The following is a 72,089-nucleotide window of genomic DNA, read 5'->3' on the forward strand; positions in this document are numbered from 1 at the left end:
TGGCGTTATCACAGGGAGCGGAAGTACAGAGCGTTCTCTTCGTACAGAAGAATATGCGGCGACTCTAGTAGCCGAAGCACGAAGCGGCCCTTTTAAGCCGAACAACTCATCGGTCCTCAGGATTGTGGACACAGCCAAATGCGTTTAGTGCACACCTACGTGTAAAAGCTCAGATAAACCTGCTCTTGTTTAGCAGCCTTGCCCCCATAGATCGCCCCATAAGAAGACTGTACATGTTTTCACGTATACATAAATATACACTCACAATTCCTTGGGTAGCACTGGGGGCACCTTGCACGTACGAATTTTATAGTTCGGCTAGACCCTATTATGATTCAAGAAGCTACAGTTCACGGCTCATCAAAACCAACAAACTATACCCATGGCCGTACCAGATTCTTTCACCTGGTTCTTTCTTTTTTACAGATAGGCCATCATGATATACCCTTCAAGGACACTGCACAATGGAGACAAAGGCGCAGACATGCAGCAGGGCCCCGTATCAAGGTTTCTGTTTAGATTAAGACCCTGTGTAAACCTTTTTATTATTACTATCTCTTGTTGTTTCACACCCTCCTAGCATATAAAGCGCCCAGGAAAGATATCGGCAGTACTTGCGAACTTACAATTCACCATACTAAATGGATGTTATAAAAGAAGCCAGCAGTGTGCTTTGAGAACTATACTCTCACCACAGGCGCTCTCTCCTCACGCCGGGTCGTAGCACGTGCCTTGAATTCAAGGTTCATTATCGGGGGCTGTACCAAGCCCGGTATATATTGCAAAGCCCGAATACCTTCGGGAGTGTTCGGCGTCGCGAGTTTTGGCCTTATATGCATCAACTCCGAATCATGTCTTGGGTCAATAGTTGGGTTTGCCCAGCTCCTGTGCTTGCTACCTTACGTTCCGTTCTATCAGCTAAGGCGGCCAAGGGAGAACTACTGCGATTGTGCCCTGGTTCACCTCAGTATAGAAAGCCGAAAACTGACTGTCATGTTAAGGCGAGAGTTGGTCAACCACTCGATGACTCAGTGGAATCTTAGCGATTCCTCCGCATTAAAGAAGGACCGGGTTCCTGGTCATGTATGTAAACACACCATATTCGGATAAACACGGACATACCAGGGGCTATATAGTAGCCCCACCGTCAAACTCCTATGGCTAAGTGAAAGTGTTAAAGCTCTATAGTCCGATTGCCAAGTTCGCAGCACTAACACCTCCTTAAAGGACCAAGACATTGGGTCAAGTGTGATCAAGTGCTTTTCCGAACACCCTCGCATTTTACGCGAGGGGGCTGAAGCCGACGACTGCAAACTTTCAGGTTGTATACACATATACATAAACGGTCGCACAGGAGGCACTAAAATACTTTACGACCAAAAGTATAAACACATCCTTCATTATCATAATCATTGTTTTTACAATTCGGATACATGTTACTCGAACATAATATTCTTCGAGCACTGACCCTCTATCAAGCGGGCACCCTCTAATACTTCTTCAAAAAAATTGATCTGGTGTGTCCTGACCCCCGGGCGGACCCCTCTTGCAATATCGGTGGCCTTCATCTTCACCCAATACGTCTTCACATGGGAAAGGACCATCCGTGCACCTTCTATGCATGTTGACCACTTGACAGCGTCGATATGCGACACCGCACAAACAAGTTGCTACACTAAACCAAAATAACTATTAGCAGTTGGTCCCCAAGGCCACAGCTGGTCCACGACAGCCTTCATGGCAAGTCCGGATATCCCGTGGAGCACTGCCCATTTGGCCATCTGCTCATTCAACATCAGCGGACGCCTTGGCATGCTAAAATGCGACCAAAAAAGCTGTTTCGCTTCATGGCCTTCTTGGGCCTAGAAAAACTGCGTCGCATCAGAAGCACTCTTCAACAAGTCCAAATATGCATCCGGAGAACTCCACATTTGATCAAGCGGGGCATACTTCGGATCACCGATCTTAGTTCATAATAAAAAGGGATTCCCAGCCGCAATCTCCCCGGCTTGCCGGATCTCCTCCCATGCCGCTCTGGCCTCTGACCGGGTTTCCTTTGCCTCTTGTAAGGCCTTCTCAAGGTCAGCCGCATTTTCTTTTGGTCTCTTTCTCGAGAAGTGCATATTGGCTAGCGGCATCCCTTGGCTCAAGCGCCATGTTGGATATTTTCTCCTCACTCAGGTGATGAGCAGCCTGTTCGGCTTTTAATTCACCAACTGCCTTCTCGGCAGCCCCGTTGCTTATCCTGGCTTGCTCCTTGGCCCGGGCAAGCTCAGCCTAAAGGGTCTCCATGGCGGCAGCACCATCTACAGACAAGCATACTATAAATTCCAGCATCATGCTCCTATTTACACTCACTGACTGCCCCAAAAGACATACCTTGCGCCTCGTCAAGCCGTTTGTTCACGAGTGTGATGTCATCATTCGCCACATCAAGTTGCCGCTTCAGTTCGGCAAATTGGGCAGCCCGGGCAGTGGCCGGGGCTGCAGCCACCTGTGTACAAATTAGTAAAATTATTACCTGAACATATTTATCTTTTGATCTTTTGATCGTCCAATTCGGAACAAAATTAGAGTCTCAAGGGCTACTATCTACACACAATGCACATTGCGTTTACAGTACAAAACAAGAGGCTAAATTACGTACCTCAAAGCCTCTTAGCAGGCTCGTAAAGGCCTCATTCAATCCGCTTTTTGCGGATGAAATTCTCTCAATCACCGTACCCATTAAGGTATGATGTTCCTCTGAGATAGGCGCTTGCCGAAGAAGACCTGCCCACATGTCCGGCTGTATATCGGACAGTCCGGGAATTTTATTGTTGGTCTCTCTAGGAGCCGAACACACCAGACCTCGGGCGGCCGAAGAGTCATCTTCTGGCCCGACGCTCCTTCACGGGTCGGGAGAGATCCTCCAGGACGACACCTCAGGGTCATCTGCTTTATGGGGCGGGGAGGTATGAGGCGTCGTTTCGGTCTCCATCATCTCCGGAAGAAGATCCCCCAAAGACGAAGATTGTTGAGGGAAGCTATAGGCCGAACTGCAAAACATACATTTCAAAATATTACCCTCACAAACGGGAAAAGAATGGGGTATACTTATTAAACACCTTTGTTCACTTATGATTCGGCTGAAGGCTGGCCCCCTTGGGGGCACTGTGCGGCAATGTCGCCTCTGAAATTCGGGCCCCCTGATAGGGATTTATTCCCTCGCTTGAAAGCCTCTGCCTTCAAGTCTTTGGGAGCGGCTCTTTTCCCCCATTGGGGGAGGGAATGTCAGAATCTCCTTCCCGTTCACCCTCCGATACAGGAGTTCCGATTTCCCCGGATACGGTGCGTAATGCACCTTCGGTATGAAGGCCGCTTTGGGCCTCTCCACTCCTCTCCTTTCCTTCCCTCAACGGCACTTGATAGGGTGCCACAGCCAGCATCCTAGTTAACACTGGGTCTGCTGAGTTTTCGGGAAGAGGGGCCAAACACCTGATCCTCTCCGTCTTCTTCATCCAGCCCTGGCAGAGTATGGTTTTCTCAGTTTTGTTATGAGAAACTTAAACTAAAAAGATGTTCAGAAATTGTGTACTTACCATGGAATCCGGATGGTTGCAGTCGAGGCCTGCGTCCTCTGTGGTGTCCGGACACCTTTTTCGTGACCCGAATACTAATTCATACGTCCCTTCGAGCGTTGTGCTGAAGAAGCGCTGAATTGTTCGTGGTCCTTCCGGATTGAATTACCACATACGGAGAGGTCGGCGCTAGCATGACAGGACCCGACGGATTAACATAACTTGGATCACCTTGACAAGGTCGATGTCCCTCTTAATAAGGTCTCAGATGCAGCTCTACAGCATTTGCACTTCATCTAGCGACCCCCAATCCAGCCCCTTGTTGATCCACGATGCAAGCTATGGCGGAGGGCCAGATCGGAAGGAGGATGAAGCCACCCACTTGGTACCACGAGGCTCCGTGATATAAAACCACTTTCATTGCCATAGTCAGGGATTTGCGGTGAAGGATCCCTTTGGCCAGACGACGTCGACCGATTTGCTTATCAGAGCGCCTCCGCACTCTGCGTGTCTCCCGTCTATTATCCTCGGCCTTACATAGAAGGTCTTGAGCCATAAGCCGGAGTGTCAAGGGATACAGAGGAAAGCCTCACATACGATAATAAGTGATGAGATGTGAAGGAGGGAGTTTGGAGCTAGATCATGGAAATCTAGTCCATAGTCAAACATGAGCCCTCGAATAGAGGGATTGAGGGAGAAACCTAGCCCCCAAAGGAAGTGGGGGACAAATACGACCCTCTCATTAGGCCTAGGAGTAGGGATAACCTGCCCTGCCACAGGAAGCCTGTGAGGGATTTCCGCGGTCAAGTACCTTGCCTCCCTGAGCTTCGTGATGTCCTCCTCGGTGACAGAGGAAGCCATCCACCGGCCTTGAAAGCTGGATCCAGATATGGCTTGAGGTTTGAAGCGACTGGTTAAGCCTTGGGTGTTGTAACTCAAGGTGAGAGGAGGAGGGAGTAGCGTAGAGGGGAAAGGCGGGTCTTGGCCTCCTTATAAAGATGATGAATATCAAACATCCCCTACATGGCCTTAAAACATGCCTATTCCCAAGGAATCATACCAACGGGACGGTTAGGTTACCCACGCCCGTGTTGATGAGAATCCCATAATAAGGGGACACGATCTCTGCTTCGACAAGACATGCCAATAAAAACCGCCTTGCGAAGCGTGGAGCAGCAGGCCAGAAAAACAATTCGAGTAAAGACCAGGCCGTGGCATGATTTCACGCTATAAGTTGTCAGCAGATTCGACTCGTGAAAATGTTATGCTCCCCACGGTGGTATATGGAATTTGTTTTGCAAAGCTGGACATGATTCTTATGTTCAAGATCTACTTTGGAGTATGCGGAGAAGGAACTCGCCTCCCAATGCCGAAGACAATCTGCGCGTGGATTCATTGTCGTTCAAGCCTGGTTCAGGGGCTACTGAGGGAGTCCTAGATTAAGGGGTCCTCGGACAGCCGTACTATATGTATATGCTGGACTGTTGGACTATGAAGATACAAGATAGAAGACTTCGTCCCGTGTCTGGATGGGACTCTCCTTTGCATGGAAGGCAAGCTTGGCGGTTAGGATATGAAGATTCCTTTCTCTGTAACTGACTCTGTGTAACCCTAGCCCCCTCCGGTGTCTATGTAAACCGGAGGGTTTAGTCCGTAGGACAATAACAATCATAACCATAGGCTAGATTCTGGGGTTTAGCCTGTACGATCTCGTGGTAGATCAACTCTTGTAATACTCATATCATCAAGATCAATCAAGCAGGAAGTACAGTATTACCTCCATCGAGAGGGCCCGAACCTGGGTAAACATTGTGTCCCCCGCCTCCTATTACCATTAGCCTTAGACGCACAGTTCGGGACCCCCTACCCGAGATCCACCGGTTTTGACACCGACATCCGTCCCAGCAGCATGTATCCTTCTTGCCTCTATCAGAACTAGCTTTACCTTCTTCCATATGTTGCTTTATGATTATCATCTGTCTGTCCAATGCCTCGTCTCCATGAACATCGTACGCCCTTGCATGCCCACCCACGACCGCCTCATGATTAAGGACTGGCATGACATCGGTGCTCGCGCCGTCCCTGCAGCGTCGCTAAACCCAAAAGGCTGAGCTCTAGCTCGTGGGCCAGCTCCCGTGCACGTCACTTCCCATGGCGCTTGGTGCCTTGTTCTTGCATGAGCTAATCATGGGCGGATGAGTGAGGGCGCGCGACCCAGTGCCTCGTCACCACGGGAGCTGCACGCCGGTTGTCTTTCTTCAGGACCTTCGCATGAGAAGACTGGGTACAACGTTTTTGCTCGGGTCCATCCCAGCAGCATCGATAAACCCAACGGCTGAGCTGTGTCTCGCGGGCCGGTCCCGTTCACGTCACCTTCTGGGGTCATTGGTGTTTAGCCTTCTTATGCGATAACCTCAGGAGATTCACTCAGTGCAGGTTGTCTGACCATCTCGCAAGATTGTCACAAGTGTTCCAAGCCACATTCAGGTGCAACCCGCCTTGAGGTAGGGCCTCGTGAGTCCCGCGTTGGCTCACAAGTGCCCATACACACCTCCTCTAGCCCTGCCGTGCAAGCCGCGTGTTAGGGCGGGGCTGCACATGCCCCAGAGTCTCCTCTCAGAGGGATCTCCCACCCATGTACCAATGGAAGCACCATGCTCCGTCCTGGCAGTCACTACTAGGGAAAACCTTATACACAGAGGTATAGTAGTAGCGCTAGTCAAAACTAGGCGCTACCGCTATGTAGTAGCACTTGTCACAAAAGCACGCTACAACTATAGTTATAGCAGTAGCGCGTCTATGCAGAAAAGCGCTACTACTATAATTCCCACACTGTTGCCGGTAGGCTAGGAATAGTAGTAGCAAGCCTGTTTGAAACACGTTGTTGCTAAGTTCGTTCTAGCAGCGTGTTTCTATGGTAGAGCACTACTGCTAAGAAAAAGAAAATAAGTAGAAAAATAAATAGAAAAATAAGTGAAAATGAAAGAGATAGAAAAAGGAGAAATGAAAAAAAGAAAAAGAAAATAAAAAAATAGGGGAGAAAGGCATAACAGTAGCGCTTGTTCTCACAAAGCGCTATAGCTACTTTAGATAAAAGGAAAAGAAAAAGGAAAATAAATAGCTACTTCCTGTAGCAGTAGCGCATTTTAGTGGAAAGTGCTATAGCTAACTTAGCTATAGCACGTTTTCCTTACTAGCGCTACTGCTAGTTTGACTTAACCACGCGCGGGCTCAAAATTTTGCTAAGTCCTTTTCCCCCCTCTCCCCTTCTCCCCCACCGTCCGTCGCCCCTGCCTCTTCGCAACCGTTCCCTCGAGCCACCGTCGATCATCCTACGCCCAAGCCGCGCGCCCCTGGAGCCACCCTCATCTGCTCCTCGCTGCCCCTGCTCCCTCGTCGCCCTGCCTCCCTCGCCGTCATCGGAGCCGCATGCCCCGGAGCCACCCTCTTCTGCTCCTCGCCGCCCCTGCCTCCCTTGACGCCCCTGCCTTCCTGCAACCGTTCCCATGAGCCACCCTCAATGCCCTCCTCTCTATAATCCCCACCCCTCCTCTCTAGGTTAATTAACTTAGGTGAATTTAGTTATGAACTCTAGGAATTAGCAGTAGTGGTACTAGTAGATGTTAATTAGATTAACTTAGGTTAATTAGGTTAGGGTGTAGAGCAGCAGCATATGGCATGACCCTAGGAATTAACTTGTGCTAATTAGGTTAGGGCAGTAGTGGTTCTACTAGATGTCAATTAGATGTTTTTTAGTTAGGGAAGTAGGGTTTTACTAGGTTAATTAGGTGAAGTTAAATGAATGAGCTAAATGAATCAAATTAGTAGTTAACTGAAATGTTTAGGACAAATTTATATATGCTTAAGTACTTAACTAAATATTATTTTTAGGACGAACTTTTATATGCTTAAGTAGTTAATTAAATATATCATAGGGTTGTATATATAGTTGCTTAAGTACATATATAGTTGTTCTGCACCCAATGTATGCTTCAGTAGTTGTATAATTCCTAGGGTTCATCAATGGGTACTTATGTAGTTGTAGATGCTTAAGTAGCTAGCTAGGGTTCACCTAATTAGTTAGTACTTGTAGATGCTTAAGTACTAGGGCAGTAGGGTTAGGGTAGTAGGGTTTAACTAGATGCTAATTAGGGCAGTAGGGTTTATTTTGGAGAAAAAATTCAATATAAAAATATAAATTTCTACCAGTACTGCAAGTGTACTAGGTTCTTAATTTTTTCTGATTTTTTATTATGACAAAAATTTAGGACATAATTTGAATTGAGTTCTAGGGTTCATAATTTGAAATTTGTGTAGATTTTCTTGAAGTGTGAAACATTGAAGTGGTCATGATATATGAAAATTCGTCAATTGTGTTTGCTCATGTTTATCTACTATAGTTGCTCATGTAGATGCTCTTAATTGGTCCTGTTATATATATGCAACATTGCAGTGGTTCGATTGTGCCCAAGTGGCCTTTTGTTGTTTCCAGGGAATGAAGCCGAGTGTCCTATGTTTTGCCGGAATGTTGATTCATTTCCATTCCAGCAAATTCAGGTCCTCGATTTGTCCACTTTTTAGCAAAGGTATGCCGAAATTTTTCGTGAATTTCGGGATGACTTGTGCTACAAACTAGGACATATCGACTGCCCGGGATTTGCCGCACCGGGAAGGAATCAATGTTCCTGCAAAACATAGGCCTTTTTATGTCATTATTCATTTTATTAGGTCTAGAATTAATTGACTAGATTTAACCGTAGGAAACATGGCTAGCAAGGATGAAGGACAGGGTTTTGGTGTTTGTGATGACGTCTACCTGGCGGTACGAATTTTTGAACCTGGTCGATGATAAACAGTTGTTGTTGCTGGGCCCACCTGTCACATCCGAGACCGACATCGAGACTGACGTTGAGACTCAAACCGACACCGAGCCCAGCACCAAGACCGACACTGAGATTGGCAAAGCCATAGAACGGAAACTGGAGAGGAGATGTCGACGCCCAAACCAGCTCCTCACTACTAGACTAGTGGTCACGGAGGTGGATGACGACAATTTTTAGCCAAAATTGCCTGTGGAAGCGCGCTCGTGCTAGGGCAATCAAAGAGGCTGCATCGTACGGACGTGCGCCAGCATCAATGATGAGGCACTAAAGAAGATACCAAATATGAAGCACTCCCTCCTAACCCTGCTGCACCAGATATTTTTGTTCCCGGGCCAGGATGAAATCCAATATACTGAGCCAGAGAAAGACTCGACAATGAAGAAGATAAACAAATGTGCCATGACCAAGTTTAGCGACACGTTGGCCACCTGGAAAGTATGGGTGAAACATCGGATCATCAAGCAAAAGGAACCCTACTCCGAGATTGCAAAGGACAATCCGATAATCATGGAAGAGCAGTTTGAAATATTCAAGGCGGCTTGCGATGCCGAAGCTGCCAAAGAAAAGTCGAAGTACATGAAGTGGCTTCAACAGAGGAACATGGGGTTCCACCACCTCGGAAGCCGTGGTTACGCGGGGAAGAGGTCCATATGGGCCAAGGAGGACACGAAACGCAAAAGTCTGGGTATCCCAGACCTCGCGGAGTTCACCGACCCGCAGGAGTGTGACGTCCTCAGGGCCCGGTACCATTGGGACCCAGTCAAGAAGGTTTTCGAGACGGACCCGGTCACGACAAAGTTCATTAGACTGCTGGTAATTTTAGTTTCTGATCAATTCGACTGCATGTTTACTCATATTTGTAAACGATCCTTGTTCCTTTTGCAGAGAGAGCAGCACAGGATTGCGGCCAAAAGCGACTCACCGTCTAAGGCGTTGGCGACGACCAACTGGGACACGCCATTCAACCGGGCGTTGAAAATATTGAAACGACTCTCGGTGGACACTCGGCCATCGTATGGACCCATGCATGGTGTCGGAGATGGGGCCATGTGGAAGAAGTACTACTATGAGACCACGGAGGAGAGAAAGGAAAGATGGAGGTTAACTGAGGAAAACATCGACAAGAAGGTTGAGATTGCAGTTGAGAAGAAATCAACTAAGACAGTCTCAACATCAGTAGCTGCCACAAAATAGGCGATTGCAGATTCGTATGGTGTCTTGGTTTCGGCTGTCGTCAGTTGGAGCAGGCAAAATCCAAATAAAAATGCAGTGAACTTTCCCCTTGCCGATTTCTTCGGGAGCAGCTCGACTAGCGTTGCACCAGCACCAGCACCAGCACCTGCTCCTGCACCAGCACCTGCTCCTGCATCGGCTCCCGCACCTGCTCATAATAGCCCGTCCTCCGTCTTGGACATGCTCGGCGGTGCTTCGTCTTTGGCTGAGCCTGACGCCCTCACGGTACCTGTCACACCGGCCCTCTTCAATAAATGTATAATCTCCCGTTTCCGTTGCCTTTCGGATGTCTTACGTCCTAGACATGTCTTTGCATGCCTACACCGCGTGCACCATATTGTACGACATCAACGACCAGAAGGTGGACGCGGGGAAGGCGACAATAATGAAGCTGAAGGAATAATTGTTCCACAGCCGGCTGATCCCCCCTAACGTCTTCAAGGTTTCCAAGGACAGTGTCAAACCGGGCCACAAGAATTTGGCTCCTCCGGTACTAGGGGAGGATGACGACGAGATCCCGTGGAGGCTTGGCGATTGCAAGACATGGGTCCTGTTGTGGCCAAAGAGTCTACTTCGTCTGGGGGCGGCCGGGAGCACACCCACGAACACGCAGCCTCAGCAAGGTATGAACATCAACACCCCACCTACCCAATTAGTGTCACATGTCGTCCTGGGTGATAGCAGACAGGTTGAGGAAGAGGCTCGATTAGTCGCTGATGACGTCGCCATAGATAAGGATGAGGATGACAATGACACTCAACAGTATCTCAATACAGGCGCCTATGATGACGGAGGATTGATGGCTCAGCAGTATGAGTACTCAGGGTTTGAGCATCATTAGTCGGTGCCTAAATTGCCGCCTTCGGAGGCTAAACGTGTTATAGATGACCTTCCACCATAGAAGCATAGGAAGAGAGTGAGGGAAGGCAACAATAAAGCTGCTGCTATGATTCAGCCACCTCCGCAGCCTTGGGTTCAAGACCATATTCTTGTCCCTGGTGTGGCGAAATACCATATTCCCAGTGAACCAATCCTACCTAAGGCATCTGTAGAGGCCATACACGGCGATCTAAGGAGACTTCATGATGATGTGCTGCAGAGAGAGAAAATCCTAATCGCCTCGAAAAATCCAGGATACCCACTCTACGTGGTTAATGTGCCGCGGCAAAGGTTGTACATCAACACATTCCCCATGGAGAAGTTCTTCCTTGAAGAAGCTGGATTTTACGTCTGTCCGTCTTTATGCCTTGTACATGAACTACGTCATCGGGATTGAGCAGATACCTTATATCTGTGTCGCTGGCCCATAGTTCATGCATGAGGGCTTCTTGGCAGTCTGCGCAGAGCACCGTGAATACGCGAGGGACTACCTACTCAATTTCATGGTCGCCTATAAGGACAAGGAGACGATTCTCATGCCTTATCATCCCCTGTAAGTGATCCGCGCAGATATCCGTCCTTTGATTTCAATCATTCATTTGCCCGGTGGAGGCTAATTAATTTGAGGTGTACTTATTTTGTGCACCCACGGGCGCGCCGTCCTCATCATCCTTTACCCCCGATACTCCCACACTCTTTACTTGGACTCATCAAATAACATCAACAAAAATTATTACACCCACATCAAGTCTGTTCTCGGCAGTGCTATCTTTTTCTACGGCGTACGGGGTGGAGAGATGAAGACCAAGAAGAAGAGGAACGACAGGTCCGCCTTCGGCCATAAGACCGACTTCTGCTGCATCCAGCAACCGAGTGATACTCTTAGTGATGGATTCTATGTCCTACACCACATGCTAGAGTACAGACGGGTTCAGCAAAACCTTCGCATGTCACCTACATCCGCGGATGCCCATATTATGCAATGGCCAAAGAACGTAGGAGATATCAAGGATCATCGACTTCGAGCTGAGTTCTATCACATCCAGCATGAACTAGCCCAAATCATCATGAAGGAGGTCCTAAAAAAACAGGGATGTTCTACAAGGAAGGGCAAATGTCATGGGAAGACGTCCGAACACGCGTAGCCGCTCAGTGTCTTGACCTGAAGACTTTCACTAAGCTCGAGGACTATCTCCCTGATTTGGATGGATGTCACGACATGTTTGAGTGATTGTCGATATATGACAATGTGTCTGGTTAGTCCATACTTTCTGTATGAAAAAACTTTGAGTTATGCTCGATGAAACTTTATTTGTGATCTAATTAAGATGCCCTCCTTGACTAGCAAAGATCACTCTAGTTAGGGCATTTTGGGTACGATGAACTTTGTTATTTATGCTTATGATATGTTGCTTCTATTTTTGCCGAGTCTGTCTCTTTCTATTGCTCAACTATATATGTTGCATATCATTTACTCATGTGACGATGCAGGTGCATAGATCATCAATGGCGAAGAAGTGTTATGCCACGAGTATACGACGAGTGGCCACAGTTCAGGCCCAGGTGTACCATTTTCCAGTTTCCGAGCGACAGCCAGTAGTTAGTTTAGGTTCACGCTAGTGTGAGGGAGGTATACAAACTAATGTACTGCACAGTTCTGCTCTCACTCATAGTGACAGCTCTTCTCGCGTATATCATTGATTAGATGGATGACGATGTAGCTGCAAGTAATTGAGACTTGTATCGCTATTTTTGAGATGATGACGAGAGACCACTTTGAGATGAAGCCATGATTTGATGCTATGATTGCATTTGTATTTGTATGATAAGCTAAAGATTATCGTCCTCCGTCTTGGACATGCTCGGCGGTGCTTCGTCTTTGGCTGAGCCTGACGCCCTCACGGTACCTGTCACACCGGCCCTCTTCAATAAATGTATAATCTCCCGTTTCCGTTGCCTTTCGGATGTCTTACGTCCTAGACATGTCTTTGCATGCCTACACCGCGTGCACCATATTGTACGACATCAACGACCAGAAGGTGGACGCGGGGAAGGCGACAATAATGAAGCTGAAGGAATAATTGTTCCACAGCCGGCTGATCCCCCCTAACGTCTTCAAGGTTTCCAAGGACAGTGTCAAACCGGGCCACAAGAATTTGGCTCCTCCGGTACTAGGGGAGGATGACGACGAGATCCCGTGGAGGCTTGGCGATTGCAAGACATGGGTCCTGTTGTGGCCAAAGAGTCTACTTCGTCTGGGGGCGGCCGGGAGCACACCCACGAACACGCAGCCTCAGCAAGGTATGAACATCAACACCCCACCTACCCAATTAGTGTCACATGTCGTCCTGGGTGATAGCAGACAGGTTGAGGAAGAGGCTCGATTAGTCGCTGATGACGTCGCCATAGATAAGGATGAGGATGACAATGACACTCAACAGTATCTCAATACAGGCGCCTATGATGACGGAGGATTGATGGCTCAGCAGTATGAGTACTCAGGGTTTGAGCATCATTAGTCGGTGCCTAAATTGCCGCCTTCGGAGGCTAAACGTGTTATAGATGACCTTCCACCATAGAAGCATAGGAAGAGAGTGAGGGAAGGCAACAATAAAGCTGCTGCTATGATTCAGCCACCTCCGCAGCCTTGGGTTCAAGACCATATTCTTGTCCCTGGTGTGGCGAAATACCATATTCCCAGTGAACCAATCCTACCTAAGGCATCTGTAGAGGCCATACACGGCGATCTAAGGAGACTTCATGATGATGTGCTGCAGAGAGAGAAAATCCTAATCGCCTCGAAAAATCCAGGATACCCACTCTACGTGGTTAATGTGCCGCGGCAAAGGTTGTACATCAACACATTCCCCATGGAGAAGTTCTTCCTTGAAGAAGCTGGATTTTACGTCTGTCCGTCTTTATGCCTTGTACATGAACTACGTCATCGGGATTGAGCAGATACCTTATATCTGTGTCGCTGGCCCATAGTTCATGCATGAGGGCTTCTTGGCAGTCTGCGCAGAGCACCGTGAATACGCGAGGGACTACCTACTCAATTTCATGGTCGCCTATAAGGACAAGGAGACGATTCTCATGCCTTATCATCCCCTGTAAGTGATCCGCGCAGATATCCGTCCTTTGATTTCAATCATTCATTTGCCCGGTGGAGGCTAATTAATTTGAGGTGTACTTATTTTGTGCACCCACGGGCGCGCCGTCCTCATCATCCTTTACCCCCGATACTCCCACACTCTTTACTTGGACTCATCAAATAACATCAACAAAAATTATTACACCCACATCAAGTCTGTTCTCGGCAGTGCTATCTTTTTCTACGGCGTACGGGGTGGAGAGATGAAGACCAAGAAGAAGAGGAACGACAGGTCCGCCTTCGGCCATAAGACCGACTTCTGCTGCATCCAGCAACCGAGTGATACTCTTAGTGATGGATTCTATGTCCTACACCACATGCTAGAGTACAGACGGGTTCAGCAAAACCTTCGCATGTCACCTACATCCGCGGATGCCCATATTATGCAATGGCCAAAGAACGTAGGAGATATCAAGGATCATCGACTTCGAGCTGAGTTCTATCACATCCAGCATGAACTAGCCCAAATCATCATGAAGGAGGTCCTAAAAAAACAGGGATGTTCTACAAGGAAGGGCAAATGTCATGGGAAGACGTCCGAACACGCGTAGCCGCTCAGTGTCTTGACCTGAAGACTTTCACTAAGCTCGAGGACTATCTCCCTGATTTGGATGGATGTCACGACATGTTTGAGTGATTGTCGATATATGACAATGTGTCTGGTTAGTCCATACTTTCTGTATGAAAAAACTTTGAGTTATGCTCGATGAAACTTTATTTGTGATCTAATTAAGATGCCCTCCTTGACTAGCAAAGATCACTCTAGTTAGGGCATTTTGGGTACGATGAACTTTGTTATTTATGCTTATGATATGTTGCTTCTATTTTTGCCGAGTCTGTCTCTTTCTATTGCTCAACTATATATGTTGCATATCATTTACTCATGTGACGATGCAGGTGCATAGATCATCAATGGCGAAGAAGTGTTATGCCACGAGTATACGACGAGTGGCCACAGTTCAGGCCCAGGTGTACCATTTTCCAGTTTCCGAGCGACAGCCAGTAGTTAGTTTAGGTTCACGCTAGTGTGAGGGAGGTATACAAACTAATGTACTGCACAGTTCTGCTCTCACTCATAGTGACAGCTCTTCTCGCGTATATCATTGATTAGATGGATGACGATGTAGCTGCAAGTAATTGAGACTTGTATCGCTATTTTTGAGATGATGACGAGAGACCACTTTGAGATGAAGCCATGATTTGATGCTATGATTGCATTTGTATTTGTATGATAAGCTAAAGATTATTGTATAAAGCCTATTGAAATACAAAAAAAATATGCATAAAAAAACAAACACTAGTAAAACTAATAGTAGCGAGGGAAAAGAAGTTAGCAGCAGCGCGCTCTTACCAGTAGTATGCCCTAGATAAAAGCCCTACAGATATTGCCAGTAGCGCGTTGCACTAAAGCTCGCTGCTGCTAGCCATGTATTGCAGTAGCATGGGTCAACACGCGCTACTGATACATGTTAGCTATAGCACCGTATCAGTAGCATGGGGCCCCGCGCTACTGATACACCTGATACTCATGCTACTCCTAGGCTTTTCCCTAGTAGTGAGTCGACATAGTCGAGGAGTGGCTTGTTGGGGAACACATTAATTGCGAAATTTTTCCTACGATCACACAAAATCTATCTAAGTGTTGCATAGCAACAAGAGGGGAGAGTGTGTCCATGTACCCTCGTAGACAAAAAGTAGAAGCGTTAGTTAACGCGGTTGATGTAGTCGAACGTCTTCGTGATCCAACCGATCCAAGTACAGAATGTATGGCACCTCCATGTTCAGCACACATTCAGCTTGATGATGTCCCTCGTCCTCTCTATCCAGTTGAGGCCGAGGGAGAGTTTTTTCAGCACGACGGTGTGGCGACGATGATGATGAAGTTACCGGCGCAGGACTTCGCCTAAGCACTACGACGATATGACCGAGGTGTGTAACTGTGGAGGGGGGGGGGTACCGCACACGGCTAAAAGATCAACTTGTGTGTCTATGGGGTGCCCCTTGGCCACGTATATAAAGGAGGGGGAGGAGGAGGCCGGCCAAGAGGGGAGGCACGCCATGGGGTGAGTCCAACCAAGACTCCAAACCTAGTAGGATTCGGCCCCCCCTTTCCGATTACAAGTGGGAGAAGGGGGGACGGAGTAGGAGGATAGAAGGAAGGAGGGGGGCGCCTCCCCCTCCCCTTGTCCAATTCGGATTGGGGCAAGGGGGCGCGAGCCACCTCTTGGTCGACCCTCTCTCTTCTCCACTAAGGCCCATGAGGCCCAATAACTTCCCGGAGAACCCCTAGTACTCCAAAACTTATCCAAAACGACCCGAACCATTCCGGTGTCCGAATATAGCCTTCCAATATATGAATCTTTATATATGAACCATTTCGAGACTCCTCGTCATCTCCGTGATCTCATCCAGGACTTTGAACAAACTTCGGTCATCAAAACACATAACTCATAATACAAATTGTCATCGAACGTTAAGTGTGCAGACCCTATGGGTTCAAGAACTATGTAGACATGACCGAGACATATCTCCGGTCAATAACCAATAGCAGAACCTGGATGCTCATATTGGCTCCCACATATTCTACGAAGATCTTTATCAGTCAAACAACATAACAACATACGTTGTTCCCTTCGTCATCGGTATGTTACTTGCCCGAGATTCGAACGTCGGTATCATCATACCTAGTTGAATCTCATTACCGACAATTCTCTTTACTCGTTCCATAATACTTCATCCCGCAACTAACTCATTAGTCACAGTGCTTGCAAGGCTTATAGTGATGAGCATTACCGAGAGGGCCCAGAGATACCTCTCTGAAACACTGAGTGACAAATCCAAATCTCGATATATGCCGACCCGACAAACACCTTCAGAGACACCTGTAGAGCACCTTCATAATCACCCTTTTATGTTGTGATGTTTGGTAGCACACAAAGTGTTCCTCCGGTATTCGGGGGTTGCATAATCTCATAGTCTGAGGAACATGTATAAGTCATGAAGAAAGCAGTAGTAATGAAACTATAACAATCATAATGCTAAGCTAACGGATGGGTCATGTTCATCACATCATTCTCCTAATGATGTGATCCCGTTGATCAAAGGACAACACATGTCTATGGTTAGGAAACATAACCATCTTTGATTAACGAGCTAGTCTAGTAGAGGCATACTAGGGACAATATGTTTTGTCTATGTATTCACACATGTACTAAGTTTCCGGTTAATATAATTTTAGCATGAATAATAAGCATTTATCATGAAATAAGGAAATAAATAATAATTTTATTATTGTCTCTAGGGCATATTTCCTTCAGTCTCCCAATTGCACTGGAGTCCATAATCTAGATACATAGTAATGATTCTAACACCCAATGAGCTTTGGTGCTGATCATGTTTTGCTCGTGGAAGAGGCTTAGTCAACGGGTCTGCAACATTCAGATCCGTATGTATCTTGAAAATCTCTATGTCCCCTTCCGACACTTGATGACAGATGGAATTTAAGCGTCTCTTGATGTGCTTGGTTCTCTTGTGAAATCTGGATTCCTTTGCCAAGGCAATTGCACCAGTATTGTCACAAAAGATTTTCATTGGACCCGTTGCACTAGGTATAACACCTAGATTGGATATGAACTCCGTCATCTAGACTCCATCATCTGCTGCTTCCGAAGCAGCAATGTACTCCATTTCACACGTAGATCCCGCCACAATGCTCTCCTTGGAACTGCACCAACTAACAGCTCCTCCATTCAATAAAAATAGGTATCCAGTTTGCGACTTAGAGTCATCCGGATCAGTGTCAAAGCTTGCATCAACGTAACCGTTTACGATGAGCTCTTTTTCACCTCCATAAACGAGAAACATATCCTTAATCCTTTTCAGGTGGATGTTTTTGACCGCTATCCAGTGCTCCACTCTGGGATTACTTTGGTACCTCCCTGCTATGCTTATAGCAAGGCACACATCAGATCTGGTACACAGCATTGCATACATGATAGAACCTATGGTTGAAGTATAGGGAATGACTTTCAGTTTCTCTCTATCTTCTGTAGTGGTCGGGCATTGAGTCTGACTCAACTTCACACCTTGTAACACAGGAAAGAACCCTTTCTTTGATTGATCCATTTTGAACTTCTTCAAAACTGTATCAATGTATGTGCTTTGTGAAAGTCCAATTAAGTGTCTTGATCTATCTCTAAAAATCTTGATGCCCAATATGTAAGCAGCTTCTCCGAGATCTTTCATAGAAAAACTGTTATTCAGCTATCCCTTTATGCTATCTAGAAATTCTATATAATTTCTAATCAACAATATGTCATCCACATATAATATTAGAAATGCTACAGAGCTCCCACTCACTTTCTTGTAAATACAGGCTTCTCCAAAAGTATGTATAAAACCATATGCTTTGATCGCACTATCAAAGCATTTATTCCAACTCCGAGAGGCTTGCATCACTCCATAAATGGATTGCTGGAGCTTGCACACTTTGTTAGCACCCTTTGGATAGACAAAACCTTCTGGTTGCATCATATACAACTCTTCTTCCAGAAATCCATTCAGGAATGCAGTTTTGACATCCATCTGCCAAATTTCATAATCATAAAATGTGGCAATTGCTAACATGATTCGAACAAACTTAAGCATCACTACGCTTGAGAAAGTCTCATCGTAGTCAACTCCTTGAACTTGTCAAAAACCTTTCGCAACAAGTCGAGCTTTGTAGACAGTAACATCACCGTCAGCGTCAGTCTTCTTCTTGAAGATCCATTTATTTTCTATGGCTTGCCGATCATCGGGCAAGTCCACTAAAGTCCATACTTTGTTCTGATACATGGATCCCATCTCAGATTTCATGGCCTCAAGCCATTTCGCAGAATCTGGGATCATCATCGCTTCCTCATAGTTCGTAGGTTCACCATGGTCTAGTAACATGACTTCCAGAACAGGATTACCATACTCTAGTGCGGATCTTACTATGGAAGACCTATGAGGTTCGGTAGCAACTTGATCCGAAGTTTCATGATAATCATCATTAGCTTCCTCACTAATTGGTGTAGTAATCACTGGAATTGATTTCTATGATGAACTACTTTCCAATAAGGGAGAAGGTACAATTACCTCATCAAGTTCTACTTTCCTCACACTCACTTCTTTCGAGACAAACTCCTTCTCTAGAAAAGATTCATTTTTAGCAACAAAGATCTTGCCTTCGGATCTGTGATAGAAGGTGTACCCAACAATTTCCTTTGGGTGTCCTATGAAGACGCACTTCTCCGATTTGTGTTCGAGCTTATCAGGTTGAAGCTTTTTCACATAAGCATCGCAGCCCCAAACTTTAAGAAACGACAACTTTGGTTTCTTGCCAAACCACAATTCATAAGGCGTCATCTTAATGGATTTTGATGGTGCCCTATTTAAAGTGAATGCAGCCATCTCTAAAGCATTACCCCAAAACAGTAGCAGTAAATCAGTAAGAGACATCATAGATCACACCATATCCAATAAAGTACGGTTACGATGTTCGGACACACCATTTCGCTGTGGTGTTCTAGGTTGCGTATGTTGTGAAACTATTCCACATTGTTTCAAATGAAGACCAAACTCATAACTCAATATTCTCCTCCATGATCAGATCGGAGAAAATTTATTTTCTTGTTACGATGATTTTCCACTTCACTCTAAAATTCTTTGAATTTTCAAATGTTTCAGACTTATGCTTCATTAAGTAGATTTAACCATATCTGCTCAAATCATATGTGAAGGAAATAATGATACCCTCCACGAGCCTCAACACTCATTGGACTGCACAAATCTATATGTACTATTTCCAATAAGTCAGTAGCTCATTCCATTGTTCCGCAGAGTGGAGTTTTAGTCATCTTGCCCATGAGGCATGGTTCGCAAGCACCAAGAGATTCATATTCAAGTGATTCCAAAAGTCCATTGTCGGTGTCAAAACCGGCGGATCTCGGGTAGGGGGTCCCGAACTGTGCGTCTAGGCGGATGGTAACAGGAGACAAGGGACACGATGTTTTTACCCAGGTTTGGGCCCTCTCGATGGAGGTAAAACCCTACTCCTGCTTGATTGATATTGATGATATGGGTAGTACAAGAGTGGATCTACCATGAGATCAAGGAGGCTAAGCCCTAGAAGCTAGCCTATGGTATGATTGTTGTAATGGTTGTTCGTCCTATGGACTAAAGCCCTCCGGTTTATATAGACACCAGAGAGGGCTAGGGTTACACAGAGTCGGTTACAATGGTAGGAGATCTACATATCCGTATCGCCAAGCTTGCCTTCCACGCCAAGGAAAGTCCCATCCGGACACGGGACGAAGTCTTCAATCTTGTATCTTCATAGTCTTGGAGTCCGGCTGACGATGATACTCCGGCTGTGAGGACACCCCCTAGTCCAGGACTCCCTTAGTAGCCCCTGAACCTGGCTTCAATGACGATGAGTCCGACGCGCATAATGTTCGGCATTGCAAGGCGGGTTCCTCCTCCGAATAATCCATAGAAGATTGTGAACACCAGGATAGTGTCCGGCTCTGCAAAATAAATTCCACATTCCACCGTAGAGAGAATAATATGTACACAACTTCAATCTGCTGACGTATTTCGCGGCATGACGTCATGCCACTACCAAGCTTTTACTTGAATCGTCTTTTATTATACCACCTCAGCGCGTTGAGCGAAGCGGTTTCCTTGGCACGTATTGTCGAAGCAGAGATCGTGTTCCCCTTATTCCGGGATTCTCATCAATACGGACGTGGTTAACCCAACCGCGCCATTGATGGTGGCGCTTGGGAGATAAGCGAGTTTTACCAGGCTGGTGGGGACGCATAGTCTTCGTCCGCCCATATATAAGGGGATAAGGATCCGCCTTTTCACCTACGCCTTCTTCCTCCTTTGCTTATCCATCTCCACGCACTCGAGCTCCAGCGCCCAAGCCCGCACATCTCATCTCAACCTTCTCCGACCATGTCCGGAGCGGGAGGTAAATGGTTGGCCTCCTCCATTACGGAGGAGCACATCGCCAAACTGCGCAGCGCCGGATATCTTTCCGGCGACATCGCGCACCGGCTGCCCGACAAGGGGCATCTCATCCCCTCCCCCAGGCCCCATGAGAGGGTCGTATTCCTTCCCCACTTCCTCCGGGGACTGGGTTTTCCACTTCACCCCTTTGTCCGTGGGCCCATGTTCTAGTACGGCCTGGATTTCCACGATCTGGCGCCGAACTTCATCCTCAACATCTCGGCGTTTATCATCGTGTGCGAGGCCTTCCCCTGCATCTAGCCCAACTTCGGCTTGTGGCTCAAGACCTTCAATGTCAAGCCGAAGGTAGTGAAGGGCACGCAGGCGGAGTGCGGAGGCGCCATGTTGGGCAAGATGCCCAACATCCTCTGGTTCGAAGGGGCCTTCATGGAGTCCGTCAAGGGGTGGCAGTCGGGGTGGTTCTACATCACCGAGCCGCGCGACCCGAAGTGGGCGGCAGCCCCCGAGTTCAGATCTGGTATCCCTATGCAGCTCACCTCCTGGAAAGAGAAGGGCTTTCTATGGGGTAGTTCGGAGGAGCTGACGGGACTCCAAGCCTGTATCCAAAAGCTGGTGAACAAGAAGCTCAGGCTTGTTAATGTGGTCCAAGTCATTCTCGTCTACCGGATTCTCGCGTGCCAAGAATGGGCATTCAACCTGTGCGAGTTCAATCCGGCACAGCACCAGGCATTGAGCGGGCTCTTTGACACGACGTACGAAGGCGCTTGGAGGGTGTTGTTCAAGGGCGCCGAAGCTCCTGCATCCGCGACTGAAGATCGCAGATTTCGCTCGCAGCGTCCAGCTGACGAGGTAAGTGATTCTACCCCTTTATGGAACACTTGTTGTTAATAGTTTGACCCTAAGCAGGTTTCAATCTCCCTTTTCCTTTGACAGGACTGGATGAAGAAGGCCGAGCAGATCATCTGCCCGGCTCCCATGCCAGAAAACCCAGTAGACGCCCGTCTAGTGGGGCTACTGGTTCCGGCACCGCATGTGGTGCCGGAGAAGAAGGCCAAGAAGGTGGCCACGGGTACTCGAAAGAGTTCCCGTTTTCAGGTGTCCGACGACTCCGAGGCGGACTCCTCCCCCAAAGACGAGGAGGAGAAAGAGGACTCTCTCCCAGAGGAAGGAGAGAGGAAGAGGAAGGCTTCCCCAACAGGGGAGGCCGAAGGGTCCAAGAGGGGAAGAACTATTCCCCCGGACAGCTCTGCCAATGCCAACGTTGGCGGCGAAGAGTGGCCCTCAAGGGCCAGGCCTCCAGCAAGATCGTAAGTATCCGGATTCCTGAATGATTTATAATTTCTTTTTATGTCACATAGTGTCCTTCTAATGCCGCACACTGTCTGCAGTCCGGCCGATGATGATCTCCCCGCTTCATCGAGCGGGTCGTTGGCTCCGTCGGATGTAGATTCCATCCCGACCGCCTCCACCCCCTGCGCCGCTGAGGACGCCGAGATGGGATCCCGAGAAAGTACCCATCAGGAGGAGGCGCCACAAGGCAGCCTCCCGGACTTTGCGTCGGACTCCACGCTGGAACCCGCAGAGGTTCCGGAGTCCGGCAGGCGGCCCCTTCGCAAGAAGGGCAAGACCGTGATGCCGGCGGCCCCCGTCCAACCGGAGGCGCCAGACAACTTGTTGGAGGCGCTCAAAGGCGCTTCCATCGAGGAAGAACACCGCACTATCATGAGTGCGGTGATTCAGAAGGTTCAGCTCGCCAAGAGCGGGCTGACCGAAGCCTGCAGTAGCCTTCTAACAGGCTTTAAGGTAAGAAGTTAAAATTATGTAATGTAATACCGCATAGACAGTAGCCCCTGATGCTCGGTTCGGTGTTCGGAAAGAAAAGCCGGATTGAGGATCTAAAAAAGAAATATGCAGGGTTGCTAAAAATTATGTCAATATGGGTTTGCAGGCTGCGTTGCTGACCTCTGCCGCACTGACTGCGGAGGTCGGTGCTTTGAAGCGGGACCTCGAGCGGTCCGAGCAAGAGCTCGGCCGTGCCAAGAAGCAGCTCGAGGACAAAGAAGGTGAGTAACACCACTTTGAATAGTTACCTTATAGAAAAGGATTTAGGTTGCGACAAAAATAACAAGGATAACGTGGGTATTGCAGGGGCCACGAACGAGGTGGCAACCCTAAAGGAGGCTGTGTCCGCGGTCGAACGCAATGCGGCCGCGGAACGGGCAGAGCGAGAGAAGCAGGAGGCGCGGGTGGCGGAGGTGCGGCAAGAGCTCCAGGCTCTCATGGAAAAGCATGAGAGTTTGGAGCGCGACTCAAAGACTCGAGAGTCCGAGCTTGCCTCGGCTCTCGAAAGTGCCAAAGCCGCCAAGGCCGAGGCCCATAAGGCCCTTCAGGAGGTTGAGGATGTGAAGAAAATAGCAGCGGGTAAGGCATTTTTCATGCAAAGCAAGCATGTTAATGTAAACTTCCTGATACTTACCCGAATTCGGAGCTCTCCAGGGGCGTTTGCAGATCTGCCTCGCAGTGTGTCCGATGCCGCCGCATTCTACCGAGCCGAGGACAGGAGCTCAACGGAGAAGGTCTTCTGGTCTCAGTATGCTGAGGCCGGCCATCCGGTGCCCCCTAGCGACCAATTGAAGTAGCTGGCCGAGCTCCACAAGGTAGCCGAGCAGGCCATGAAGGGCCTCATAGTCCGGCTGTGGCCTGGAGAGGCCATGCCTGGGAGCTACTTCGGCCTCGTGCGGCGGCTGGTGGATGCGTGCCCCTGGGTGGAGGTCATCAAGCGCTCCGCCTGTATTGAAGGTGCTCGTCGGGCCCTTGCCCGCGCAAAGGTGCACTGGGGCAGGCTGGATGCGGAGAGGCTTATCACTGACGCGCCGCCAGCGGGCAAGGAGTATCGTACGCCCGAGATGTACTATAAGACTGTCCTGAAGGGTGCCCACAAGATTGTGGATGAGTGCCCTAGAGATGTTATTATTGAGTAAACTCGCAATGTGTTATCCTGTGCGCTGAAAACTTTGTTCATATGCGCTAAGCAATGCTTATTGATTTAAAATATTACCTTCTGTGCGGCCGTTTTATAAAATCTGAGAGATGGCAAGTCGTTGGCTTCAGCCCCCATGCCACGAGTGCTGGGGTGTTCGGGATAAACTTGAGCACTCTTGTTCCCATTTTTGGGTCCATCTAGGGAGGCGCTCAACACAACGAACAAGGCAATCGGACTTATAATGCTTGAACACTCTCATTTAGCCATAGAATTCTATAATTTTAAATTTTGGCGAAGCCCCTAGTACTCGGAAGACCGAGTTCGGGGCGCTATCCACGCCTTGGCCGGACATTATCCGGTTCTTCGCTCGAAGCGGCATAAGTCTTTAGGGACTCGAAAAGACCTCTCGAACAGCGACCAGTCTCTCGCCTTATCATGCCAGTCAGTTTTAGCTTTCTCCACTGAGGCGCTCGCCCAGCTCAACCGGGGCGCAATCGCAGTGGTTCTCCCAGTGCTACCTTAGCCGACAGAACGAAATGTAAGGTACCAAAACATGGGAGCCGGGCAAACCCAACTATTGACCCAGGACATGATTCGGAGCCGATTCATATAATGCTATAAGTTTGGGGTGCCGCACTTTGTAAAAGTGTTCGGACTTATCACACCATAATGCGGGGAATCTAAGTCCCTGGTGTATTCGGCCGTAGCAAAATATACGGGTGCAAGTGTCATTAATGAACATATATGTAAAGTAATGCAATTATGAGAAAAAGGTGCTGCATTATTTATTCAAGGAATTCTGCTATGAGTGCGGAATGATAGAAATAGTGCGATAAGCAAGGGATTGGACTAATTAAACATGTCCCCCTCCAGGGTTGGGCTGCGGACTGGTGTGTATAATCAAATTTAATGCTCGTAATGGAGACCACCTGAGTGTTCGTCGCAGCCTTTTTCCCTCCCTGGCTGTTGCATAGTGAGTTCGGCGGGTTCGCCGCCGGACAGAGCCTCTGGTGAACGGAGTCTTGTGTATAAAAAGAAGGAAAATAAAAAAAAGAGCGACACACTTGGGAGCCCCTGGTGTGGTCGAGCCGCACTCTGGGTCAGTTGTGGTCGTACCCCTCCCCCTATTCCCATGGTATCTCCAGAGCGTAATGATGTACGTGGAGAGCTGGTCTTACAATCATGCGAGGGCCGGGGTTGGGGCCGTATTGCTACGCGTGCTCGGAACGTGCCAGGTGGTCTTGGTTGATGTTGCTCCGGGCGCGTTTGGCCGTGTCCGGTCATTTAACGGCCGGACTCGAAAATTGCCTTAGAAGGCTGCTCTGTACTTCTGCCACGAGAGCCGCTGTATGTTCCTCCGTTCGGAGGGAGCATTCCGTATTTCCGTTGACCGTGATGACTCCACGAGGGCCTGGCATCTTGAGCTTGAGGTATGCATAATGCGGCACCGCGTTGAATTTTGCGAACGCGGTTCGTCCGAGCAGAGCGTGATAGCCGCTGCGGAACGGGACTATGTCGAAGATTAACTCCTCGCTCCGGAAATTATCCGAGGATTCGAAGACCACTTCCAGTGTGACTGAGCCTGTACAATTGTCCTCAAAGCCTGGTATGACGCCTTTGAAGGTCGTCTTTGTAGGTTTAATCTTTGAGGGGTCTATGCCCATCTTGCGCACTGTATCCTGATAAAGCAGGTTCAAGCTACTGCCGCCGTCCATCAGGACTCTCGTGAGGTGAAATCCATCGACGCTTGGGTCTAAAACCAATGTGGCGAATTCGCCATGGCGGATACTGGTCGGATGGTCTCTTCGATCGAAAGTGATCGGACAAGAGGACCATGGATTGAACTTCGGGGCGACTGGCTCCATCGCATATACGTCCCTTAGTGCACGCTTCCGCTCCCTCTTGGGTATATGGGTTGCGTATATCATGTTTACTATCCGCACTTGTGGGGGGAAACCCTTCTGTCCTCTATTGTTCGGCGGCCGGGTCTCTTCCTTGTCGTCGCTGTGCAGCCCCTTGTCGTTGTTTTCAGCGATTAACTTGCCTGCCTGCTTAAATACCCAACAATCTCTGTTGGTGTGGTTAGCTGGTTTTTCGGGGGTGCCATGTATCTGGCAAGAGTGGTCGAGTATTCGGTCCAAATTGGATGGACCCGGAGTGGTTCTTTTGAATGGCTTCTTCTGCTGACCGGACTTAGAGCCTCGGAATCCGGCGTTGACCACCGTATCCTCATTGTTGTCGCCGTTAACGCGGTGTTTGTTTTTGCTTCGATGCGACCTACCGTTGTGGTCCTTGGTATCCGGACTGTCAGCATTTTTGCTGAGGGTGTTGCTTTGAGCTAGCCAGCTGTCCTCTCCCGCATAGAAGCGGGTCATGAGTGATGTGAGGGCTGCCATGGATTTTGGCTTTTCCTGCCCTAGGTGCCGGGCTAGCCACTCGTCGCGGATGTTGTGTTTGAAGGCTGCGAGATCCTCTGCATCCGGACAGTCGACGATTTGATTTTTGTTAGTCAAGAACCGTGTCCAGAACTGTCTGGCCGATTCGTCTGGGTGCTGAATTATGTGTCTTAGGTCATCGGTGTTTGGTGGTCGCACATATGTGCCCTGGAAGTTGTCGAGGAATGCGGCTTCCAGGTCCTCCCAACACCCAATTGACTCTGCGAGCAGGCTGTTGAGCCAATGCCGAGCTGGTCCTTTAAGCATGAGCGGGAGATATTTGATGGTGTGGAGATCGTCTCCACGGGCCATATGGATATGAAGGAGATAATCTTCGATCCAAACCGCGGGGTCTGTTGTGACATCATAGGATTCAATGTTGACGGGTTTAAACCCTGCAGGGATTTGATGATCCATTACTTCGTCTGTGAAGCATAGTGGGTGTGCGGCGCCTCTGTATTGAGCAATGTCACGACGTAGCTCAAGAGAGCGTTGTCTGCTATGTTCGGCCCGGCCGGAGTTGCTGTGTTCGGCGCGACGGTATTTGTCGTGGGTCGTGGGGCGCCCACGTGATCCATAGATAGATCTGGATTGTCTTGCCTTGTCCTCCAATATATCCCGCAAGTCCGGCGCGTTCCCTCGTGGCTTCGTACTTTTTGAGCGATGCTGGGGTACGGTCTTGGTGGAGGGCCTAGGTGCCTCTCTGTCGCGACCACGGGGTGGTCGGTCTGCCGTATTATGCGCTGGTGATGAACGTATGTATGCTTCCTCCTCTAATCGGGGGAGCAACTTGCGTTTTGGGTAGCTCTTGGAGGGGCGTTCAAGTTCATACTCTTCGGCCGCGAGGACCTCGGTCCATCTGTCGGCCAGCAGGTCTTGATCAGCTTGAAGCTGCTGCTGCTTTTTCCTTAGGCTATTTGTTGTGGCCATTAGCCTGCGTTTGAAACGCTCTTGTTCAACGGGATCCTCAGGCACGACGAATTCGTCGTCGTCGAGGCTTGCCTCATCTCCGGAGGGAGGTATGTAATTATCATCCTCGACCTCTTCGTCTACCGCTCTCTTGTGCGGGCTTGCATCCTCCTGCGCTGAATCTTGCAGGAGGGGATTGTCTTCGGCACTTTCTGGGGTGTTATTATCTCCTGTGCCGGAATCTCCATTCTTGCTTTGCCGGGATTTCGAGCGGCGCCGCTGACGTCGGCGCTTGGGCTGTTTCTTTAAGGAATCTGCCTCCGCTGCTTCTTCGCCGTCCCCATCTTTTGGGGTGTCCACCATGTATATGTCATATGACGAGGTGGTCTTCCAGTGCCCTGTAGGCGCTGGTTCTTGATCGTCTCCGGCATCGTCGTCCATCCCGTCGATGTCTTTGGAGTCATAGTCTAGCACGTCGGTTAGATCATCGACAGTGGCTACAAAGTGGGTGGTGGGTGGGGTTTGAATTTCTTCGTCGTCCGCATCCCAACCATCCTGGCCATAGTCCGGATAGGGCTCTCCGGATAGCAAGAGATGCTTTAGTGAATTTAGGATGTCGCCAAAGGGTGAGTGCTGAAAGATGTTCGCGGCGGTGAATTCCATGATCGGTGCCCAATCGGATTTGATTGGCAGGGGTGCAGGAGGTTCGAAGTCCAGCAGGGAGTCCGGCACCTCGGAGTCACGAGCTTTATAAGGGACGAGGTCAGTGTTCAGCTCCATCGCCGTGGAAGTTGCAGCTCCCGAGGCGGTGTCCAGCCACCCGTCCTCGGTCTGCACGATCGGCTCCAAACTAAGGGTCGGAGCGGATTCGTGTGCGGCCACCAAGGCACTGTCCGGCGGCAGAGCTTAATCATGCCCATCGTGACAGCGCGGCCCGCTCGGCTGTGGCTCGAGTCCGTCGAAGATCAAGTCCCCCCGAATGTCGGCCGTGAAGTTTAGGCTTCCGAATATGACCTGACGGCCAGGGGCGTAGCTTTCGATCTTCTCCATATGGCCAAGTGAATTGGCCCGCAGTGCGAAGCCGCCGAATACGAAGATCCGTCCGGGGAGAAAAGTCTCACCCTGGACGGCGTTGTTGTTGATTGAAGAAGCCATCAAGCCTATCGGTGACGACACAGAGGAACTCTCAATGAAAGCACCAATGTCGGTGTCAAAACCGGCGGATCTCGGGTAGGGGGTCCCGAACTGTGCGTCTAGGCGGATGGTAACAGGAGACAAGGGACACAATGTTTTTACCCAGGTTCGGGCCCTCTCGATGGAGGTAAAACCCTACTCCTGCTTGATTGATATTGATGATATGGGTAGTACAAGAGTGGATCTACCATGAGATCAAGGAGGCTAAGCCCTAGAAGCTAGCCTATGGTATGATTGTTGTAATGGTTGTTCGTCCTACGGACTAAAGCCCTCCGGTTTATATAGACACCGGAGAGGGCTAGGGTTACACAGAGTCGGTTACAATGGTAGGAGATCTACATATCCGTATCGCCAAGCTTGCCTTCCACGCCAAGGAAAGTCCCATCCGGACACGGGACGAAGTCTTCAATCTTGTATCTTCATAGTCTTGGAGTCCGGCTGACGATGATAGTCTGGCTGTCCGGACACCCCCTAGTCCAGGACTCCCTCATCCATCAATATGGAGTTTCTTCATGCACTTTACTCTGATATGACCCAAACAACAGTGCCAAATAAGTTTCACTATCATTATCAAGTTTGCATCTTTTGGCTTCAATATTATGAACATGGCTATCATCACGATCGAGATTCAACAAAAATAGACCACTCAGCAGGGGTGAATGACCATAAAAGATATTACTCATATAAATAGAACAACCATTATTCTCTGATTTAAATGAATAACTGCCTCGCATCAAACAAGATCTAGATATAATGCTCATGCTCAACGCTGGCACCAAATAACAATTATTCAGGTCTAAAACTAATCCCGAAGGTAGATGTAGAGGTAGTGTGCCGACGACGATCGCATCGACCTTGCAACCATTTCCCACGCGCATCGTCACCTTGTTCTTAGCCAATCTTTGTTTAATCCGTAGCCCCTGTTTCGAGTTGCAAATATGAGCAACAGAATCAATATCAAATACCCAGGTGCTACTACGATCATTAGCAAGGTACACATCAATAACATGTATATCAAATATACCTTTCACTTTGCCATCCTTCTTATCCGCCAAATACTTGGGGCCGTTCTGCTCCCAGTGACCAGTCCCTTCGCAGTATAAGCACTCAGTTTCAGGCTTAGGTCCAGACTTGGGTTTCTTCTCTTAAGCAGCAACCTTTTTGCCATTCTTCTTGAAGTTGCCCTTCTTGCCTTTGCCCTTTTTCTTGAAACTAGTGGTCTTGTTGACCATCAACACTTGATGCTCCTTATTGATTTCTACCTCCGCAGCTTTTAGCATCCCGAATAGCTCGGGAATAGTCTTGTTCATCCCTTGCATATTATAGTTCATCACAAAGCCTTTATAGCTTGGTGGCAGTGATTGAAGAACTCTATCAATGACACTATCATCAGGAAGATTAACTCCCAGCTGAGTCAAGTCGTTATGGTACGCAGACATTCTAAGTATGTGTTCACTGACAGAACTATTCTCATCCATTTTGCAGCTGTAGAACTTGTTGGAGACTTCATATATCTCAACTCGGCCATTTCCTTGAAATATTAACTTCAACTCTTGGAACATGTCATATGCTCCATGACGTTCAAAACGTCTTTTAAGTCCCGATTCTAAGTCGTGAAGCATGGCACACTGAACAATCGAGTAGTCATCAGCTTTGCTCTACCAGATTCCTAACGTCATCAGTAGCATCTGTAGCAGCCCTGTCACCCAACGGTGCTTCCAGGACGTAATTCTTCTATGCAGCAATGAGGATAATCCTCAAGTTACGGACCCAGTCCATGTAGTTGTTGCCATCATCTTTCAACTTAGCTTTCTGTAGGAACGCATTAAAATTGAAAGGAACAGTAGCACGGGCCATTGATCTACAATAACATAGACATGCAAAATAACTATCAGGACTAAGTTCATGATAAATTAAAGTTCAATTAATCATATTACTTAAGAACTCCCACTTAGATAGACATCCCTCTAGTCATCTAAATGATCACGTGATCCAAATGAACCAAACCATGTCCGATCATCACAAGAGATGGAGTAGCTTTCAATGGTGAACATCACTATGTTGATCATATCTACTATATGATTCACATTCGATCTTTCGGTCTTAGTGTTTCGAGGCCATATCTGCATATGCTAGGCTCGTCAACTTTAACTTGAGTATTATGCGTGTGCAAAACTTGCTTGCACCCATTGTATGTGAATGTAGAGCTTATCACACCTGATCATCACGTTGTGTCTCGGCAAGACGAACTGTAGCAACGGTGCATACTCAGGGAGAACACTTATACCTTGAAATTTAGTAAGGGATCATCTTATAATGCTACCGCCGTACTAAGCGAAGTAAGATGCATAAAGGATAAACATCACATGCAATCAAAATATGTGACATCATATGGCCATCATCATCTTGTGCTCATGATCTCCATCACCGAAGCATCATCATGATCTCCATCGTATCATGGTTGTCGTCTCGCCAACTATTGTAACTAAGATTATCGCTACTGCTTAGTGATAAAGTAAAACAATTACATGGCAATTGCATTGCATACAATAAAGCGACAACCATATGGCTCCTGCCAGTTGCCGATAACTTTGTTACAAAACATGATCATATCATACAACAATTTATATCACATCATGCCTTGACCACATCACATCACAGCAAGCCCTGCAAAAACATGGTAGACGTCCTCTACTTTGTTGTTGCAAGTTTTACGTGGCTGCTACGGGCTTCTAGCAAGAACCCTTCTTACCTACGCATCTGAACCACAATGACTTTTCGTCAAGTGTGTTGTTTTAACCTTCAACAAGGACCGACCATAGTCAAACTTGATTCAACTAAAGTTGGAGAAACAGACACCTGCCAGCCATCTTTGTGCAAAAGCATGTCGGTAGAACCAGTCTCATGAACACGGTCATGTGTTGTCGGTCTGGGCCGCTTCATTCAACAATACTTTCGAATCAAACTAAGACATCGGTGGTAAGCAGTATGACTATTATCGCCCACAATTCTTTGTGTTCTACTCATGCATATAACATCTATGCATAGACCTGGCTGTGATACCACTTTTGGGGAATGTAGTAATTTCAAAAAAATTCCTACGATCATGCAAGATCTATCTAGGTGATGCATAGCAACAAGAGGGGAGAGTGTGTTCATGTACCCTCGTAGACCGAAAGCGGAAGCGTTAGTTAACGCGGTTGATGTAGTCGAACGTCTTTGTGATCCAATCGATCCAAGTACCGAACATACCGCACCTCCGCGTTCAGCACACGTTCAGCTCGATGACGTCCCTCGTACTCTTGATCCAGTTGAGACCGGGGGAGTGTTTCGTCAGCAGAACGGTGTGGCGACGGTGATGATGAAGTTACCGGCGCAGGGCTTCACCTAAGCACTACGACGATTTGACTGAGGTGTGTAACTATGGAGGGGGGCACCACACATGGCTAAAAGATCAACTTGTGTGCCTATGGAGTGCTCATTGGCCATGTATATAAAGGAGGGGGAGGAGAAGGCCGGCCAAGAGGGGAGGCGCGCCATGGGGGGGAGAGTCCTACTAGGACTCCAAACCCAGTAAGATTCGCCCCCCTTTCCTATTCCAAGTGGCAGAAGGGGGGAGGAGGAGGAGGAGAGGAGGATGGAGGGGGGCGCCGCTGTCGGTGTCAAAACCGGTGGATCTCGGGTAGGGGGTCCCGAACTGTGCGTCTAAGGTCGATGGTAACAAGAGGCGGGGGACACGATGTTTACCCAGGTTCGGGCCCTCTCTATGGAGGTAATACCCTACTTCCTTGTTGATTGTTCTTAATGAATATGAGTACTACAAGAGTTGATCTACCACGAGATTGTGATGGCTAAAACCCTAGAAGTCTAGCCTATATGATTATGATTGCCTCTACGGATGAAGCTCTCTGGTTTGTATAGACACCGGAGGGGACTAGGGTTGTACAAAGTCGGTTACAGAGAAAGGAATCTACATGTCCGAACGCCAATCTTGCCATCCACGCAAAGGAGAGTCCCATCCGGACACGGGAAGACGTCTTATGTCTTGTATCTTCATGGCCCATCAGTCTGGCCCATGCTACATAGTCCGGACGGCCAAGGACCACTTAATCCAGGACTCCCTTAGTAGCCCCTGAACCAATGACGAGGTGTCCGGTGCGCCAATTGTCTTCGGCATTGCAAGGCGGGTTCCTTATCCAAATACTCCAAAATAGTCCTTGAACACAAGAATCATGTACGGCTCTACAAAACAAATTCCACACACAACCGCAGAGAGTATAATAATTCACGAGTCCAATCCGGTGACAACTTTTTGTGGCGTGACATCACGTCGCCGCCCGCCCATTATTTCGAACCGTTTTTAGCCCGCCGCTCCATATTTCGAGCGGTTTCATTGGCACGTCTTGACAAAGCAGAGATCGTGTCCCCTTATTGCGGGATTCTCATATGATGGGGGTTGATAACCCAACCGTTCTGTTGGCATGATTCCTTGGAAATATGCATGTTTTAAGGCCTAGGAGGGGCGTCTGATATTCCTCGTCTTTATAAAGGGGCTAAAACTCATCCTTTCTCCTTTACGCCAACCCTTCCCTCAACCTCTCCCACCTCGAGTTCCAGCACCCAAGGTTCAAGTTAATCACTTCGCGCTTCCCATTCATGTCTAGACCCAGCCCTCAAGGCCGATGGGGGGCATCCTCTGTCACAGAGGAGGATATCGCGAAGCTCCGGGAGGCAAGATACCAGAACACGGATATCCTCCACAGGCTTCCTGCTCAAGGGCAGGTTATTCCTACCCCTAGATCCGGCAAGAGGGTCGTATTCATCTCCCACTTCCTCCGAGGGCTAGGGTTCGCACTTCATCCCTTCGTTCAAGGGCTCATGTTTTATTCTGGGCTAGATTTTCACGATCTAGCTCCAGACTCCTTTCTTTATGTCTCGGCGTTCATTATCACGTGCGAGGCCTTCCTCCTAATACCCCCACACTTCAGCTTGTGGCTCAAGACCTTCAATGTGAAGCCGAAGGTAGTCGACGGGAAACAGGTAGAGTGCGGTGGTGCTGCGGTGAGCAAACTCAGCAATACTACTTGGCCAAAGGGCTCCTTCACAGAAACTTCCGACCTGTGGCAGTGGGAGTGGTTTTACATCACTGAACCTCGTGGTACCAAGTGGGCAGCTACACCCGCATTCCGATATGGCCCTCCGTTATAGCTTGCATCATGGATTAATAAGGGGTTGGACTGGGGATCAATTGATGAAGTGCGGACGCTGCAAAGCCGCATTCGGAACCTTATTGAAAAGGACACTAGTCTTATCAACGTGATCCAAGTAATGCTAGTCCGTCACGTCTTACCGTGTGGGAGTTCAATACGGAAGGACGACGAACCCTTCAGCACTTCTCCGACATGATGCTCAGAGCAATGTGGAAATTAATCTTCGAGACACGAAAATAGTGGCCGGATACTACAGAGGACATCGGCCTTGACTGCAACCAATCGGATACCCCGGTAAGCACTCGACTCCTAAACACAACTTAGTCAAATTCCTCATAACAATATACTGAGAAAACCATACTCGGCCAAGGCTGGATAACGAAGGCGGAGAGAATTAGGTGTTCGTCCCCTCTTCCCAAAGACTCAGCTGATCCGGTGTTGACAAGGATGCTGGCTCTGGCACCATATCAAGTGCCGACGAGGGAAGACAAGTAGGAGAGCAAGAAGGCCCAGGGTGGCTCCCATGCTAGAGATACGCCATAAACCTCGTCTGGGGAGATTGGAACTCTCTCTTCCGAAGATGAAAGGGAAGTAAAAACTAACATCCCTTCTCCCCATGGGAAGAAGAGGACCGCCTCCGAAGACTTGAAGATAAAGGCTTCTAAGCGGGGGAAGATATCCCTGTCAGGGGGTTTTGGTTCGGGGGGCGACGTTGCCACACAGCTCCTCCGCAGAGACAAGACATTAGCTGAATCGTAAGTGAACAAGGGTGTTTTAAACATATCTCGCCCTTTCCTAGTTGCAAGGGTAATATTTAAAATATATGTTTGTAGTCCGGCATGCAGCTTTCCTCAACAGTCCTCCTCTTCGGGGATCTTCTTCCGGAGATGATGGAGAGCGATATGCCTCCATCGACCTCCCCGCCCAATAAGGCAGACGACTTCGAGGTGTCGTATCGGAGGATCTCTCCCGATCAACAAGCGGTGCGAGGGACAATGAAGACTAGGCCCGAAGGTGACACTTCGGCCGTCCAGGGTCCGGGGTGTGCGACCACTACGGGGACCAACAATAAGGCCCCCGGACTATCCAATTTACAACCAGAGATGACTCTAAGGTCGACTAAAAATATTCCTTTGAAGAGAGTCCGTACCCCTACAGCTGCTTCCAAGATTTCGGAAGCGTCGGATACATTGATGAACATGATGCAACATGCGCCCGTCTCAGAGGAAGATCGTACCTTGATGGGTATGGTGGTTGAGAGGGTTCTGTCCGCGAAAAGCGGATTGAATGAAGCCTTCACGGGCCTGCCAAGAGGCTTCGAGGTATGTAATGTAATTTTTTCAATTATGCTATAAACGCAAAGTGCGCCTATGTATAGATAGTAGCCCCTAAGACTCTGGTTGGCGTCCAAAGGGAGGCGATCAGAGGATCAACAAAGATATGCCCAGGAAATAATCTCTACCTAATAATAAAGAGAATTGGGTTTCTGTCGTCCGTCAAAAAAAATACCCCCGAAGTTGCTAGAAATTACCCACTATGCCACCCATAAGTAAAGAAAACGATTTGATTTTTTTTCAAAAGTCACCTCCATACTGAAGTTCTTTGAAGGTATGACTCCCTTATTAACACAGATGCACGAGTGCTCCAGTGGCTAGCTCATTGCTTTTCTTCCCTGGAGACCAGGGTTCGATTCCCACCTTTCACACTTTTTCCCTTCCTTTTCTCACAAACGTTCACTGTATTAATGGGCCGACCCACATGCGTGGCTTCACATATCTTTTTTTAATTTCATTTTTCTCTTTTTTCTTTTCTCATTTTATTTCCGTTTCAGAAAATAAAATGTTTGTGAATTCAAAAATGGAAAATTCGGGATATTCCATATGTATCTCATTCGGGATATTCCAAATTTAAAAGTTACGAGTTTCAAAAAATTGTTAAAGAAATCATAAAATGTTTGTGCATTCAAAAATAGAAAATCATCAAATTTTCTCGGATTCGAAAAGTGTCGGTGATTTTACATACCGTTCACAAATATTCCATATGTTTCTCATTCGGGATATTCCAAATTTAAAAGTTATGAGTTTCAAAAAATTCTTAAAGAAATCATAAAATGTTTGTGCATTCAAAAATGGAAAATCATCAAATTTTCTTGGATTCAAAAAGTGTCGGTGGTTTTACATACTGTTCACAAATTATAAAAATCATGATTTTAAAAAGTGGTCAGGAAATAGTATCATGTTCATGATTTTTAAAAAATAACCATGTATTCGAAACACATTCGTGTATCTGAAAAACAATCCATGAAATTTTAGAGCTTGTTAACAAAAGTTCAAAAAAATTACAAATTCACAAAAGTTGAAAAAAATCACAAATTTCAAAATTAGTTCTCCAATATTTTTAAAAATCATCGATTAAAAAATGTTGAGTCAAAAAATGTTGAAGTATTCAAAAACTATTCATGCATTTTAAAAAATGCTCATAAACAAAACGAACGTTAAATCCAAAATTTCAAAAAAGAACTTTTTCGATTCGTTAAAATGTTCGCCGATTCAAATGTCTTTTATGTATAGGATTTGATTAGTTTTTGAAAACTCTTTATATGTCTCAGCATTGTTAGTAGTTTGTGGTCGATGAGATAGAAAAATTTAAGTTTTAAACATTCCCTTGCACAACATAATGACAAGTGTGGCGTGAAGTGGCAAGCTCATAGCCTTGGGATTTACCACGTCAAATGCATTATGATCACGTGGACATCGCGACTATCATTAGCAAGGGTGAGAGAAAATATAAATGGTAACATGGTGAGCCTCCATGTTAAAATAGAGGAAGCTCATGTGTCGCGATATTAAGTCCAACTTAATTAGACTAACGCATAAATTTTTTTCTAAATTTTTTATCTCCCCTTGCAACGCACGGGCATGTTTTCTAGTCTGACTAATTGGAACACAGGTTTTTACTTCCCTGGCGACTGCCCAAGCTACGGAGGTTGCAGATCTAAAGCAGAGACTTGATGTGGTGGATGATGACATCACACTTATTAACAGGCGGCTCGACGAGGTGTAAGGTATGTTTTTGGGGCAGTCAGTATATGCAAGTACTATAATATGAGCATGACGCCAAGAAGTGTATACTACTGAGATATGCATAACTGCAGAGTGTCGCCGCAGTTGAGACCCTTCGGGCTGAGCTTGCCCGAGCCAAGGAGCAAGATAGGATAAGTAATGCGGCTGCCGAAAAGGTAGCTGTTGAATTAAAGGCCGAACAGGCTGCTCGGCGCTAGTGTGAGGAGAGAATATCCACTATGGTGCTCGAGCTAAAGGATGCCACCAGCCGATGCGAATTTCTCGAGAAAGATAACAAAATCAAAGCGGCTGATCTTGACAAGGCCTTACAAGAGGTGAGCGAAGCACGGTCCGAGACAAGAGCAGCTCGGGAGGAGATCCGACAAGCTGGGGAGATCACGACTAGTAAGCCCTTCTTATTACAAACTAAATTCGGCGATTCAAAGTATGCCCTGCTTAAATTAAATGTGGAGTTCTCCAGACGCATTTTTGGACTTGCCGAAGAGTGTCTCCGATGCGATGCAATTTTTCCAAGCCCAAGAAGGACATGCGACGGAAAATCCTTTCTGGTCGAAATTCAGCAAGACAAAGCGTCCGCTGTTGCTGAACGAACAGATGGCCCAGTGGCCGAGCTCCACAAGATATTCGGATCTGCCATGAAGGACATCGTCGTCCGGCTGTGGCCGACTGAGCTAATTCCGAATAGTTATTTTGGTTTGGTGCAGTGACTTGTTGATGCGGTGTCGCGTATTGACGTTGTTAAGCGGTCAACGTGCATAGAAGGTGCACGGATGGCCCTTGCCCGCGTCAAGATGTACTGGGCAAAGATGAAGGCCCTCGATATTGCAGCGAAAAGTCCACCCGAGGGCAAGGACCATCACACGCCAGAGCATTATCTTGGGGATGTCCTAGAGGGTGCCCGCTTAAGAGAGGGTCAGTGCTCGAAAGATATTATGTTCGAGTGCAGTGGACCAAAATTTTAAAACAATATTATGATATATTTAAGGCTATGTTTTTTATACTTTTGCCCAAAAAGTTTTTGGTGCCTCCTGTACGGCCGTTTTTAATATAATCCGAAAGTTTACCAGTCGTCGGCTTCAGCCCCCTCACGTATAACGCGGGGGTGTTCGAAAAATCACTTGATCACTCGTGACCCAACGTCTTGGTCCATTAAGGAGGTGTCAATGCGGTGAACCAGGCAATCGGACTATAGGGCTTTAACACTTTCACTTAGGCATAGGAGTTTGACGGTGGGTCTATGATATAGCCCCTGGTATGTACGCGGTTATCCGAATACGGTGCGTTTATATATGTGACCAGAAGAACGGTCCTTCATTTAATACGGAAGGAATCATGAAGATTACGGTTAGTCATTGAATGGTTGACCAGCTCTCGCCGCATCATGACAGTCAGTTTTCGGCTTTCTCTACTGAGGTGCTCATCCGGACGAACTAGGACACAATCGCAGTAGTTCTCCCTTTACTACCCTAGCCGATAGTGCAGAACGTAAGGTAGTAAGCACAGGAGCCGGGCAACCCAACTATTGACCAAAGACATGATTTGGTGCTGATGCATATAAGGCCAATCTCGTGACGCCGAAGTGTGCTATAAAGCTATTCTGACTTGTCGGCAACTCATATGTTGCCATATCGAGCCCCTGTCAAAATATGCCGAGGGTAGAAAGCTGAGAAAAAAGGCACTTTACAAGATTGAAATAAAGAGCGCGGTCTACAAAAATATTTGGCCCTCCTGTCGCACGTCTGCGCTACCATGCCTTGGTCAAAGGACTTCATAGCAAATATAATCACTTGTGGTAAAAGATAAGAAATGGTTAGAAAAAGAAAAGGACTATGAGAGTGCGGATAGGATTATAGGTCTGTCCATGTTGTGTCTCCGCCGGTGACCAGGGGCTGTTAGGTGTATAGTTATGCGCGTGGGACAGACTTCGCGGCTATATGGGGCGGACGACGGAGGCCGAACTGTTAATCCAGCTCTGAGGTTGATTGGTCCTGTATAATGGAGACCGGCAGTTTGATGGCCAACGAAATGTGCGGCTTGATAAGGCCGCTTTGTACTTCGACCGTAGTAGCCGTAGTATGCTCCTCTGTACGGAGGGAGCATTCCGTACTTCCGTTTATCATGATGGTACTGCGTGGACCGGGTATGTTGAGTTGGAGATAAGTGTAATGTGGGACCGCATTAAAGCGAGCGAATGCGGTTCGTCCGAATAGTGCGTGATAGCCACTGCGGAAAGGGACGATATCAAAGACTAACCCTTCACTTCGGAAGTTGCCCGGGGATCCAAAGACCACCTCTAGTGTGATTCAGCCCATACAACGGGCCTCTACACCTGGTATGACCCCTTTGAAGGTGGTTTTTGTGGGATTTATCCTTGAGGGATCAATACCCATTTTACGCACTGTATCTTGATAGAGTAGGTTCAGGCTGCTGCCACTGTCCATGAGGACTCGTGTAAGATGGAATCCATCAATGATTGGGTCGAGGACCAGTGCAGATGAACCGCCATGACGGATACTGGTCGGGTGGTCCCTGCGATCGAAGGTGATCGGGCAAGACGACCATGGGTTGAACTTTGGGGCGACTGGCTCCATTGCGTAGACGTACCTGAGCGTGCGCTTGCAGTCCCCTGTAGGGATGTGCGTCACCTATACCATGTTTACTGTCTTGACTTCGGGGGGGGGGGATTGCTTCTGACCCCCGGTGTTCGGTTGGCAAGTCTCTTCGTCATCGCTGTCACTAGGTGGCCCTTCACCTTGTATTCGGCATTAAGCTTGCAGACTTGTTTAAAAACCCAACAGCTCCTATTGGTGTGATTGGCTGGTTTAATGGGGGTGCCATGAATCTGGCAGGGCCGATCCTTTATCTTGTCCAAATTGGATGGTCCGTCTCTGTTTGCCTTGAATGGTTTTTTCCACTGACCGGGTTTGGAACCACTGAATCCGGAATTGACCGTTGTGTCTTGCGTTCCTTCATTGTTATTGCGATGCTTATGTTTATTGTGTCGTGGCTTGCCTTATGTCATCTCGAACTTCGGAAGTAGCCGGATCATCGGTGTTGTTGCTTCTACGAGCGAGCGAGCTATCTTCTCCCACGCAAAAACGGGTCATCAGAGTGGTAAGGGCAGCCATGGATCTTGGTTTTTCTTGACCAAGGTGGCGTGCGAGGCACTCATCTCGGAGACTACGTTTAAAGGCCGCAAGGGCTTCGGCGTCCGGACAATCGATAATTTGTTTCTTTTTGATTAAAAATCTAGTCCAGAGTTTCCTGGACGACTCCTTGGGCTGCTGGATGATGTGACCTAGGTCATCGGCATCTGGAGGCCGAACATATGTACCTTGGAAGTTATCGCGGAAGACGTCTTCCAAGTCTTCCCAGCTACCGATGGAGTTCTCAGGGAGGCTGTTCAGCCAGTGTCGCGCTGGCCCCTTTAGTTTTCGTGGGAGGTATTTAATGGCATGGATGTTATCAGCACTGGCCAAGTGGATATGGAGGGGGAAATCTTCAATCCATACTGCAGGGTTTGTTGTTCCATCGTATGATTCGATACTCATGGGTTTAAACCCTTCCGAGAATTCGTGTTCCATTACTTCATCAGTGAAGAAAATGGGGTGTGCGGCGCCTCTATGTCGGGCCACGTCGCGACGTAGTTCAAATGGAGTTCGTCTGCGGTCTTTGGCCCGGGCGTGTTTATGTTTGTCACGTCTGGCAGAATGGCCATCTTCGCGCATCGGGGCACGCCCCCGCGATCCGTAGATCGATCTGGTTTGACCTGCTCTGTTTTCTAGGTCGTGCCGTAGGTCATATGTGTGTCCCTGAGCTGTTGTGTCTCTGTTTTTACGGCGAGGTAGTGCGGGCTGGTGTTCGGCTTGAGTTGTCGCTTTGTCTTTTCCACGTGGTGGTCGGTCAGCCGCATTACGCGCTGGTAGGACAGGCTCCAGCACCTTGTCATCGAATTGGGGTAACAATTTGCGCTTCGGGTAACTTCTGGTTAGGCGCTCGAGGCCGTATTCTTCGGCTACTAGGACATTAGTCCGTCTATCGTTCAGCAGATCTTGATTAGCTTGAACCTATCGCTGTTTCTTTTTGAGGCTCCTTGCAGTGGCTATTAGCTGGCGCTTAAAGCGTTCCTGCTCAAGAGGTTCCTCATGCATGATGAAATCCTCGTTGCCTAGGATCACTTCATCCTCGGAGAGTGGAAGGTAGTCACTGTCCTCTGAGTCTTCGTTCATGGCCTGTTCATCAGGGCTAACTCGCCCATCTTCCCGTTCGTCCTGTTCGGAGGGTTGCTCAACGGGGTATTCATTGTCTTCGGCATCTTCCGGTGTATTATTTTCTCCTGTGCCGGTATTGCTGTTTTTTCCATGGCATGGTTTAGAGCGGCGGCGCTGACGTCAGCGCTTTGGCTGTATCTCAGGAGTATTATCCTCGACTGGATCCTTTCCATTGTTGCTGTTATTCTCTTTGGGTGTATCCACCATGTATACATCATATGAGGAGGTGGTTGTCCAGCGCCCTGTAGGCGGTGGTTTTTGTGCCTGCTCCTCTCCGGTATCTTCGTCTATACCGCTGATATCTTTGGAGTCGTAATCGAGGATTTCGGTTAATTCTTCGACCGTGGCTATGAAGTGGTTGGTGGCTGGGAAGCGGAATTCTCCGTCGTCAGCTTCTAATCCAAACGGGATATGGTTTGCCTGAGAGTCTCCCGATAAGGAGAGGGCTTTTAATGAGTTTAGCACATCGCCTAAAGGTGAGTGCCGGAAGATGTCTGCGGAGCTGAACTCAATGATCGGCGCCTGATCAGGTTCGATGGGCGTGGATGCACGTGGTTCGGAACCCATGGCCGGAGACGAATCCGAGGTTCCGGTGACACAGGCCCTGCTCGAGGTTGGATCTGTGTGCGGCTCTAATGCCGCTGAATCTGCGGCTTCCGCGGCGGGGTTGAGCTTCTCGTCTTCGGATGGCACAATCTACTCTGGATCTAGGGCCAGAGCAGTTACATGCGCTATCTCCTCGGCACGGTCCAATGACAGATTTAGGTCGTGTTCATCGTGGTGGCAGGATGTGGCTGTCATGGGCTCGAATCTGTCGAAGATCAAGTCTCCGCGGATATCGGCAACGTAATTCAAGCTTCCAAACCTGACCTGATGGCCAGGGGTGTAGCTGTCGATCTGCTCTAGATGGCCAAGCAAGTTGGCCCGCAGTGCGAAGCTGCCGAATACGAAGATCTGTCCGGGGAGGAAACCCTCCCCCTGGACTACATTGTTGTAGATGATTGATGGAGCCATCAAAAACCTTTTGGTGACGATGCAGTGGAACTCTCAATAAAGCACTAATGTCGGTGTCAAAACCGGCGGATCTAGGGTAGGTGATACGTCTCCAACGTATCTATAATTTTTGATTGTTCCATGCTATTATATTATCTGTTTTGGATGTTTATGGGCTTTAATTTACACTTTTATATCATTTTTGGGACTAACCTACTAATCGGAAGCCCAGCCCGAATTGCTGTTTTGTTGCCTATTTCAGTGTTTCAAAGAAAAGGAATATCAAACAGAGTCCAAACGGGATGAAACCTTTTGGAGCGATCTTTTTGGAACAAATGCAAACCTGGAGACTTGGAGTGGACGTCAAGAAACAACCGAGGCAGCCACGAGGGTGCCCGGCACGCCCCTTGGGGGTGGGTGCACCCCCCACCCTCGTGGGCCCCTCGAGCGTCCACTGACCTACTTCTTCCTCCTATATATACCCACGTACCCTGAAACCATCGAGGAGCACCACGAAACCTAATTCCACCGCCGGAACCTTCTGTATCCGTGAGATCCTATCTTGGAGCCTTCGCCGGCGCTCCATCGGAGGGGGAATCGACCACGGAGGGCCTCTACATTATCTCCAAGGCCCTTCCGATGAGTTGTGGGTAGATTACCACAGACCTTCGGGTCCATAGTTATTAGCTAGATGGCTTCATCTCTCTGTTTGAATCTCAATACAAAGTTCTCCTCGATCTTCTTGGAGATCTATTCGATGTAACTCTTTTTGCGGTGTTTTTGTCGAGATCCGATGAATTGTGGGTTTATGATCAAGTTTATCTATGAGAAATATTTGAATCTCCTCTGAATTCTTTTATGTGTGATTAAGTTATCTTTGCAAGTCTCTTCGAATTATCAGTTTGGTTTGGCCTACTACTAGATTGATCTTTCTTGCAATGGGAGAAGTGCTTAGCTTTGGATTCAATCTTGTGGTGTCCTTTCCCAGTGATAGCAGGGGCAGCAAGGCATGTATTGTATTGTTGCCATCGAGGATAAAAAGATGGGGCTTATATCATATTACATGAGTTTATCCCTCTACATCATGTCATCTTTCTTAATGTGTTACTCTGTTCTTATGAACTTAATACTCTAGATGCAGGAAGGAGTCGGTTGACGTGTGGAGTAATAGTAGTAGATGCAGAATAGTTTCGATCTACTTGTCACGGACGTGATGCCTATATACATGATCATGCCTAGATAATCTCATAACTATGCGCTTTTCTATTAATTGCTCGATAGTAATTTGTTCACCCACCGTAATACTTATGCTATCTTGAGAGAAGCCACTAGTGAAACCTATGGCCCTCGGGTCTATCTCTTATTATATAAGTTTACCATATACTTTTATTTGCATCTTTTACTTTCCAATCTATATCATAAAAATACCAAAATATTTATCTTATCATATTATCTCTATCAGATCTCACTTTCGCAAGTGGTCATGAAGGGATTGACAACCCCTTTATTGTGTTGGTTGCGAGGTTTTTGTTTGTTTGTGTAGGTGTGTGGGACTTTTGAGGAGCATCCTACTGGATTGATACCTTGGTTGTCAAAAACTGAGGGAAATACTTACGCTACTATTGCTGCATCACCCTTTCCTCTTCAAGGAAAACTAATACAAGCTCAAGACGTAGAAAGAAGGATTTCTAGCGCCATTGCCAGGGAGGTCTTCGCTCAAGTCAAGACATACCAAATACCCATCACAAACTCATCCCCCTCGCATTACATTATTTGCCACTTTCCTCTCGCTTTCCTCTCCCCCACTTCACCCCTTGCCATTTTATTCTCCCTCTCTTTCCCAATCTCTTCTCTCTTTCGCTTGCCTTTTTGTTTGCTTGTGTGTTGGATTGCCTGTCATGATGGCGCAAGATAATACCAAATTGTGTGACTTTTCCAATACCAATAATAATGATTTCCTTAGCACTCCGATTTCTCCTCTTAATGATGTTGAATCTTGTGAAATCAATGCTACTTTGCTAAATCTTGTTATGAAAGATCAATTCTCCGGCCTTCCTAGTGAAGATGCCGCTACCCATCTAAACAACTTTGTTGATTTGTGTGATATGCAAAAGAAGAAAGATACAAATAATGATATTGTTAAATTGAAGTTATTTCCGTTTTCACTTAGAGAATGTGCTAAAACTTGGTTTTCATCTTTGCCTAAAAATAGTATTGATTCATGGAATAAGTGCAAAGATGCTTTTATCTCTAATATTTTCCTCCCGCTAAGATCATCTCTCTTAGGAACGACATTCTGAATTTTAAACAACTTGATCATGAGCATGTTGCCCAATCTTGGTAAAGAATGAAATTGATGATTCACAATTGCCCTACTGATGGTTTGAATTTATGGATGATCATACAAAATTTTTATGCCGGATTGAATTTTGCTTCTAGAAATCTTTTAGATTCGGCCACGGGAGGCACCTTTATGGAAATCACCTTAGGAGAAGCTACTAAACTCCTTGATAACATTATGGCTAATTATTCTCAATGGCACACCGAAAGATCTACTAGTAAAAAAGTGCATGCTATAGAAGAAATTAATGTTTTGAGTGGAAAGATGGATGAACTTATGAAATTGTTTGCTACTAAGAGTGCTCTTATTGATCCCAATGATATGCCTTTGTCTACTTTGATTGAGAATAATAATGAATCTATGGATATGAATTTTGTTGGTAGGAATAATTTTGATAACAATGCTTATAGAGCAAACTTTAATCCTAGACCGTTCCCTAGTAATTCCTTTAATAATTATGGAAATTCTTACAATAATTCTTATGGTAATTTTAATAAGATTCCCTCTGATTTTGAGAATAGTGCTAAAGAATTTATGATCTCTCAAAAGAATTTTAATGCTTTGCTTGAAGAAAAATTGCTTAAAGTTGATGATTTGGCTAGGAATGTTGATAGGCTTTTGCTTGATGTTGATTCTTTGAAACTTAGATCTACTCCTCCTAACCATGATATCAATGAGTCTCTCAAAGCCATGAGAATTTCCATTGATGAGTGCAAAGAAAGAACCGCTAGATTGCGTGCTAAGAAAATGGGTTTGTAAAAGCGTGTTCTTTTAGTCTCCATGAAAATATTGATGAAGATCTAAAAGATATTGATCTGTCCCCTATTAAATCTTTGTTTTGCAATATGAATCTTAATAATGATGGGACTGGAGATGAGTCAACTTTAGTTAAAAGGCGTCCCAACCATTCGGAGTTTTCAGATCTTGATGCTAAATTTGGTAAAAGTGGGATTGGAGAGGTCAAGACTTTAAATATCATTGAACCCACTATCTTGGATTTCAAGGACTTTAATTATGATAATTGTTCTTTAATAGATTGTATTTCCTTGTTGCAATCCGTGTTGAATTCTCCTCATGCTTATAGTCAAAATAAAGCTTTTACCAAACATATTGTTGATGCCTTGATGCAGTCTTATGAGGAAAAACTTAATTTGGAAGTTTCTATACCTAGAAAACTTTATGATGAGTGGGAACCTACTATAAAGATTAAAATTAAAGATCATTAGTGTTATGCTTTGTGTGATTTGGGTGCTAGTGTTTCCACGATTCCGAAAACATTATGTGATATTCTAGGTTTCCATGATTTTGATGATTGCTCTTTAAATTTGCACCTTGCGGATTCCACCATTAAAAAACCTATGGAAAGAATCAACGTTGTTCTTATTGTTGCAAATAGGAATTATGTGCCCATAGATTTTATCGTTCTTGATATAGATTGCAATCTTTCATGTCCTATTATTCTTGGTAGACCTTTCCTTACAATGATTGGTGCTATTATTGATATGAAGGAAGGGATATTAGATTCCAATTTCCATTAAGGAAAGGCATGGAGCACTTTCCAAGAAAGAAAGTTAAATTACCTTATGAATCTATCATGCGAGCTACTTATGAATTGAGTGCCAAAAATGGCACTACTTAGATCTATCCTCGCTTTTATGCCTAGCTAGGGGCGTTAAACGATAGCGCTAGTTGGGAGGCAACCCAATTTTATTTTTGTTTTTTTGTTTTTGCTTCTGTTTAGTAATAAATTTTCATGTAGATTCTATTTAGATGTGTTTTCATGTTTTAGTTAGTGTTTGTGCCAAGTAGAACCTATAGGATAACCTACGGTGATAGTAAATTTGATTCTGCTGAAAAACAGAAACTGTTGTGCGCACGAAAATAATTTTAGTAATTCACAGAAACGTGCTTTTATGTTGATTCTTTTTTCTATAGAGCAATATAAAAATTTCCCAGAACTCCCTATTTTGGTAGGATTTGTAGATTTCCATGAGTATTCGAGAGTTACAGATTGCTACAGACTATTCTGTTTTTGACAGATTCGGTTTTCCGTGTGTTGTTTGCTTATTTTGATGCATCTATGGCTAGTATCGAGGAGTATGAACCATAGAGAAGTTGGAATACAGTAGGTTTAACACCAATATAAATAAAGAATGAGTTCATTACAGTACCTTATGTGGTGGTTTTTCTTTCTTGCACTAACGGAGCTTATGAGATTTCCTGCTGAGTTTTGTGTTGTGAAGGTTTCAAGTTTTGGGTAAAGATTTGATGGATTATGGAATAAGGAGTGGCAAGATCCTAAGCTTGGGGATGCCCATGGCGCCCCAAGATTTTCAAGGATAACCAAAAGCCTAAGCTTGGGGGTGCCCCGGCAGGCATCCCCTCTTTCGTCTTCGTCAATAGGTAACTTTACTTGGAGCTATATTTTTATTCACCACATGATATGTGTTTTGCTTGGAGCGTCTTGTAAGATATTAGTCTTTTCTTTTTAGATTACCACAATCATCCTTGCTGTACACAGCTTTTGGGAGAAACCCACATGATTTAGAAATTATTAGAATACTCTATGTGCTTCACTTATATCTTTTGAGCTAGATAATTTTTGCTGTACTGCATCACTTATATCTTTTAGAGCACAGCGGTGGCTTCATTTTGTAGAAATTGATGATCTCTCATGCTTCACTTATATTAGTTTGAGAGTCTTTTAGAACAGCATGGTATTTTCTATGGTTAAAATTGGTCCTAGAATGATGGGCATCCAAGTTGGGTTTAATAAAAACTATCATAGAAAGTGAATTGGATGCTATGATCAATTTGATGCTTGATAATTGTTTTGAGATATAGAGGTGGTAATATTAGAGTCATGCTAGTTGGGTGATTAAAAATTTAAATAATACTTGTGTTGAAGTTTGTGATTCCCATAGCATGCACGTATGGTGAACCGCTTTGTGATGAAGTTGGAGCACAATTTTATTTATTGATTGTCTTCCTTATGAGTGGCGGTTGGGGACTAGCGATGGTCTTTTCCTACCAATCTATCCCCCTAGGAGCATGCGCGTAGTACTTTGGATTCAATGTCTTGTAGATTTTTGCAATAATTATATGAGTTCTTTATGACTAATGTTGAGTCCATGGATTATACGCACTCTCACCCTTCCACCATTGCTAGCCTCTCTTGTGCCGCGCAACTTTCGTCGGTACCATACACCCACCACATACCTTCCTCAAAACAGCCACCATACCTACCTATTATGGCATTTCCATAGCCATTCCGAGATATATTGCCATGCAACTTTCCACTGTTCCGTTTATATGACACACATCATCATTGTCATATTGCTCTTTGCATGATCATGTAGTTGACATCGTATTTGTGGCAAAGCCACCTTCTTAATTTTCATACATGTCACTCTTGATTCATTGCATATCCCGGTACACCATGGAGGCATTCATATAGAGTCATATCTTGTTCTAAGTATTGAGTTGTAATCTTGAGTAGTAAGTAAATAAAAGTGTGATGATCTTCATTATTAGAGCATTGTTCCAGTGAGGAAAGGATGATGGAGAATATGATTCCCCCACAAGTCAGGACGAGACTTCGGACTTTAGAAAAAAGAGAAAGGCCAAAAAAGAGAAAGGCAAAATAAAAAAATGAGAGAAAAAGAGAGAAGGGACAATGCTACTATCCTTTTTTACCACACTTGGGCTTCAAAGTAGCACCATGATCTTCATGATAGAGAGTCTCCTATGTTGTCACTTTCATATACTAGTTGGAATTTTTCATTATAGAACTTGTCTTGTATATTCCAATGATGGGCTTCCTCAAAATGCCCTAGGTCTTCGTGACCAAGCGAGTTGGATGCACACCCACTTAGTTTCTTTTGCTAAGCTTTCATACATTTATAGCTCTAGTGCATCCGTTGCATGGCAATCCCTACTCACTCACATTGATATCTATTAATGGGAATCTCCATAGCACGTTGATACGCCTAGTTGATGTGAGACTATCTTCTCCTTTTTTGTCTTCTCCACAACCACCATTCCATTCCACATATAGTGCTATGTCCATGGCTCATGCTCATGTATTGCGTGAAAGTTGAAAAAGTTTGAGATTACTAAAGTATGAAACAATTACTTGGCGTTTCATCGGGGTTGTTCATGATTAAATACTTTGTGTGATGAAGATAGAGCAACAACCAGACTATATGATTTTGTAGGGATAACTTTCTTTAGCCATGCTAATTTGAGAAGACATGATTGCTTTGATTAGTATGCTTGAAGTATTACTATTTCTTATGTCAATATGAACTTTTATTTTGAATCATTTGGATCTGAACATTCATGCCACAATACAGAAAATTACATTGAGAATTATGCGAGGTAGCATTACACATCAAAAATTCGATTTTTATCATTTACTTACTCGAGGACGAGCAGGAATTAATCTTGGCGATGCTTGATACGTCTCCAACGTATCTATAAATTTTGATTGTTCCATGCTATTATATTACCTGTTTTGGATGTTTATGGGCTTTACTTTACACTTTTATATCATTTTTGGGACTAACCCACTAACCGGAGGCCCATCCTGAATTGCTGTTTTTTTGCCTATTTCAGTGTTTCAAAGAAAAGGAATATCAAACGGAGTACAAGCGGGTTGAAACCTTCGGGAGCGATCTTTTTGGAACAAATGCAAACCTGGAGACTTCGAGTGGACGTCAAGAAATAACCGAGGCGGCCACGAGGGTGCCCGGTGCGCCCCTGGAGGTGGGCGCGCCCCCCACCCTCATGGGCCCCTTGAGCGTCCACCGACCTACTTCTTCCTCCTATATATACCCATGTACCCTGAAACCATCGAGGAGCACCACGAAAACCTAATTCCAACACCGCAACCTTCTGTATCTGCGAGATCCCATCTTGGAGCCTTCGCCGGCGCTCTGCCGGAGGGGGAATCGACCATGGAGGGCCTCTACATCATCTCCAAGGCCCTTCCGATGAGTTGTGAGTAGTTTACCAAAGACCTTCGGGTCCATAGTTATTAGCTAGATGGCTTCTTCTCTCTCTTTGAATCTCAATACAAAGTTCTCCTTGATCTTCTTGGAGATCTATTCGATGTAACTCTTTTTGCGGTGTGCTTGTCGAGATCCGATGAATTGTGGGTTTATAATCAAGTTTATCTATGAGAAATATTTGAATCTCCTCTGAATTCATTTATGTGTGATTAAGTTATCTTTGCAAGTCTCTTCGAATTATCAGTTTGGTTTGGCCTACTACTAGATTGATCTTTCTTGCACTGGGAGAAGTGCTTAGATTTGGGTTCAATCTTGCGCTGTCCTTTCCCAGTGACAGCAGGGGCAGCAAGGCACATATTTTATTGTTGCCATCGAGGATAAAAAGATGGGGTTTATATCATATTGCATGAGTTTATCCCTCTACATCTTGTCATCTTTCTTAATGCGTTACTTTGTTCTTATGAACTTAATACTCTAGATGCAGGCAGGAGTCGGTCGATGTGTGGAGTAGTAGTAGTAGATGCAGAATAGTTTCAATATACTTTTCAAGGACGTGATGCCTATATACATGATGATGCCTAGATAATCTCATAACTATGCGCTTTTCTATAAATTGCTCGACAGTAATTTGTTCACCCACCGTAATACTTATGCTATCTTGAGAGAAGCCACTAGTGAAAACTATGGCCCCGGATCTATCTCTTATTATTAAGTTTACGATACACTTTTATTTGCATCTTTTACTTTCCAATCTATATCATAAAAATACCAAAAATATTTATCTTATCATATTATCCCTATCAGATCTCACTTTCGCAAGTGGCGGTGAAGGGATTGACAACCCCTTTATTGCGTTGGTTGAGAGGTTCTTGTTTGTTTGTGTATGTGCGTGGATCTTTTGAGGAGCCTCCTACTGGATTGATACCTTCGTTCTCAAAAACTGAGGGAAATACTTACGCTATTATTGCTGCATCAACCTTTCCTCTTCAAGGAAAACCAATGCAAGCTCAAGACGTAGCAGTAGGGTGTCCTGAACTGTGCGTCTAAGGTCGATGGTAACAGGAGGCGGGGGACACGATGTTTACCCAGGTTCGGGTCATCTCTATGGAGGTAATACCCTACTTCCTACTTGATTGACCTTGATGAATAGAGTATTACAAGAGTTGATCTACCACGAGATCATGATGGCTAAAACCCTAGAAGTCTAGCCTATATGATTATGATTGCCTCTATGGACTAAGCCCTCCGGTTTGTATAGACACCAGAGGTGACTAGGGTTGTACAAAGTCGGTTACAGAGAAAAGAACATATCCGAATGCCAAGCTTGCCATCTACGCAAAGGAGAGTCCCATCCGGACACGGGAAGAAGTCTTTTGTCTTGTATCTTCATGGCCCATCAGTCCGGCCCACGCTACATAGTCCGGACGGCCGAGGACCCCTTAATCCAGGACTCCCTCAGCCGCCCCTACCCTTGTCCAATTCGGATTGGGGCAAGGGGGGCGTGCTCCACCTCCTTCCCAGCCCTCTCTCTTCTCCACTAAGGCCCATGAGGCCCAATAACTTCCCGGAGGGGGTTCCGGTAACCCCCGGTAATCCAAAACTTATCCGAAACGATTCGAACCATTCCGGTGTCCGAATGTAGCCTTCCAATGTATGAATCTCTATGTCTCAACCATTTAGAGACTCCTCATCATCTCCGTGATCTCATTCGGGACTCCGAACAAACTTCAGTCATCAAAACACATAACTCATAATACAAATCGTCATTGAACGTTAAGCGTGCAGACCCTACGGGTTCGAGAACTATGTCAACATGACCGAGACATATCTCTGGTCAATAACCAATAGCGGAACCTGGATGCTCATATTGGCTCCCACATATTCTACGAAGATCTTTATCGGTCAACGGCATAACAACATACGTTGTTCCCTTTGTCATAGATATGTTACTTGCCCGAGATTCGATCGTCGGTATCATCATACCTAGTTCATTCTCGTTACCGGCAAGTCTCTTTACTCGTTCCGTAATACTTCATCCCACAACTAACTCATTAGTCACAATGCTTGCAAGGCTTATAGTGATGAGCATTACTGAGAGGGCCCTAGAGATACCTCTCCGAAACACGCAGTGACAAATCCTAATCTCGATCTATGCCAACCCAACAAACACCTTCAGAGACAACTGTAGAACACCTTTATAATCACCCTTTTACGTTGTGACGTTTGGTAGCACACAAAGTGTTCCTCCGGTATTCAGGAGTTGCATAAATCTCATAGTGTAAGGAACATGTATAAGTCATGAAGAAAGCGGTAGCAATGAAACTATAACAATCATAATGCTAAGCTAATGGATGGGTCATGTCCATCATATCATTCTCCTAATGATGTGATCCCGTTAATCAAATGACAACACATGTCTATGGTTAGGAAACATAACAATCTTTGATAAACGAGCTAGTCTAGTAGAGGCATACTAGGTACACTATGTTTTGTCTATGTATTCACACATGTATTAAGTTCCCGGTTAATACAATTATAGTATGAATAATAAACATTTATCATGAAATAAGGAAATATATAATAATTTTATTATTGTCTCTAGGGAATAATTCCTTTGTGGCTATGCCCGTGCAAGAGCGGAAGCGCCATGCTCCGTGCTGGTGATAAACAACTGAGGGTGGCCTCACGGCCGCATTAACCTCTGGGAGCCACCAAGCTCGGTGCTCAGCCTCACCGCGCTGCTTTCCCCCCGGGAGAGTTGCGCGAGGGGGCTGAGCACGGGGGCTACACTTAGGTCACGCCTGACGTACGCCACCTCACCAGGTCCCTCGGACCTGGTCTTCGCGCACCCCTCTTGAGCGAGAGCCTGACGAGAATAGGTATTGTGGTTTGTTCATGCGTCAAGGGGGACTCCTGAGCATCGCGACTCGGGAGCCTAACTAGTCATGTAGCCCCTCACCCGTTGGTCTCGTCCTGGTGATGCAGACGACCAAATGGCGGCTGAGGTATGCGCGGAGTTGGACCCTGCCGACACAGAATGCGAAGACTTGCTCTTTCCTGAGCATCACAACTCAGGAGCCTAACAGGCCACATAGCCCCTCACCACTTGGTATCATCCTGGTGATCCGGACAACCCAATGGAGGCTGAGGTATGCGCGGGGCCGGGTCCTGCCGACGCAGAACACTAAAGAAAATGGAAAGGATACTGCTAAAGCCTAGCAAATTGTTACAAAACATATTGTCTCTTGAAAGTACCAAGCATAAGTTCTTGTGCCTCCACGAGGCACGGTACATGTTGGAGGACTTAAACAGGGGGAGCGCCGCCATCGAGCTTCTTCTTTAGCCTTGGGCACCACCATCACCCACTTGGGGAGCACCGTCGCCGACGACGTCACCGCCGCCCTTGCCGTCAGCCATGGCACGGGGTCGATGGCGAGGAACTTCCGCAACAGGGCCTCCACCTGATCCTTCACGGCCTCAGCAGCGGCGGTATAGGACTCAAGGTCCACGGGCTCGAGCAAGGAACCAAGATCGAAACCGGTGTCCCGGAGATAGAGGTGGCCTGAAGAAGCGCGTCATGGCCAAAGTGGAAAGCGCGTGGGCCTCCCCCTCCATCATGGGGCCCATTCCAATGACGATGCCCTCGAGCGGCGTGACGAGCTTGGGGAGCAGCTCAGCGGGGCCTTCCTCCGGTGTCACCAACGGCTCCTTGTACCCCCTCCCGTAGAGATCCTCCATTGCCTTTTGGGACCTCAGCTCGAGGGAGTCAAAAGTGGCGCGCTCCACGGCAGCCGTCTTCTCAGCAGCAGCGAGGTGCTTCTCCCTGGCCTCCAGCCGAGCTTCACCCTCGGAGACAAGCTTGGCGTGGGTCGCCTGGGCTGCCTCCACCTCCTCTTGTAGCTTGTCTAGGCGGCCATGCCCTGAAGCCTGTTCCAGGGCTACCTGCTCCTGCTCGGCGTCGCGGTCGGTGACCTCAGCCTCCCGGGCCTTCAGCTTCTCCTCCTGCTCCTCGAGCTGGCAGTTGTTGGCAAGCTTTTAAATAGCGTCCGCTACCTCCGCTATTGCGGACGCAATAGCGGTAGTGTCACCCTGCCGCTATTAGTTTAAGGTTGTGTTAGAAAATAGCGTGTTGTCAAGATGCGGGCGCAATATCACTTGTTAGACCGCTATATCATCCGCTATCCGCAATATCGCCCGCTATGTAAGTCCTTATTGTTCTGTTGTGTAACCTATTTTGGTAAATTTTTCTTGCTTGAATGGTGGGACGACCAAATATTGTTCAATTATAGTTTATATTCTTATATAAATCATGATTTCTCAAATTAAGTGTCATATTTTTGTCAATGGCCTAGAAAGATACACAACAATCTCAAATTTTTGGGTGTTTTTTAAAAATTGGCTATGGGGACATAGCGCCCGCAATATCGCCCGCTATCCGCATTCTGCTATGTGGACCCTAATACGCAACCAGTCTGCTATCCACTATTTAAAAGCTTGGGTGCGGGTGGCCTACTCGTCGCGGAGGGTTTTCAACTCGGTCTCCGCCGTGCGGCAGCGGTCCTCGGCGGCTTTGGCGTCCTTCAGCGCCACATTGCGGGCGGTTGCAACTAGGCCGGCCACCTTCTACCCCTCCTTTGGGGCCGCCTCAGCCTGGACCCAGGCCTCCTTGATGAACGAGTCGGCCTGGAGCCACCCTGAGACCAGATCTAAGCACCCCAACGCCCTGCGCTGGTCCGGGTCTTAAAGATCATCCCAGAGCTGGTCCAGCGCGGAGAAGGCCTCCTTGAGGGCACCGGGCATGCAAGAAGGACCGCCGCCTTCCAGCGTGACGACAAGGGGAGGAAGTGGCGCCAGCATCAAGACTGGCAAGGCAGTAGTAGCAAAGAGGGCCAGGGGCTCTGGAGCCCTTGGGTCCTCAGCGGGCGAACTGAGGGCGAGCGCCTCTGGAGTCGGCTCGTCCACAAGGACTATCTTCTCTTGAGGCAGGGCCCTAGAGCCTCGGGAGGACAACCCCACTGCAGGAGCACGGGAGGCAGCCTCATCCTTCTCAATCGAAGTTGTTGCGACCACAACAGGTCGCTTGGCCTCGGTGGCTCCAACACCCTCCTTCTTCCTCTTTGCCGTCGACATTAGCTTGACATCAAGATGGAGATATTGAGTGATGCGTTGAGATCAAGGAGCAACAGCAAGGAAATACACTTACCAATCCTCGGCGACATAGTCCCTCTTCCTGCCCAGGAGCGCAATGCCCCCATGCTTCCTGGGCATGGGCGGCGCCGCGCTCTCAGGGGCAGATGAGTGCGCGACCGGCTCTGCGGAGGAGGCCGGTGGCGAGGCAGAGCCCCACCTCGGGGAAGCAACGATGACCTGTCCCTCTTCGGGGTCCCCTTCCTCAGCCTCTTCATAGGGGTTCCCCCGGACCTCGTGGCAACCCCGGTGGAGCGCTCCCTGACTGGGTGCTCGCCAGCATCGTTGTCATCAGAGAAGGCACACAGGAGCGTGCTCTGCCGCGGAGGAGAGGTCTCTCCCACCTCCTCCGCGGTCGCCTCCGAGTCCGACCTCTCCTCCCCCTTGGGCTCGCCCGAGGACGCCATCACTGGGGAGCCGGGGGGCAGGGAAGCGGTACGAGCCCATGCTCGTTGAAGGTGGGCATGGCAGCGGCCACCTTCTCTCCATCGGCGCGGCGGTACAGCGGGAGATGGGTGTTCGGGGGGCAACCCTGGTCCTTCTCGAGCAAGGCGCGCACGGCCGTGCTTAGCTCCTTGTATAACAAGTTGTCTGGGCGCAACTGAAGGCCGTTGTCCGCGCCCTTGAAGCTCCACAGGGGGCACGAATGCACCTGGAGCGGAGCCATACGCTGCGCCAAGACTCCTTGACGATCATGGCCCATGTCAGCTTCTCCGCCTTCGGGTCCTCCGCCTTTAGGTTGGACATCATCCTCTCCAGCAGGAGCTCCGCCCAGGGGTCGGCGAGCTTCTCATGAACCCATCCGTCCAGGGGCGTTGGCGGCGCGGTCGACAGCTCCAGCCAAGCGTGGGAGCGCTTGGCATCCATGAAGATCCACTTGTTCCGGAAGTCCTCCACCTTCTTCCTGGTCCTTGAGATCGCATTGCTGTCGTTGGCCGCGATGAAGCTGGTGCACCCCGAGCACTGGCCGCCACTTATCCGGAGGTAGAAGAAGTGTCGGAACAGTGCAACGGAGGGCATGATGCCAACAAATGCCTTGCAGTAGAAAGCAAAGATCGAAAGGAGGAGGATGCCGTAATGGTGGAGGATGGCGTAGAAGAGACTGGAGAAAGGGGGAACCAACCCAGCAAAGATGTTGTGCAGGAAGAAGGGGTAAAAGGTGTCACCCAAGGCCTCCGGCTTGGCGGAGCAGACCCGGAGTGCAGTCTCTCCCCCTCATTGCTGCTACAAGCCGTCAGCTAGAGCGTGGTAGTGAGGTGCTTCTCTTCGGTGATGGTGGACGCGCTCAGGGCTGGATCGAACCAAGAAGCCAGGTGCATAGTCGGAGCCGAAGAATTTGCCTTATCGGCAGCCATCGGTAGCGAGCACAAGGAAGAGATCAACATATCTGGAGGTTTTCTGAGTAGAGGGAGAAGGGGATCTGAAGCAAGATGAAGGAAAGGAAATGAAGGCTCAGCGGCAGGCACCAACCTTTTTGTCAGTTGGGAACGATTGCCGAGGCTGCATGGGGAAGCGGAGACGCCCACATCCCATCAATCGCCACGCGTCGACAAAGGCCACAGGCGGCTAGGCCCCGCGGCCCTCCGCACTTGCCCTTTGGCTTCTCCTTGAAGCCAAGTCCGAGCGTGCCTTGGGCCCGGGGGCTACTGTCGGCATCCTGGGAATGGGGGTACCCAGACTTGCGTGCCTGCGGGCCATGGCGTGGCCCCATCAACGGCCTGGTGCGGCCCAGCCTCAACATTAGGAACTCAACCATCGCAAGGGTCCAAGCCTCACGAGGCAGACGGCACCAAGACCTCCACGAGGAGCGGCCTTCCCTGGCTGGCGCCTGGGGAGCGAAGATTCCTATGCAAGCCTCACCTCGTGAGTTCCGATGACGTGAGCCATGATACGTCTCCAATGTATCTATAATTTTTCATTGTTCCATGCTATTATATTATCTGTTTTGGATGCTATATATGCATTTATATGCTATTTTATACAATTTTTGGGACTAACCTATTAACGGAGAGCCCAGTGCCATTTTTTTGTTTTTTTACCTGTTTTAGAGTTTCACAAAAAAGGAATACCAAACGGAGTCCAAACGGAATGAAACTTTCGCGATGATATTTCTTGGACCAGAAGCAAACCAGAAGACTTGGAGAAGAAGTCGGAGATCCAACGAGGCGGCCATGAGGGTGGAGGGCACGCCCAGGGGGGTAGGGTGCGCCCCTGCCTCGTGGGACCCTCATGGGTCTCCTGACCTAGTTCCTTCACCTATATGTACTCTTATACCCTCAAAACATCCAGGGGAGCCACGAAACCCCTTTTCCACCACCGCAACCTTCTGTACCCGTTGGATCCCATCTAGGGGCCTTTTCCGGCATCCTGTCGGAGGGGGATTCAATCATGGAGAATACTGCTTGAGTTAATTCCTCTACATCATGTCATGTTACCTAATGCGTTACTCCGTTCTTTATGAACTTAATATTCTAGATGTGGAGTAATAGTAGTAGATGCAGAATCGTTTCAGTCTACTTAACACGGACGTGATGCCTATATTCATGATCATTGCCTTAGATATCGTCATAACTATGCGCTCTTCTATCAATTGCTCGACGGTAATTTGTTCACCCACCGTAATATTTGCTATCTTAAGAGAAGCCGATAGTGAAACCTATGGCCCCGGGGTACTTTTCCATCATATAAGTTCTATTTTCCATCATACTAGTTTCTGATATACTATTTTGCAATCTTTTACTTTCCGATCTATAAACCAAAAATACCAAAAATATATACTTTACCGTTTATCTATCTCTATCAGATCTAACTTTTGCAAGTAACCATGAAGGGATTGACAACCCTTTTATCGCGTTGGGTGCAAGTTGTTGATTGTTTGTGCAGGTATTCGGTCACTTGTGTGTTGTCTGCTACTGGATTGATACCTTGGTTCTCAAACTGAGGGAAATACTTACTCTACTTTGCTGCATCACCCTTTCCTCTTCAAGGAAAAAACCAACGCAAGCTAAAGAGGTAGCAGGAAGGATTTCTGGCGCCGTTTTCAGGGAGATCTACGTCAAGTCAAGCCATACCAAGTACCCATCATAAACTCTTCTCTCTTGCATTATATTATTCGCCATTCGCCTCTCGTTTTCCACCTCCAAAACGATTTTCAAAAAATTTGCCTTTTCTCTTGCTGCCTTCTCGTTCACCTAAAGCTTTCCTTCTTATCATTATGGCTGAATCAAAAGGGCTTGAGGGTTTTCTCCCGGGTTTTTCTTTGGATAGCCCCTCTGTCATCTCTAAGCTCATAAATAATGATGCTATGGAAATACCTACTAGCGTAATTAATGAGAGTTTTAATAATTTTGATGAAGATGACCCCAGAATTTTTTATTATTTGCTTGATGAATCTTCGAAAGATGCTTGGGATAGACTATTAAGGATCCGAGGTAGCTATGTGCCTTAATATCAAACTGAGATATACTTGAAAAGTTTTACGTTAGCTTACCCTCTTCTTTTAAGCAAGTTTTGGACTCTATATTTGAAGAAGTTTTCTTGAAAGGGATGCCATTGATACCTATTAAAATATGAAAGCAATATTTGGGCACCCCAAAAGTGAAATTGTTGAGTCCACTTCTCTTTTGTGATTTTATCAGAACAAAATTATTAAAGAGATGAAGGCTAGTTTAGACGCAAATTTTTGAAGTGTGCTTAATCTCTCTTCCACAATTAATGAACACATACTTTCACAAAATAGAAAGATAAGCACTTTAGATAAGAAACTCTCTCTTTATCATCAAAAGAGAGAAGATGACAATACCTAGATCAATTCGTATTTTTAAGCCTAGCTAAGGGCGTTAAACAACAGCGCTTGTTGGGAGGAAACCAAATTTTATTTTTGTTCCTGTTTAGTAATAAATAATTCATCTAGACTCTGGTTAGATTTGGTTTTATGTTTTAATTAGTGTTTGTGCCAATTTAAACCTTTAGGATAGCTTACGGTGATAGTTGTGTTCATCCTGCTGAAAATCAGAAACTTTTGCGCCCAGTAAATTAGCTTTAATAATTCGCAGAAACATGCTTTTGATCTGATTCGTTTTCATCTGGATTGGTACACAAATTCCTCAGATTTTCCTAATTTTGATGGATTTTTGGAGTTACAGAAGTATTCGAGAGTTACAGATCACTACAGACTGTTCTGTTTTTTACAGATTCTGTTTTTTGAGTGTTGTTTGCTTCTTTTGATGAATCTATGGGTAGTATCTGGCGGTATGAACCATGGAAAAATTGGAATACAGTAGATATTACACCAATATAAATAAAGAATGAGTTTGCAATAGTACCTTAAAGTGCTGATTTATTTTCTTATACTAACAGAGCTCATGAGATTTCGTGTTGAGTTTTGTGTTGTGAAGTTTTCAAGTTTTGGGTTAGGATTTGATGGACTATGGAATAAGGAGTGGCAAGAGCCTAAGCTTGGGGATGCCCAAGTCACCACAAGGTAATGTTCAAGGACAACCAAAAGCCTAAGCTTGGGTATGCCCCGGAAGGCATCCCCTCTTTCGTCTTCATCTATCAGTAACTTTACTTGAGGCTATAGTTTTATTCACCACATGATATATGTTTTGCTTGGAGTGTCTTGTATGATTTGAGTATTTGATTTTCAGTTTACCACAATCATCCTTGCTGTACACACCTTTTTAGAGAGACACGCATGAATCGTGATTTATTAGAATACTCTATGTGCTTCACTTATATCTTTTGAGCTAGATATTATTTCTCTATTACTCCACTTATATCTTTTTAGAGCACGGCGGTGGCTTTATTTTATAGAAATTAATGAACTCTCATGCTTCACTTATATTATTTTGACAGTCTTTTAGAACAGCATGGTAATTTGCTTTGGCTATAAATTTAGTCCTAATACGATGGGCATCCAAGAGAGATATAATAAAAACTTTCATATGAAGTGTATTGAATACTATGAGAAGTTTGATTCTTTATGATTGTTTTGAGATACGAAGATGGTAATATTAGAGCCATGCTAGTGGAGTAGTTTTGAATTTGAGAGATACTTGTGTTAAAGTTTATGATTCCCGTAACATGCACGTATGGTGAACCGTTATGTGATGAAGTTGGAGCATGATTTATTTATTGATTGTCTTCCTTACGAGTGGCGGTCGGGGACAAGCGATGGTCTTTTCCTACCAATCTATCCCCATAGGAGCATGCGTGTAGTACTTCGTTTCGATAACTAATAGATTTTTGCAATAAGTATGGGGGTTCTTTATGACTAATGTTGAGTCCATGGATTATATGCACTCTCACCCTTCCACCATTGCTACTACAAATAAAAGACACATCAGTGACATTTTGGGCCGAACGAATTTTTTTCCTGTCATAGTTATGACACTTCTATGATGATAATTGTGAGAAAACCCGGTATAATCATAGATTTGGTGGGCTCCAACTTCTATGACAAAAAATCATGACAGAAAATGGGTTTTTCTTCCTGGGCGGTCCGGAGACGCAGCTGCATGACATTCTTTGGGCCGTCCATGATGGAAAAACCGTGGTAGAAGCGAGGGCGAGGAAAATATCGGAGAGTTCTCGGTTACGATGGGTAGTCGGGGCCCGAGCGATGTTCATTTCTCTCGTACTGTACGCGCGTGGGTGCGAGGCATTGGGATCTAACTGAACCCGAGCAAGGCGTTGCGCTCTAACTGAACCCGAGCGATTGCACTAGCTACATTACTGAACCCGGGTGATTCCATCACTACTGCTGCTAACTGAAGCCGATCAAACCCAGCTGCTCCTTCCCTTGATGAACAATGAGCATTGTTGGGGGGTGGACGAACAGGACCCCGTGGAGTTGCGTGTGGACGAACAGGACCCCGATCGATCCCGTAGGGGCTGGTTGAACATGACCCTGTGGAGGGCTGGATGAACAGGACGACCTCGTGGAGGCCTGGTTGAATAGTAGCCGGTGGAAGGTTGGATGAATAGTAGCCCGTGGAGGGGTGGTTGAACAGTAGCCCGTGGAAAGGGTTGGTTGAACAGTAGACGGTGGAATAGCACGCGGTGGAGGCTAGATGAACAGGAGCCCATGGATGAACAGTCACAGGTGGAGGCTGGAGGAGGTCGATGGTCGATGAACAATAGCCCGTGTAGGTTGGAGGATGTCGACGGTGGAGATGAACAGTATCCCATGGAGTCCCGTTTTATGGTACGCCACACCCCTCCTGATGAACAATACCCCAGTTTCGACCGTAGTGCTCCAACACAAGTCCGTTTTCTCCGTTTTGCGGTACGCCACACCCCTCCCGATCAACAAGACCCTATATTGACCATAGGAGGTCCAAAAGAAGTCCGTTTCCTCTGTTTTGCGGTACGCCAGACTACTCCTGATGAACAGGATACTGTTTCGAACGTGGCTGGTCGAACACAAGGTCGTTTCCTCCGTTCTGCGTATGCCAGGCCTCGTTTCCATCAGCTGTTCTGTCCAAGCCAGTTGGCTCCCACGCGTTCCGTTACCTCCCGATGAACGCGCCACATTTTGTTGCCTCCCCATGAACACGATGACGACCCAGTTTCTCTGTTCCGACCCAGCCATGTACACGAGCCCTGGCCGTATGTATGTGCGAGTAGGCGTTCGAGACCCTGCCCATATGTACGTACGTGGCCGTATTTTCTTTCTTGCACCTTGGCCACTGTACGTACGTGTACATGCTACGTGCGCACCTCTACTACGACACGTGCGCATCTACATCAACCAGTATGTACGTACACGTTCGCGACCAGAATGACAATGCTACATACGCTTCGACCAAGTGGGTCCCGACTATCAGGCACTTCCTTGCATGCGAAGATGTAGCTCATGGGTCCCAGCTGTCACGGGGGCGAATCGTTTTTTTTTTGTAATATGGACGCACTTCCTTGCGTGCGAAGATGTAGCTGGTGGGTCCCAGCAGTCAGGGGGAAATGTTTTTTTCACGAAATACATTGGCCTGTCCGGTGGGTCCCTGCTGTTAGGTCGAGGAATAATTATTTTGCGCGTAATAAGGAGCCAATTCCTTGCGGCTGTCGTGGACCCAGCTGTCAGCCTCACCACGTACAGTACTCTTCCGATGGAAGTTGTTCCTTGACCATATTGACCACGCCGCGCCGAGAGCACCGGGGTGGTGGAAGACAGCGAGGCCTAGGAACGGGACGACGCGGCAGTGGATTCCCACGCGGAGAGGAGTACGAGGGTTCAGTGGTTCGGCTGCGATGTGAGGCTGTCGTCGCCGCAGAATAACAGGGGGTGTGGGTGAGTAGAGGGATGGCTTGCCCAGCGGTGGGAGTAGTAGGGGCGGTGAGGCCTCCGCGACATCACAGCCGACCACGGGAGGCAGGAGCACGCGGCATGACCGGTGCTGGTTTGGGCGGTTGGAGCAAGAAGGCGAGAGGTTGAAGAAGCACTACGACCATTGGATGGACATCGTACGGTCACTACAGCTAGAATCGTTCATATTGACTAAGTTGACAAAGCCCTTCGTCCCCGTCAACTTAGTAGGCCCACAAGTCAGCCTCCCACTATGGTGGGTCCAAGCTAGCAGGGGGGTATTCATTTTTTGTGCGTAATAAGGAGGCACTTCCTTGCATGCGAATATATAGCTAGTGGGTCCGACCTGTCAGTGGGGGGAACATTTTTTTGCGAAATACAGAGGCCCTTCTGGTGGGTCCTAGCTGTCAGGTGGAGGAATCATTATTTTGCGTGTAATAAGGAGGCATTTCCTTGCATGCGGCCATGGACCCAGCTGTTAGCCTATCCACGTATAGTCCACTTCCGATGGATGTTGTTCATTGACCACGTTCACCAGGCCACGCCGAGAGAACCAGGGCAGTCGACAATGGCGAGGCCTTGGAAGGGAACGACACGGAGCCAGGGAAGACTACGCAGTTGTTTTCCACGCGGAGGGGAGTACGAGGGTTTACTGGTTCATCTGCCGTCCCTAGAGAATAACAGCAGGTGTGGGTGAGTAGAGGGATGGCTAGGCCAGCGATGGGAGTACGGTGGGGCGGTGAGGACTGCACGGCAGCATAGCCGGCCGCGGGAGGAGGGAGGAGGCAGTCCCGTCGGTGCTTGTTTGAGCGGCTAGAGAAGGAAGAGCAGAGATTGAAGAAGCACGACGACCGTTGGATGGACATCCAATAGTCACTCTCTCGTGTGTTGACTAAGTTGACACGGCCTTGTGTGCGTGTCAACCTTTTTTTAGGAAAGCATACGCGTCAACCTGTAGTAGGTGCACAAGTCAGCCTCAAATCTGTGGAAAACAGCATACAGCCCATCTGCCATTATTTCTAATAATGTACAACCCATTTGCTAATTCTTAAGAATTTTTTTGGAGCCCATCTTCTTTTTGTTAGCATTACACCCCATATTGTGGCCACGGTTAAAAATTATACGAAATTTAGCATATTTCAATGCGCTCAACTGTTTTTAATCCTGGAATATCGATTCACATTCAAACTATTTTGAATAAATAATTTATATAAATGTAAACTCCAAATAATTCTCCACGCATAAAATTCAATGGAATTTAAAATCTTTTGATGAAATTTTTTTTGGAATTAATTCCCGGTTTGATGTGTTTTAAAAATGTACAACCCATTTCTGGGCAAACCGAATGAAACTCTCCGCGTCTTGAAAGATTTGCAGCCCAGCAGGGCTGATAAAGCAAGTAGGCCTCGTTTGGGTATTTCGTTTAAAAAATAGAACTGGGCTAGCCATTTTCAGCAAGAAAAAAACACAACTGGGCTCATGATGTGGTAAACATAAATAAAACCCTGGCTAGACGGGCCACAGCCCCCGCACAGCCCTATTGTTACCTTGATCCGTCGCTAAAACTAGTATAAATAACAACTGCTTGTTCATCAAAAAATAAAAAACTGCGCGACCTGTTGGGTCCCTAGTGTCAGCCGCTTGTAGTGTAATTCTCTTGTTTATTGACTACATCGACAATGGCGTGAGCCCCAGATGTCCAACCATTAGGAGGAACCATTTTTTTGGCTTGTAATAAGGAGGCACTTACTTGCGTATTACCATGACACTGGTGGGTCCCTACTGTTATCCTCTCCACGTACAGTCATCTCCTTGTTCCTCTAGGTTGTTGACGACGTTGACAACGCAAGAGGGCGGCGCACCCGCATGGGGAGCGAACCAAGGTGGAGGGCGATGGTGAGGCCTTAGACAGAACGAATAGGAGCCGTGGAAGATGCGCCTGTCCAGTCGCAGGCGGAGGGGAGTACGAGGGTTGACTGGTTCGGGTGCGGGTGCGTGTTGTGGCTGACGTCGCCGGAGAATAACAGGATGTGTGGGGGAATAGAGGGAGGGACTGGCCAACATTGGAGGGTAAGGTAGGGTGGCGGAGGTGCATCCAGCCATGGGAGGCGGGAGCAGGCTGAGCCGACGGGGTGGTTTGGTTTGGGCGGTTGGAGGAATAAGAAGACAAGAGATAGAAGATACACGACAGATGTTGGATGTCAATCCAACGGCTTGTAGGCAGAATCATTTGTTGACTGGCAAGTAAGTCGACACCACCTTGGATAGGCTATTTCCTCCCAGGTCCCAAATGTCAGAATCCAAATCTGTCACGGTGATGCAGCCTTTCCTATGAAAATTTATAGCCCATTTTATGTGCTAGTTCGAAATAGGTTTGTGGGTGCTGGTGGGGGCTAATCACTTGGCTTCCGTAATGCACAGTGAGCTCAAGCAGCTGGCGAGAGTGATGTTATTTCCCTTGGTTGGGATTTGTTACAATATTTCACTCTAAATTAAACGAATGGCAAGCCATTTGCCTTGTTTCAAATAAAATATGACAGTCACACCCGAGTTGAAAAGGGCAAGAACATCTAACTCTGGCTTACAAACTGTACAAAAGCACGAGGGTTAATTGTTCATTAGGTTTACACAAAAGCTAGGTTGAAAAGGGCAACAACATCTAACTCTAGCACTGTTTTCGGTAGTCAGAGTCAAATGGATCGGTCAGGTCCATAGAATGAACATCCTGGGTCGTAAAATTTACTAGATTATGACCACAATATGTTGTAAATAGAAGCCCGACACCTTCAGAAGCTCTTTTGCCCACCTGGAACTTCTTTTTTTCTCTTCGACATACCCATCCGTCAAAACCATGCTGCTGATAAACTTAAGCCTGATGGACAATAGTAACCTTTCATTCAGCAGGAAGAATGTGACATATCTAGTGTTTGCACGACTGGCTACATATCGTTCTAGTGTTATTGTCTTCAATCGCTCATGAGAAGTGAGAAAATCCCGGTTATTACAAATCCACTGATTGGTTATAACTTTCTTACCCTATCCTGTTGCCTAAATAGACATGAAGATTGAACACAGTTAAGGTCTAAAAAGAGAGTGTCGAAAGAGCAACAACTGAACGGTTAATTCTAGTACACTATATGCGGGATTCCAATGTGCGTGAAATTATCACCTTTATATACAACTTCTCCAGACATGGAAAGCATTGCAGCAAGCCAATAATCTTGTTCAGATCAAAACTATTCATTTGGATATATAAGATCTTGACAGAATCCAGCACCATTGATAGGCCATCCATGGAGAAACTCTTCATTCAGCATAGAACATAATATTAGTACAAAATGTGTACTCCAAGATGATATATAACTTATGCGCAGAAATTTAAAATGCAGCTTATGGTTACAAGTGTAGATGATAATATAAAGTACCTGAAGAACTGTGGAGCCAAACACCATATTGAAATGAGCACAGAGATCATGTATTACACCCAAGGTCTCCAGTTTAGGCGCAGAGAGGACGGTTATTTGCAACGGTGAATAACTAGAATCAAGGATCAACCTTTGAAGTGAAGGGGCATCTTGGATGATGAGCTGCCTTCCGTCAAAAGAAATTCCAATTCTTACAAGGTTAGGCGACTTTATTTGGAGACAACCGATTCTAACTGTGAAAACAAGCACCAAGCACTCCAGGGCAGGGCAACTGGAGTGGATGATGCTGTGCAATGAGGCCTCCGATATACGAACCCGCACAAGTGAAAGTTTCTTGAGAAATGGGAGTCGAAGGTTTAGTACCAGATTGTCTGGTAGGTAGCACATCGCAAAGGTGGCGGTGTGGAGAGAGGAGGAAAACCGCGAGATGGACATCGGTGCTGAGGGCACAAGTACATGGCGTTCGGTATGTGGTAGGTGATTTCCAGGGGAATAGTAGAACTCAAGCAGCTATAGTTCTATGAATTCAGGGGATTTTAGCCAGGCGTCCACCATGCAGGGCATGGTATGCTTGCTCAGGTAGCATGACGGGATGCAGAGGCTTTGAACGGAGCCCTGGTGGGAGGAGATGATGGCTCTGGGGATTTCAAAATCATTGAAGAGAGATAGCTGACGACAGTCGAGATTAAGGGGCACGACGCGCCATAGAGGGCGCCACCGAATTGAGAGGACTTGGGTGCGGCAACAATCTTTGGTGGGGAGAAGCGAGATGATCTCCCCAAGGACGGTGTCCGGGAGATTGCTGATGCAGTCCACACGAGATTCTATGGGTTCCTGGGTTCTGGTGGGGGTAGGGTCACCGCTTCTCCCTTCGCTGTCGGGTGCGAGATCTACAATAGGCGTCACCACTGGCGGGAGCCTCATCTTCTTGGCTCTGGGGTCAGCCGACTCCATTTTCCCCGAGGGCATCGCGTCGCGCTCACGGATTTGAGCAGAGTAACAAAAGACGAGCCTAGTTGTAGTGCGAGTCAAGAAGAAGGGGAGATGGGGTTTTTCTGTAGTAGTGAGGAAGAAGGGGAGCTGTGGTTTTCTGAAGGAGTGAGGTGAGGAATTTGGGGGTACGGAGCTGAGATGACGTGAGGTGGGTGGGAGTGAGAAGGAAGAAGAGCACCCAGGGTTTTTTGGGGGGGATGTGCTGGGTGTGTGTAGCGCCTCTCATTCAGTAAATATATGGGCTTTTGAATTGATTTTACTATTTACTAGGGTGGATGGGCTGTTCTGTCTTGGGCCCAGAGAAAAAATTACTACTAGTACAATGGAGACACTCTACAGCTACCCAGAAAAACAATTACTACTAGTACAGTGGATACAATACCGCTTCTGGCTCCCCCTAGGTCATCGAAACGGCTCCCTCTACTGAATGTTGTTATACTTTTGTTCACCGACATGCAGGCCATGTAGTGAGCGGGCCCAAATTCCATCCACCAAACTAGAAGGCAGTATGTAGGCGGAGAGTCCACCGGTCGTAGCGCGGCAATAACGAGCCATCGTATCACAAATCCCCACCTCCCTGCAGTCTAAGTTTGACGGACGAAGCAACCATCATTTCACTCTTTGCTGAATCCCCTTCTCCCTCACCATCTTCAAGAAAGGCAACACTCGCATCTGCCACTGTTCTTCTCTCCCAACGAAGGGAAGGTAAGAGGATCCGTGATGTTGGTATATTTTTGTTCAGAAAAAAAGAACTTTTGCAAAGTAGTAACCGATACTCACTCTCTTTTTTGTTTCATTGCCATTGCGATTGTGTTTTCCTTTTAGTGGTCTCCTAGTATTCGTCAGTTTCATGATGGACCAAGGAGAACCAGGCAAATATCTGCCGATATTGGAGCAGACGCGGGAGGCTGATCCCCACGAGATAGAGAGCTCCAAGAAGATGGAGGCAGCCACCGAGCCGACCCCAGATACGCTCAGGCCAGTACTGAGATGGTCAACGCCCCATTTGAAGTTACAACCGCTGTGGCACTACATGAGCAGTTTTCCCCCTTCGAGGATGTGTCCCCCCCCCCGCTGAGCTGCCCAAGGTGATTTTCTTCTTTGCCAATCTCGATTGTGGTTTTTCATCCAAGTATGTGGTGATGAATAATGCAAAATTTTATTCGATGCCATGCTATACATAGTGGTTTAAATAGCTTGTGTTTATTATACTGGAAAGTAATTCAAAATTTGTTTATGTTTCAATTAGAACCCTGATGGAGACAAGGATTGTTTAGTTGTACATGTCACTCGCTATGAGCCGGATGACCTGAATATAAGCACTAGGAAAACAGAGTTCTTAGGCTGTTGGATCCTGGAAGCCATTTGCGCTTATACCAATGTAGAGTTGTATTCCAGCCTCACTGTTGTCAGGCGTGTTGTCCAGGGTGTACTGAAGCACAAGAAGTTCAAAGCTACTCCTTCGTTTGTGAGGCATACTATTCTTGTCAAGCTTACGCAGGAAGATGACGTGGCATGCCTCCACAAACAAGTTTATGAGTGGCAAGGCCACAAGGTTGTCTTCATGAAGGTTCACAGGATTGAGCTGCTGCCGGACGTCCTCGATGATGTTCATGGCAAGGTCCGTCTTGTGTCCAGCCCAAATTAGATCGAGGCATGAAATAGTTGCCCCAGCTAGTGTTTAATAGTAGTTTGGATTGTGTCTAATTATCCGAACCTTGCCTGTTATCGAGCCCTCTGGGCTAGTACTCTGTTTGAATCCGTCTATGGGAACTGCTGCTACTTTTGTGTGCCCGTGAATCATGTGAGAACCATCGTAATTGTTGCCGAAACAGATGCGTCCTCACTAGTTTTTTCATGAATATGGCATGGTAAGACATAAGTTGTCATGGTTTATCATACGAGCAGTGTGTGTTTGATGAAATAGAGTACTCGTTCGAGAACTGTGCGCCGACGTATACATAAGTACTTGTAAACACTGTTGGTGCTACCCCACTTGTAAGCAGTTGTGCAAAACACGACACATTGGCTCAGCTCGCTTCAACACTAGGCTATCGACCAGCTAACAATCAACAATCTGCTGTCTGACATATAAGCAACTATGTATCTTGTTACAGTGGTTCATGCAGTTAACTGAGGCCACAATGTAAATTCCAAACGTTCACATGCTAGTCCAGCGTTCATGTGGAACACTCACATTAAACTCGGCTTCATAAAAAACTTGAAAAGCATAAGTTAAGCAATTTTATACATCTCAATGATTCATAGAACATAACAAACATATACTAGTTCACAGCAAAAGACAAAGTTGTGAGAAGGTTTACAAATCAGGAAAAAACAAGCAAGGCTTCTCTGAGCAAAGGGCCTCCCGGCAGGCTTAAATTTCCTGGAGTTCACTCTGGTTTTTTCTTGTTGCCACCATCCAGGGTTAGGTTCTCTCATTCCAGAATAACCAATTATAATTGTGGTCTCAGCTGGAATGCTGAACTGAACCATGCAGTGTACTGACCAGCTGAAATTCTTGTGCATTCCACTAAATTTAAGCACCACTATTTGCAGAAATAAGCAGACCACAATGCCTCTTGTCCATGCACCTGTCCAAAAAACCGCCGTGCAGCCGTGCCAGCTAGTCCTCGGTCCATGGATGAACTGGTAGAAAGTGCATTCCGGACTAGGATGCAGTTGTTTTCGCTCGTCCCTACACTGCAATCAGGAAGTAAAACGTACGAATCAACTTCTTTTAGATTGCGTTGGTCATTCTACCTAGTTACTACCAATGTAGGAATACCTGGAACACTGGTGGTTAGAGGACGGCAGCTAGGAATAGCCATCTCATTTTGTGCAGTTGTACTAAAACTGAGGTGTGTACTTTTGATTGCGCAGACAAGAAATGATATGGAGACAGACATCCCTGTTTGCGCAAATACTAAATACGGTTATTTAAATAGTGACAGATATTTGCAGTGGCGTATGATTAACAACAACATCTATTGTGTTATAATTGGCACTAGATTGACAGTATGAAAGTGCCCTTAAGTAAGTAGCATCACATCACATCAACACTGCCACTAGATTAACATGTAGAACAATAGCATTAGTATTACTGTCATGAGAGTAGCACATGGTCAGTAAATGTGCAATCAAATTTGTGCAGTTCCACTGAGGATGAAGCAATGTTAGCGGTGTGAGATTTAAGTGTAACTGCAAAAACACAATTCATGGGAAATAAAGCAAGACGGAAGCACTTCATAAAATGGTGGTCGCATTGCTTCAATTTATCGATGGCACTAGACCATTACTTATAGTGACATTAGGTGGCATTGCTTAATGCTTCATGTGATTTTACATTAATGGTAGCGATATGGGCGTAGGGACAGCAGGGGCATAAAGTGGTGAGGCAGATGTGGTTGCCGAGAGCGGCAAACACTCAGGCAGCATGTCTGCATTTGTCCCATTTTTTATCTCCTCGGCGACATTTTCCTATGTGAGCACAGGAAATCTAGACCTGCTCATTCTCATTTGCGTTGTCCCCCAACACCCGTCACTTTCTTTCCTTTTTCAACCAAGAGACAGGTCCACTTCCCCCCACCCTTCGCCATCCACCATGCTTTCTTCGCCTTTTCAACCAAGAGACCGGTTGGGTAGCCAGTATCTACTACTTTCCCCCGTTTCCTCTTAGAACCAAGTCCTAGATTCATGCTACAGCTTTCCCACTTTCTTCCCTGTTTGAACCAACTCTTAGAGTCGACTGTATGAACTAGCTTTACCTCTAATAATAGTAAAAGTCTAGGTGGCTTTGGAACAGCGACGGAAGTAGAAAAAGATCCACACGAAGCCAAGTGGGGAGCTGGGGCAGTAGAGCAAGGCAGGTTTTGAAGGAATATATACCTGAGGGTCGTTGGCATGTGGCAAAGATGGCATCGGGAGGCCGCATCTTGGCCACAATACCGCAAGGAGGAAGAAGGGGTTGGAGGCCCTCCCGAGCCGGCGCTCTCTCGGAGAGAGTGACACGGCTGCCGATCGGGACGCGCGGGCAGCCGTTGGTCTCCTCCCTCGCCGCCGACGACAGCGTGAATGATGCACCTACACCCCTGCCCCGGTCGAGGTTGTCCGGCCGGATTTGTGACCAGCGTGAGCAGAGAGAGTGTGGCCACCTATGTCTTGCTTAGATCTCGAGAGCATGAGAGAGTGAAAGAGAGGAACCCTAGTAAAGAAAACGCTAAGGCTCCTGCTTATATATATAGTGGAGAGATTTTGTTGTACCAGCTTCAAAAAAATGCGCTCCTACGTGTACCCGCGAGTGGGTGTGAGAGAACTAGTGCGTGCGTGCACCGCTTCTCTTCGTGAGAGTACAATATACTATGCCCAAAGAACGTTCTCCACAAGAGTAATAGTATAAGTGTGTGACGTGTGAGCTAAAACAAAATGTGTGTGACATCTTTTGTTTTTTAGAAGTTCTGAGGGTAGGGTGTGAAGAGCACATATGTGTGTGACATCTACCTGCAGATAGATGGTGGATGCGAGAGGACTCAGGAGAGTTGTATCTCGTGAGGGTGCGTGTGTGCGTGAGAGAGAGGGGGCACGTATCAATGCAATGCATGTGTCCGTAAATCATTATCCGACAAACGTTCGCCACAAGCCTTTTCCCGATGAACGCCGTAAGAACCTTTAGATCGGCATCCGCCAATGTCAGTTTTGCCATGTCATTTAACAGAACAGCCACTCCTCCTACACACAAATCTTTCACATGAGTGTTAGCAACTGCCGTATGCTCTCTACGTTCCAAAATGCAGTGCATATGGCTTTATTGAAAATTCGAACCTCGCTAACTTTTACCGAGTTTTCGTGTACCAAATTGCACATATAGAATACCCAGTATATATCATTTCATTCATCTTCGAGAGGTAACTATAAAGATGGGGGAGGAGTCTACAAAGAAAGACCATCGTATCACCTGCAGCAATTTCAACCATCCTTTGGTGTGGAGGAATATCATAGGAACTCTATATGATATGATTTTTATAGGATTTTTTCCTTTAGAGCCAATTGGTTCATAGGAATAGATTCATATACTCCACATTTCAAAGGAAATAAACATGATATCATTTTTATAGCTTTAGAGCCACTTGGTTCATATGAATGGATTCCTATACTCCCATAATTTCAAAGGAAAATAAACATTATATTCAATTCAAAAGTTCCTATGATATGAACCAAATTACATCTCTTTTCTAATCCCTCCTCATAGGAATTGAGATACATGTCATCTCTAGATTCAATAGAAAAGTTCCTATGATGTGAACCAAATGACATCTCTTTTCCAATCCCTACTCATAGGAATTGAGATACTCCATGTCATCTCTTTCCCTACAACTTCCATGTATACATCTTCTATTCCTAAATAGCTAGTACAACCCACTAGTAGCTTTTTTCCAAGACATGCAACTATGGCACAAGAACTATATAGTGTGCGAATAACTTTGAAAGATGGTCGCTGGATGAAGCTAATTCGACAGTGCAGAGAGGGCAAATCTGACCACTACTGGCCGTTGAATATCATCAACATTCCACCAGATCTGCCACATGTATAATTTAGAAGACTCCATGGTTGAACTTAAGCATAATGCACAAACCTCAAAACACAAGCACTTCTCCTTTGTTCTAGAATCTTCTGTATCATAATTGCCCATTTTTTTTAAATGAATTGCCATTATTTGTTTTTTACTTTATGCTTTACAATGGACAACCCCATGAATCTTAACACTTTTATAAAACTAATTGATTTTGAATGAGATGAACTATAAGAACTAAACGAACATCTACATCATGCATATATGTCTCAAAGCTTTACATGCTATTGTGTGTATTTATTCATAATTTGGATTCCAAATCTCATGCGTTCAATGCATGTGTACCTTACTAGTTTTGAGTAGAGTAGCAAATTTCACGCGGCCCCGGGTATATCAAAATGCAGGGCCCATGCATCATTGCCTTTCGGTCGAACGTACGTCCACAATTTTTTGTACGTATATCTCCACTGGT

This window comes from Triticum aestivum, chromosome 6B, assembly GCF_018294505.1.
Source record: "Triticum aestivum cultivar Chinese Spring chromosome 6B, IWGSC CS RefSeq v2.1, whole genome shotgun sequence".
NCBI classification, from domain to species: domain Eukaryota; kingdom Viridiplantae; phylum Streptophyta; class Magnoliopsida; order Poales; family Poaceae; genus Triticum; species Triticum aestivum.